The sequence below is a fragment of the Heterodontus francisci genome, chromosome 15, assembly GCF_036365525.1.
Source record: "Heterodontus francisci isolate sHetFra1 chromosome 15, sHetFra1.hap1, whole genome shotgun sequence".
Taxonomy (NCBI): Eukaryota; Metazoa; Chordata; class Chondrichthyes; order Heterodontiformes; family Heterodontidae; genus Heterodontus; species Heterodontus francisci.
The window spans coordinates 19,572,072-19,644,160 of NC_090385.1; the positions used below are offsets into that span (position 1 = coordinate 19,572,072).

The following is a 72,089-nucleotide window of genomic DNA, read 5'->3' on the forward strand; positions in this document are numbered from 1 at the left end:
TTTAAAAAACGTTTGACAAAGTACCACATAAAAGGCTGGTTAACAAAATTGAGGCTCATGGAATAGGAAGGTCAGTCTCAGCTTGGATAAAAAATTGGCTTGGACAAAAAACAGCGAGTCATGGTAAATGGTTGTTTTTCAGACTGGTGGATGAAGACAGTGGTGTTCCCCAAGTGTCAGTGCTAGGAATACAGCTTTTTATGATTTATTTTTTACGGATGGTGGGGGTGGGGAGGGGGGTTGGAGAGATCTAGTGGATGACTTCCATTTTTCACCTCTCAACAATAGTCCCTGAGTGTTTTAGAGGTCAAATAAACAGACAAATGACAGGTTTCCTCACAGGATTAAAAGAAAGATAATTTATTTATTACACAATACCCAAACGCAACATGAAGTCCTGTGACATTGATCACAAGTCGTGGGAGTCAGTTGCCAGTGATCGCCAGAGCTGGCGGGCAGCCATAAAGGCGGGGCTAAAGTGTGGCGAGTCAAAGAGACTTAGCAGTTGGCAGGAAAAAAGACAGAAGTGCAAGGGGAGAGCCAACTGTGTAACAGCCCCGACAACCAATTTTATCTGCAGCACCTGTGGAAGAGTCTGTCACTCTAGACTTGGCCTTTATAGCCAATCCAGGCACTGCTTCACAAACCACTGACCATCTCCAGGCGCTTACCCATTGTCTCTCAAGACAAGGAGGCCAAAGAAGAAGAAGAAGAGACCCAAAATATATTCACAACCTCACCCACTCACACATGCACACATATGCACACACACAAGAGATAGAGATTAGAGGATAGCATGCATTTAAGATTGATTATTGTAAAAAAAAAGTTCACTTTGAAACTCTCTTGGTTTTCCGGAAGGATTATTAAACAGCGGTGCAGGCCTGGTGTTCCTTTTCTTGGTTCACTAGAGTATTGCACACTCCTCTGGTTAATATTCAGTCAAAGTCGACGACGAGAATCCTGTTAAAATTTCTCAGGTAATGGGCTTTCAAGGTCACCTTGCAGTCTCTCCCTCTATAATTTAAAGATGTTACATGCAAGGTCTTCTTGGCTGGAATGAATCTCCCAGCTTTCTGGCTGGCTGGCTTTCTGTCAGGGATCAGCAACCTATCCGTACACGAACACCAGTGTCTGTGACAAAACATTTTGAGCTCTGTGGCTGGTAATTTCAGAGATGAGAAATTTCACATTGATGACTTCTTTCCAACCAGGCTGGCTTTTAAAAATAATCAAAACTGTCAGTTGCACAGCTGATAGGTGCTGAGAGCAGTACAGCACTTCCGAATTTTGGACAGCTTCAGGGTCTTATGGGGGCTTTTCATAAAAGGAACGTGCCAGAAATCCACGAAGGTATCCGAAGTTTGGAAGTGCTGTTCTGCTCTTAGTACCAGTCAGAAATTCAACTGACAGTTTTGATTCCTTTTAAAAGAGGGAGAGAGAGAGAGGGACAGAGGGAGAGGGGGGGGGGGGGGGAACAGAGAGAGGGAGAGAGGTACAGAGAGAGAGAGGGGACAGAGAGAGAGAGGGGACAGAGAGAGAGGGAGGACAGAGAGAGAGAGTAAAAGGGAGGACAGAGAGAGAGAGAGGTTGACAGAGAGAGAGAGGGGTCAGACAGAGAGAGGGGACAGAGAGAGGGGGGGGACACAGAGATGGGGACATAGAGAGGGGGGAGCAGAGAGAGAGAGCGGGACAGAAAGGGGGGAGATGGAGAGAGAGTGGGTGGGACAGAGAGAAAAGGATAGAGTGAGAGAGAGGGGGACACAGAGAGGGGACATAGAGAGGGGGGAACAGAGAGAGAAAAGAGGAAAGAGAGAGCGGGGATGACACGAAGAGGGGACAACACAGATGGAGGACGACACAGTGGGGGGAATGACACAGGGAGGGGCGAAACTACATCTTGTCTGTAGTAAAAGTGTGTCCATTTTTTGGAGTTTAGTTCATCAGTTCATTTTTATAGTTCATAATTGCTCCAATTCACTTTAGTTCATATTGGTTCCTTGCATGGGAACGACAATATAAATGACTTGGATATTGGAATATAAAGTAAAATTTAAAATTTGCCCTTCATATCAAACTTGAAGGTATAGCAAACAGTGAGGGTAATACCAATTGACTGCAACAGGATATAGATAAGTTAGCAGAATGGGCAGATGGGTGGCAGATGGAATTTAATAGAGAAGTGTGAGGTGATGCGTTTTGGCAGAAGGATTAGGGAGAGGCAATATAGATGTAATAGCACAGTTTTAAAGAGAGTGGAGGGACAGAAGAACCTCGGGATTCATGTGCATAGATCTTTGAAGGTGGCAGGACATATTGAGAGAGTAGTTAGGAAAGTGTATGGGATCTTGGGCTTCATAAATAGAGGTATTGAGTACAAAAGCAGAGAAATTATGGTGAACCATTATAAAGCTCTGGTTAAGCCCCAGCTGGAGTTTTGTCCAGTTCTGGTCACCACACTTTAGGAAGGATGTGAGGGTGCTTGGGAGGGTGCAGAGGAGATTTACCAGAATGGTTCCAGGGATGAGGGATTTTAACTACAAGGTTAGGTTGGAGAAGTTGGGGTTGTTCTCCTTGGAGCAAAGGAGGTTGCGGGGATATTTGATAGAGGTGTACAAAATTATGGTAGGTTTAGATAAGGTAGGCAAAGAAAAGCTGTTCCCATTAGCTGATGATACAAGAACTAGAGGACACAGATTTAAGGTTTTGGGCAAGAGATGCAGGGAGAATGTGAGGAAGAACTTTTTTACGCAGCAAGTGGTAATGACCTGGAACTCGGTGCCTATGAGGTTGGTGGAAGCAGAGACAATCAATGATTTCAAAAAGATATTGGATGGACAATTGAGGGAAATAAATTGCAGGGTTACAGGGATAGAGTGGGGAAATGGGACTGACTGGATTGTTCTACAGAGAGCTGGCATGGACTCGATGGGCCAAATGGCCCTTCTTCTGTGCCGTAATGACACTATGACTCTAAGATTTATGAAGCTATTGGCCGAGTTTTTATTAAGTCCCTTTTATGCTAGTACTTTTTCTATTATTGGGAAATTTAGGGGATGGTAAAAACAAACCATAATTTACTTATTTAATATAACCAGACAAGGACACAATTATTAGCCAAAAGATTATTTCTCACTCCAGGCTTCTTTTATTTTTATACCAAGGGACAAATCTGACGTTTTCTGCATTTAGTACAAACACTACCAAATCAGGTTCACCAGATGATACCTGGAGATCTGTATACAATGAACTTCAGGTAACAAGAGTGCCTAGGACCGAGTCTTACAAGGCAGGAAATGCAACATGTTACACATTTCTCATTGCCCCCCCCCCCCCCCCCCCCACTCACATAGGATTTCCACCTTCCATATATGCCCTGTACAATCTACAGCAAATGATTTTAGAGTAGTTTTGGACTGGTCCCTGGTAGGCACACGTCCAATGTGCAGCTAGTCATGAAACCATCAACCTTAATCCATCTTTCAGATGAGACGTTCAGACAAGGCCCCTTCTGCCCACTTGGATGGATGTAAAATATCCCACGATACTATTTGATTGCGAGCAGAGGAGTTTTCCTGGTGTCTGAGCCAATATTTATCCTTCAACCAAAATCGCTAAAACACATTATCTGGTTATTATCTCATTGCTGTTTGTGAGATCTTGCTGTGCACAAATTGGCTGCTGAGTTTCCGACCTTACAACAGTGACTACACTTCAAAAGTACTTTGCTGGCTGTACATGTGAACATACATACGAATTAGGATCAGGAGTAGACCATTCAGCCCCTCCATCCTGCTCTGCCATTTGATAAAATCATGGATGATGCGAATATGGCCACAACTCCACTTTCCTGTCTGCCGCCCTCCCATATGAATCCTTGTCTATTAAGAATCTATCTAACTCAGCCTTGAATATATTCAATGACCCAGCCTCTACTGCTCTCTGAGGAAGCAAATTCCACGACCCTCTGAGAGAAAAAAATTCTTCTCATCTCTGTCTTAAATGGGCGACCCCTTATTTTAAACAGTGTCCCCTAGCTCTGGTCTCGCCCATAAGTGGAAAAATCCTTCCAGCAACACGCTGTCAAGTCCCCTCAGGATCTTATATGTTTCAATAAGATCACCTCTGATACTTCTAAACTCCAATGAGTATAGGCCCAACCTGTTCAACCTTTCTCATAAAATAACCCTTTCATCCCAGGAATCAGTTGAGTGAACCTTCTCTGAACTGCTTCTAATGCAATTTTATCCTTTCTTAAGTAAGGAGAACAAAACAGTACACAGTACTCGAGATGTGGTTTCACCAAGGCCCCGTACAACTGTAGCAAAACGTCCTTATTTTTATAAAAGCAAAATACTGCGGATGCTGGAAATCTGAAATAAAAACAAGAAATGCTGGAAAGTTCTGAAGAAGGGTCACTGACCTGAAATGTTAACTCTGCTTCTCTCACTACAGATGCTGCCAGACCTGCTGAGTATTTCCAGCATTTCTTGTTTTTATTCCTTATTTTTATATTCTTTGCCTCTTGTAATAAATGACAACATTCCATTTGCCTTCCTAATCACTTGCTGTACCTGCATACTAACCATTTGTGATTCATGTAACAAGACATCCAGATCCCTCTGTATCACAGAGTTCTGCAGTCTCTCCATTTAAATAATATTCTGCTTTTACATTCTTCCTGTCAAAGTGGGCAAGTTCACATTTTCCCACATTATACTCCATCTGCCAAATTTTTGCCCACTCACATAACCTATCTATATCCCTTTATAGACTCTTTATGTCCTCTTGGCAATTTATCTTCCTAGCTATCTTTGTGTCATCTGTAAATTTAGCAACCAATCAACCCTTCATCCAAGTCATTGATGTAGATTGTAAATTGTTGAGGCCCCAGCACTGATCTCTGTGGCACTCCACTGGTCAGATCCAGCCAACCTAAAAATGACCCATTTATTCCCACTCTCTGCTTCCTGTTAGCTAACCATTCCTCTATCCATGTTACCCCCTACCCCAAAAATTCTTATTTTGTGTTGTAACCTTTGATGTGGCACCTTATCAAATGCCTTTTGGAAATCCAAGTACACCACATCTACAGATTCCCCTTTATCCACGTTGCTTGTTACTTCCTCAAAGAACTCTAAGCAATTAGTCAAACATGATTTCCCTTTCACAAAACTATGTTAACTCTGCCTGATCACATTATGATTTTCTAAATATCCTGCTATAACCTCCTTTATAATGGATTCTAGCATTTTCCCTGTGACGGATGTTAGGCTAACTGGCCTACAGCTTCCTGCTTTCTGTCTCTCTCCATTCTTGAATAGAGGTATTACATTAGTTATTTTCCAATCCACTGGGACCTTTCTAGAATCTAGGGAATTTTGGAAGATCACCACTAATGCATCTATTATCTCTGCAGCTACTTATTTTAAGACCGTAGGATGCAGGCCATCAGGTCCTGGGGACTTTAGCTCTAATAGTTTTCCCAGTATCTTTTCCAAGGTGATTGTGATTGTGATGTTCTTCCCTTTATTTTATCTCTTGTCTTTCAAGTATCTTTGGGATGTTTTTGTGTTTTCTACAGTGAAGACCGAAACAAAATAACTGTTCAACACTTCTGCCATTTCCTTGTTACCTATTATTAATTCCCCAGACTCTCTCACTCGAGGACCAACACTCACTTGAGTTGCTCTTTTCCTTTTAAATACTTGTAGAAACTTACTATATTTTTATTTTTCTAGCTAGCTTTCTCTCATGCATCTAATTTCTCTCATTATTTTTCAGCCATTCTTTTCTGTTTTTAAAAATCGGTCCAATCTTCTGATTTACCACGAATCTTCACAGAATTGTACACTTTTTCTTTCAATTTGATACTATCTTTAACTTCCTTAGTTAGCCACAGATGGTGCATCCTTCCCCCAGAGTCTTTCTTTCTTTCTTTGCAGAGAGATATGAAATATCTCCTTAAATGTCTGCCACTGCTTCTCTACTGTCCTACTCTTTAACCTAATTTCCCAGTGCACTTTGGCCAACTCTGTCTTCATACCCTTGTAATTGCCTTTATTTAAATCTAAAACACTTGTCTTAGACACACATTTCTTGCCCTCAAACTGAATATGAAATTCTATCATGTTATGATCACTGTTGCCTAGAGGCTCCTTGACAATGAGGTTATTAATTAATCCTGTCTCATTGCACATTACAAGGCCTAGAATGGCCTGCTCTGTGGTTGGCACTAGAATGAAAGGGTGCTGAATAGACTCTATAACCTTATCTTCCAGTCTACCTTTGACAATCTGATTAGTCCAATCTATATGTAGATTAAAATAAACCATGATTATTGCAGTACCTGTCCCACAAGTCCCCATTTTTTCTTCCTGTATACTCTGTCCGACAGTGTAGCTAAAGTGTAAAGTGCTTTTGGGTGAACTGAGATTGTGAAAGGCACTATTTAAATGCAATTTCTTTCTTTTTTCTTTTGCTAAGGGATGTCGCCGGGACTGTACAAATGGGGAATGGAAAGGTCACACTGCTGCAGTAGGCAGTATTATTCTGAGGTTGAGGTTAAGAGATTGTTGACAAAACTGGGGGAAGTCTTATTCTCCATTTAACCAATACTTGTACCTGATCTGGGGTGTTGGATTTTGATTGTGAGTGACAAGAGTGGAGGAATAGTTTTGTTTCCTAGCAAGTTGAGGAATGGTTAGTTTGGGTGAACGTGGAGATATAGCCATGTGTGTGCAGTGTACGCAAATGCAAACATTTTGGTATCCCTTGGAGTGGCAAAGCAGCTGTTGGAGTGCAAGCTCATGCAGTAGCTATTGATTTGCTGCCCACACATTCAGGTGGGAAATCACCGCTCTCCATTCACGATATTCTTTTCCCTACTGGTCCTTCTGCAGCTCATAGATGATGCAGCAGTTTCCTGACAGGGCATGTGGGAATTCCCAGTCTTACAATAATCAGGGACTCCTGCTGGCAGCAGAGTCAATTGTTCCAGAAGTGGGAGCAATGGGGTCAGAACTAGGGTGCTAGCTGCAATCAGGATTAGCTGTGTGCATCAGCCATGTCTTTATTTAAATCTAAAGCACTTGTCTTAGACACACATTTCTTGCCCTCAAAATGAATATGAAATTCTATCATGTTATGATCATTGTTGCCTAGAGACTCCTTTACAATGAGGTTATTAATTAATCCTGTCTCATTGCTCAGTGAGTCAGAAGGTTGTGGAGTCAAACCCCACTCCAGAGACTTGAGCACAAAGTCTAGGCTAACACTTACAGCGCAGCACTGAGGGAGTGCTACATTGTCAGAGATACTGTCCTTTGGATACGGTGTCAAACTGAGGACCCATCTGCCCTCTCAGATGGATGTAAAAGACCCCATGGTACTATTTTGAAAAAGGGCAGGAAAGTTAGCCTGGTGTCCTGACCAATATTCCTCCTTTAACATCACTAAAGCAGATCATGTGCTGATTATCTCATTGCCAGTTGTGGGACCTTGCTGTGCACAAATGGGCTGCCACATTTCCCGCATTACAACAGCGACTGCATTTCATTGGCTGTAATGAAATGTGCTAGATGAATGCAAGTTCTTTCTGTTTCTTATTACAGTGCTATTGTGAACTGGAAAAGGGCAGCGGGGGTGTGCGGTGGGGGAAGAATGTTTCTGTGAACTGTTAGAGGTGGAGAGTGTTTGTGTGAACTGAGGGGCAGCGAATAAAGAGAGATAGAGTTAGCTCGATGAAGGGGGGGAAGAAGAGTGTATCCCTGAAGGGGAAATGGAAACACCCCCATGAAGAGGAAAGTGACTATTGAGGCAGCCTTTGTGGAAGTGACCATTTGGTTGGTCTACAGATTCAAATCTATCAATTGTGAAGTAAAGATTTGTTTAAAATTAACCAGATTCACCTGTTCTAATGTAAAATTATTACATTTTCCATGAACCATTCCCCCATCTCACCTTGCTTCAAAACCCCACTGCCCCAATAAATGTGGCCAGTGGATGTTGAGGTAGTGGGATAACATTTGAATAGATTGTGGATCATCCTACATTTGCTGTCTAAGTCCATGAATGAATGGAATACTTTTCGAGCACTGAGTAAGTACCAATTAATGGGATGTTTTGCCCTCAGTACTCAAGCCCAGTAGCCACTTGGTTGAGACTATTCAAGATCGACAGGATAGAATGAGAGAGTGAATTCATTCCATCAGTCTGGACTGGATTCAAACCCAGGTCACAAATGTAAAATGTCAATGTTCTAACCCACTGAATTACCTTGTGTCCTTGGATCGCATAATCTGGCACATGTAAATTTCTGTTTTGTTACATTGCTGGCCTATATCTATACAAGGCAATAATCCAAATAAGGTAGGGTCAGGTGAATTCATCAATCACAAGAGCAAAGCTCAGTCTTGTAACTGCCAGCTGAACCTGTCTCATACTGATCATTTGTTACTATTTTTTAATGATAGAAAATGGTGAATTATCATTGCGGTGTGTTCTATTTTCTTCTTTCTTTTCCCTCTGGAAGGCGGTGATGAAAAATGGGCTATGATTCCACAGGCATCTGGTATCTCATTCAAGGAGCTATGCTTCTTCTGTGAGCCCTAGTTAGTAACTTGCAGCAACCTATTCAATTAGGAAGACATTGCAACCAAGCTCAATCCACAGATGCTCGAGCATTAGCTAGCATTCAGGAGATAAGGTACTGCGAATGCTATTTTTGTCCCTCCCTAGTCCAGGATGGTGAGGCAAACTGTAACACTCCTACTGCCACCAGAGCTAAGATTGGTTAACTCAGTTCAGACTATTCATACTAGGTATTGAACCTGAGTCCTTGCTAGTCTATCTGGCTAAGTACCACACCATGGAATCTATTTACCCAAAAAGCCAATGGAACAGCTTCCAATATTGCTCATGGGTGATCTACAGACAACTTTCTCTTTAACAATGGTACTTGGTAGTTTTGCTACTCTATATATCTCTCGAATTCCATTCATGACTGACCTGGCTGAGGGATACCATCAGAGCTCATGTTCAGTTGTTTAAAACTCTTCTCTCTCCTACTCTTCTGTGCAGTGAGAGAAGGTGGGGGCTATCTCAATATTCACATCAAGTGAAAGGATGCAACTATGGACCTATTGTTTTGATAGATCTTTGCTCCTTCAGCTTTTCTCTTTCTTGGAAGTAGCTTGTGAGCAGAAAGGAGATTGCTAGTGTGTGATTCACCTATCCACAGCCTGGGAGAGAAGGCCAATTGTCATACTATTGGTCTTAGGATAGGAAGAAAAAACACCTAACACACCAAGATTGGCATCAAACCTGGGACGTTCTCTGACTCAGTACCAAACTGGACAAGTGCACATGCTAACCAAGCCATCAGAGGAAACTTAGAATCATTGGCTTGAATGTCTTTTTCCTTGGAACAAATTACAGGAAGATGCCATCTTTGGTAAATATTATAACCACTTTCAATGAATACTAATTCCACCAGAACAGACTACAGGAAAATGAAAGGGTGCATTTGGGAGATGAAAGTCTTCTCTCTCTGCCACGAGGGATTTATGGAAACAAATTTGAGAGCAAGCTCAATAAGACTTTTTGTCACCAATTTCTTCCCTACTCTCCTCTCCGGAACATGTTGACTCCTCCACCAATGTTTCCACAGGCATCTTATGCCCTCTGATTCCTTGTCCAAGTGACCACTATTCACATGAAAGCCATCACAGAGAGTGCCCACTATGTTACTGTGGGAGGCTTCAGAGCCAGGCCCAATCAAGTTCTCACTCATTCCCAAAAAGGGTTATTGGAGAGCAAACAGGAAACGTGCAAATTCCGTCTCCTAATCTCGAAGCTTTGACCAATCATAATGGCCTGTTACTGCCATTGCCTGAGATCAGCTAACCCAGTACAGACCAGGGATTGAAGCTGGGATCTTTCTGACCTGTATGGTTCAGTACCACATCTGGTAGTTCATTTACCAACTAAGCAATGTGGGGAGATCCAGATTAAAATTTTTCGAATGTTCTGGTTTTATACATAAAATATCAGAGCTCATTCTCTTTATGAACTCTTTTCCCAATGAAGACAGATAATCTGCTGTCAGATTAGGACAGTTCCAATAAGTACAATGCCCTACCGCTTACAGATACAATTGGGTTAAGACTCTGTCTTAATGAAGTTTTTCCCCAGCAGAGAGATAACAATCAACTATAACACACCAAGAAACTAATGCACCTTCCATTAATGAATGAAATGTCATATTTGTACTGCCAATGTGCAAAGGTATGACCAGGGAAATACATTATGTATAGGTCCAGATTCTATGATACAGTGCACCATGTAGCAACTATGCAGTAGGCAAAAAGAAACCACCGAATTGGGACAGCAGACTTACATGCCCATTTCCTCCTGAGCTTCAAACCTTTGGCTGTTGCTGTAAAGCTGGAAGTATTTGCATAAAGCTTTTCAAAATGTTCATATATTTAATTACCAACTCCCTAGTCAAGCAAGATACAGGATTGGCAAGACACATTGTTGCCTGTTATATCTGCCAATGTGTTTCTTCTGTTTACCAACACTTGAAAAAATTTTCTGTCTCTGTCCTTTTCTTGAATATAATAATTTCCACAGTTTAAATCTGACTCTCATTTTAAAGTGTGTCGGTGAGCAAAGAGGCACCTATGTTGATCATAAGGCCAGCTGGTAACTTCCTCCGCATTCAGAAGATTGGGGAAAGGGCATTTCTAATTAAAATTAAAGTAGCAGTGTGCCTGAGAAACCTAGTGACAGATTAAACAGATAACATGCCATATGCAGTAATTACTGATCTTGTGCTCAATGATTTCTTGCAGGAATAGTAGGATGCATAAAGATAAGTAATTTTTTATTCCAATATTAATCTACTTTATAGCAATCGAGGATCTCTGATATTTCAGATATAAATCAGCAACAATCCAGGAGTGAGCCTTTACTGAGTTTATTGGCAAATAATATTCAGTTGAATAAGGGAAATGTATTTTATTTTTGGAAAATTGCATTAAAAGAGAATATTTAGTTGAATTGATACGCAATCCTAAATATTATAAAGGGAGATTTCTGTGCACTTAACTAGCACCGATATGTCTTGTCTTGCTCCTGTGGTTATGCTTTAAAATGTCTGGACAAATATAGCCTGGCAAAAGACTCCCATGTAGAATACCGTTTAGCGATATGGTGAGTGGAAACAATGGACACTGAAGTAGTGATAAATTCCCACTAATTAGTTTTATTCGCTTTACTCATGCTTACAAGGATGTTGTTCACTGTAACAATTTTTACCCTTGATGCGATCCAAGTTCAAGCAAGAGTTAAAAATTCAGTGTTCCATATCCAGTAGGCTTTTCTAGTACCTCTCAGGCTACTAGAGAAAATACAAGAGCTTGTTGTCTAGTAGGTTGGGCAATGTTACGTCACAGTTTTAAAATTCTCATCTTTGTTTCCAAATCCCTCCAAGGCCTTGCTCCTCACTCTCTCTGTAACCTAATCCAGCCCAACAAATCTTCAAGATAACTGCGCTCCTCCAATTGCATAGCGTGCAAGAGCAAGGAAGTTATGTTGAACTTATATAAGACACTAGTTCAGCCTCAGCTGGAGCACTGCATCCAGTTCTGGGTGCCGCACGTCAGGAAAGATGTGAGGGCATTGGAGAAAGTACAGAAAAGATTCATGAGAATGGTTCCAGGGAGGAGGAACTTCAGTTATGAAGTTAGATTGTAGAAGTTAGGGTTCTGATGAAGGGTCACTGACCTGAAACATTAACTCTGCTTTGCTCTCCATAGATGCTGCCAGACCTGCTGAGTATTTCCAGCATTTCCTGTTTTTATTTTTGATTTCCAGCACCTGCAGCATTTTGCTTTTATATTATTGTAGAAGTTAGGACTGTTTTCCTTGGAGAAGAGAAGGCTGAGAGGAGATTTGATAGAGGTATTCAAAATCATGAGGGATATGGACAGAGTAGATAGAGAGAAACTGTTCCCATTCTTGAAAGGATCGAGAACGAGAGGGCACAGATTTAAAGTAATGGCTAAGAGAAACAAAAGTGACATGAGGAAAAACTTTTTCATGCAGTGAGTGGTTAAGATCTGGAATGCACTGCCTGAGAGTGTGGTGGAGGCAAGTTCAATTGAAACATTCGAAAGGGAATTAGACTGTTATATGAAAAGGAAGATATTCAGGGTTATGGGGAGAAGGCAGGGGAATGGCAATAAGTGAATTGCTGTTTTGGAGAGACGGTGCAGACATAATGGGCTGAATGACCTCCTTCTGTGCTGTAACAATTCTGTGATTCTGTGAATTCTAGCCTCTTGCGTATCCCAATTTTAATTGCTCAACCATTGTTGGTTTTGCCTTCAGTTCCCTAGGCACAAAGCTCCAGAATTTCCTCCTGAAACCTTTCTGTCTCATTTTCAACCATTAAGACAATCCTTAAAACTAACTTCTTTGACCAAGCTTTTGGTCATTGGCCCTAATAGTTCCTCGTGTGGCTCGGTTTAATAATGCTCCTGTGAAGCACCTTGGGACATGTTACAGCATTAAATGTGCTATATAAATGCAAGATTTTTGTTGTTGCAGGTGACTCCTTGCATCTCAAACTTTTTTTCTTTTATTCTCTCTGCATTTTTATCAATCCACTCATGGCCCATTGCTCCTCTGAACCACTCTCTCCTGTTTGCCCTAAGTTTCAAACACATCTCTTCCACACTCCACCTTCATGCCTCCTCGTCCTGCTGAAATCAAGATTCATTGGACTGTTTTCAAGTCAAACGTTTTGTGTTATGTGACTCCAAACTGGACCTCCTTGCCTACCTTTGTTTTTCCTTCTTCCTTCCAACTACAGGCATGAACTCATTACAGCACCTTGATTCATCTTGACTTTTCACGTCTCCTTTTGTTCTTGGTGCTGTCCTGCACAATGGGGCTCTTAAAGAAATAGTCTGATTCACAGAAAAACACATCTTTGTTCAGTGTGATCTGTCCTTTTCCATTTCTACTGAGCCTTTATCCTCTTTTTCCATCCTTAGCTCTGGTGAATTTTAAATTGGTTCAATTGCTTCTGCCAAACACTTGCCTGAAATAAGCCAGGTAACATAACTGTTGTGTAGTACTCAACATTCATAATAATAATTTACAATAAGTGATAACTTCTACTTCGTCTGCAATGCTTCAGGCTGTTGCAGTTTCCTCAATTTTAACCAGAAGAGTTGCACTTTGCACATAAAAAATTAGTTTCAGAGGTTATGCTTATTTCTATCTTAAATGGGTAAGTGAATAGGAATAAAATGAATAGTCACCATCTCAATTTTTGTGTTTCAGAACAGGATACTCTAGAAATGTACCATAAAAGTAAACTGCACAAATCTAGAAGGGAATTTAAAGAAAGGAGACAGAGTTTGGGGACCAAATACTTCCAAAGTAAGGTATATAGGCCCTTATAAAGTTGGTTTCAAATCACACCTTCTTCTCAAGATTAATCTTTCTCTAAAGAATTGTTGGGCAGGAACTAGCTGCTGAATGATTTCCAGGTTCAACTTAACTTTCCACTGGCATTTTGCAACATACAGTTTGCCTAAGTCTGCTGACACAGTAAATTTAAATAAGGATTTGTCATAACACATTCTATGCCGAGTGATTTTTTTTAAATCCATCGGTTGGAAACCTGAATGAAACTTTAAAAAGAAATGGGAGACAAAAAAACTTATAAAATACCAATGCTAGCAACTAAACTGGCCACCACAGTTTGCATCTAAATACCCCACATGCCAGTGTATCGAGGTGGAGACGCAGGGCTGGTAACTCTCCAACCAGAGCAATGGCTTGAGAATTTTGAATGGGCTCCCCGTCTTGTGTTCATTATCAAGACATTAAGGGCAATCTTGGAACATTAACACTGGAGGAGACAAACAACTCAAAAGGTAATCATTGAGACCATTAAAACCGAGAGAGATTGAGAATTCTTAGACCTGATCTAATTAAGTCGCAAAAGAGAGAATACACAGGGCCATCATGTGACAAACTCTCCTTCTGTATGAAAATTTACAGTTCCTTCTCTCCACAGCAGACAAGCAACAGAGATTGATCAGTGCACGACCCAAGTGGAGTCTGTCTCTCTCACTCTCTCCAGGCCCTGTAAATTCAAATCCTGCCTGGTGGTTGCAAACATCCAAGTCTATCATTGTTGCAGATAGCGACCCTGGGAAGAAAATGTCCTTTAGGAAAGGAAATCTGCTGTCCTTACCTGGTCTGGCCTACATGTGACTCCAGACCCACAGCAATGTGGTTGACTATTACATGCCCTCTGAAATGGTCTAGCAAGCCACTCAGTTGTATCTAACCACTACAAAGTCAATAAAAAGGAATGAACCCGGACGGACCACCCGGCATCGACCTAGGCACCGGAAACGACAACGGCAAACCCAACCCTGTCAACCCTGCAAAGTCCTCCTTACTAACATCTGGGGGCTTGTGTCAAAGTTGGGAGAGCTGTCCCACAGACTAGTCATCAACATCCTGATATAGTCATACTCACGGAATCATACCTGATAGACTATGTCCCAGACTTTGCCATCACCATCCCCGGGTATGTCCTGTCCCACTGACAGGACAGACCCAGCAGAGGTGGCGGCACAGTGGTATACGGTAGGGAGAGAGTTGCCCTGGGAGTCCATCAGCCTACTCTCAATCATCAGTAAAGTGATGGAAGGTATCATCAACAGTGCCATCAAGCGGCACTTGCTTAGCAATGACCTGCTCAGTGACACTCAGTTTGGGTTCCGCCAGGGCCACTCAGCTCCTGACCTCATTACAGCTTTGGTTCAAACATGGACAAAAGAGCTGAACTCAAGAGGTGAGGTGAGAGTGACTGCCCTTGACATCAAGGCAGCATTTGACCGAGCATGGCATCAAGGAGCCCTAGCAAAACTGAGGTCAATGGGAATCAGGGGGAAAACCCTCCGCTGGTTGGAGTCATACCTAGCGCAAAGGAAGATGGTTGTCGTTGTTGGGGGTCAATCATCTGAGCTCCAGGACATCACTGCAGGAGTTCCTCAGCGTAGTGTCCTAGGCCCAAACATCTTCAGCTGCTTCATCAATGACCTTCCTTCAATCATAATGTCAGAAGTGGGGATGTTCGCTGATGATTGCACAATGTTCAGCACCATTTGTGACTCCTCAGATACTGAAGCAGTCCGTGTAGAAATGCAGCAAGACTTGAACAATATCCAGGCTTGGGCTGATAAGTGGCATGTAACATTCGCGCCACACAAGTGCCAGGCAATAACCATCTCCAACAAGAGAGAATCTCACCATCTCCCCTTGACATTCAATGGCATTGCCATTGCTGAATTCCCCACTATCGACATCCTAAGGGCTACCATTGACCGGAAACTGAATTGGAGTAGCCATATAAATACTGTGGCTACAAGAGCAGGTCAGAGGCTAGGAATCCTGCAGCCAGTAACTCACCTCCTGACTCCCCAAAGCCTGTTCACCATCTACTAGGCACAAGTCAGGAGTGTGATGGAATACTCTCCACTTGCCTGGATGGGTGCAGCTCCAACAACACTCAAGAAGCTCAACACCATTCAGGACAAAGCAGCCTGCTTGATTGGCACCCATCCACAAACATTCACTCCCTCCACTACCGACGCACAGTGGCAGCAGTGTGTACCATCTACAAGATGCGCTGCAGCAACGCGCCAAGGCTCCTTAGACAGCACCTTCCAAACCTGCGACCTCTACCAACTAGAAGGACAAGGGCAGCAAATGCATGGGAACACCACCACCTGCAAGTTCTTCTCCAAGTCACACACCATCCTGACTTGGAACTATATCGCCGTTCCTTCACTGTCGCTGGGTCAAAATCCTGGAACTCCCTTCCTAATAGCACTGTGGGTATACCTACCCCAAATGGACTGCAGCGGTTCAAGAAGGCAGCTCACCACCACCTTCTCAAGGGCAATTAGGGATGGGCAATAAATGCAGGCCTGTCCAGTGATGCCCACATCCCATGAATGAATAAAAAAAAAAATTTGCATCACTATCTCCAAGAAAACCCTGAACCAATCGGCCACATCTACCAGCCAGAAATGTCAGGACCACTGAGTTCAGCCGAAAGACAACTGAAGCAGCAGACTGCACAGACTGTATATTCTTTCTTATTGCTCCGGACTCTAATCCAACCAGTCTATTCTTCTCCACTCTGTAACATTTGTGTGTGTGTGATTTTCGTGTGTTTGTGTGATAAAGTTGGAGCATAGTTTATTATTTTACTTAGATCGGCTTTTGGTTTTAGGTACAATAAATTAACCTTTTTCTTGTTTAAACACAAGAAAACCTGTCCTATTGGTTCTTTTATGATCAGAGCACATAAAGGATGAAACACTCACTGAATTGGTAAGCATATCCACAGTTTAAAATAAACCTTGTTGCAGTTAAACAAGGAGAGGGACAAGAGGGGAGCCTTTCGATCCCTCCTCACTTGATCATAACAGATTACTGCTTATAAAAGACATAATTTTGGTTTCAGCATAGTCTCTATCAAATTCAATTTCAGCTAAGATGTGCAGTTAGGCTGATACTGGGATCCGTGTACATTTTACAGGGGAGTCGGAAATAATGTGGAAGTTCTTTACCAAACAGGGCTGGGTGGGTGATATGGGCAGGTGGAGACAGGCTTGGTGTGAGCTGGGAGGCAGAGACAAAGTCTCACCTAGGAGGGGAGTGTGCATGAAGGGTGAAGTCATTATGTCCGGAAGTAATCTGTAAGTAAATACCAGTTTTCTTAAAAGCAATCATGAAACACTTGTTAAATACAGCACTTTCATATGAATATTAGATAGCATTATAATTTAGATGGGGATGGGTCAGTGATTAAAATCCATTTGAGGAGGTCTTGCAATGAAAAAAGTTGAGAAACATTACATTAATAACTGCTCACTTCCAATGCATGATTCTATGTCATCACCATGTGGCCAAAGTAAGCAAAGCATGAATAATCTCTCAAACAATACGTTAAGGATCACTTCGTGTGCAGCTCCAAGCCCAACACAGCATCTTTATATAGATATTTAAAAATTTGTTTCATAGAATGTGGGCAGCATGGGCTGGGCTAGCATTTGTTGCCCATCCCTAATTGCCCTTGGGAAGGTGGTGGTGAGCTGCCTTCTCAAACCACTGCAGTCCATCTGACACACATACACCCACAGTGCTGTTAGGGATGAAATTCCAGGATTTTGATTCGGCATCAATGAAGGAACGGCAATATATTTGCAAGTCAGGATGGCGTATGGCTTGGAGGGAAACTTGCAGATGGTGGTGTTCCCACACATCTGCTGCTCTTGTCCTTTTAGGTGGAAGGGGCGGTGGGTTTGGAAGGTGCTGTTGATGAGGCTTGGTGAGTTGCTGCAGTACATCTTGTATATGGTACACATTGCTGCCACTGTGCGTCGGTGGTGGAGGGAGTGACTGTTTAAGGTGGTGCATGGGGTGCTGATCGAGCTTTGTCCTAGATCAGGGTTGTCCAAAATAGAGCCCGCAGGCCAGAAAACGGCCCGGCAAAGGTTTCCATTTAACCCACAGATATATTGCAAAGATGAGAATTTTCCCATTGTCTGTGTCTTCCAGACAGGCTTTCTAAAAAACATTGTTCGTTTGTTGTATAGCTGACAGGTTTTGACATCGGGAACAGCGGTTTCCCAACTTCAGACAGCTTTGGTTATTCAGCGGGCATTTAAAAAAAGAGTTGTAACCTGCCGGAAGCCCTGAAGCTGTCCTAAGTTCGGCAACATCTGGTCCTGATGTCAGTACCTGTCAGCTGTGAAACTGACTCGCGATCCTTTATTCTCAAAATATAATGAACAACCACAAAGCTGCTGTGTTGAGCGCTGCCGCTCTCTGCAAATATCGGGGATGGGAACGGAGACAATGGGGATGGCAGGGAGAGGGGAGGGGCGGGGAGAGGCCAACAGAGCGAGGGAGACAGAGAGAGAGACAGACATACAGACGTGAGACATACAGACGAGAGAGAGACAGACAGACAGACGAGAGAGAGAGACAAACAGGCAGACCGACAGAGAGACACAGACAGACAGAGAGACAGGCACCAGCGAGCGGGAGTTCTTGCAGATTAAAAGAGGCTGCGAGAGGCCAGGGAAAGAGCGAGAGCAAGGCGGACATGCGAGGAGACAGGCACCGGCGAGCAGGAGTTCCAGCGAGGCATACTCTCACATACACTCACAGGGACAGCGAAAGAGTTCCACGAATGACATCACAGTTCAGAAAGTGACGCGTTGCAAGGGGAGGCAGCTGATTGGTAAGTAGGAACAGGTGAGTATTTCTACCCTTTTTTACTACTTTCAATAGCTGAAGTAAAAGTAAAGGTAGGGATTTTAGATTGTAGTAGGTAGTGTTTGGAGTAGAATAAGTTCCCTATCGTAATTAGTACTCTAAATTAAAGGGAGTAACTAAGGAGCTTAATCTAAGGCTAAGTCATGGCAGGAGATCTCAGCCCCGTGGCATGCTCCTCCTGCGCTATGTGGGACATCAGGGACATTTCCAGTGTCCCTGGTGACCATGTGTGCAGGAAGTGTGTCCAGCTGCAGCTACGAGTTGACCGCATTGCGCAGCTGGAGCTGCAGATGGACTCACTGTGGAGTATCCGCAATGCTGAGGACGTCATGGATAGCACGTTTAGCGAGGTGGTCACACCGCAGGTAATGGCTGCAGAGGCATAAAAGGGATGGGTGACCACCCAGGAGGAGTAGTAGGCGCAGGCAGGTAGTGCAGGGGTCCCCTGTGGCCATCCCTCTCTCAAACAGATATACAGCTTTGGATACTGTTGGGGGATGGCCTCCCGGGGAAAGCAGCAACAGCCAAGTTCGTGCCACCATGGATGGCTCTGCTGCACAGGAGTGGGTGAAAAAGACTGGGAGAGCCATACTGATAGGGGATTCAATTGTAAGGGGAAACAGACAGGCTTTTCTGTGGCCCCAAACGAGACTCCAGGATGGTATGTTGCCTCCCTGGTGCTAGGGTCAAGGATGTCTCGGAGCGGCTGCAGGACATTCTGAAAGGAGAGGATGAACAGTCAGAGGTCGTGGTACACATTGGTATCAACGACATAGGTAGAAAGAGGGATGAGGTCCTGCAACAAGAATTTAGGGAGTTAGGTAGCAGATGAAAAAGCAGGACCTCAAAGGTTGTAATTGCGTTTGCTAAGGTTCCCCATGGTAGGTTGATGGAGAAAGTGAAGGCGCATGGGGTCCAAGGTGTACTAGCTAGATGGATAAAGAACTGGCTGGGCAACAGGAGACAGAGAGTAGCAGTGGAAGGGAGTTTCTCAAAATGGAGACGTGTGACCAGTGGTGTTCCACAGGGATCCGTGCTGGGACCACTGTTGTTTGCGATATACATAAATGATTTGGAGGAAAGTATAGGTGGTCTGATTAGCAAGTTTGCAGACGACACAGTGGCGCAATGGTTAGCACTGCAGCCTCACAGCTCCAGCGACCCGGGTTCAATTCTGGGTACTGCCTGTGTGGAGTTTGCAAGTTCTCCCTGTGTCTGCGTGGGTTTCCTCCGGGTGCTCCGATTTCCTCCCACATTCTAAAGACTTGCAGGTTGATAGGTGAATTGGCCATTATAAATTGCCCCTAGTATAGGTAGGTGGTAGGGAAATATAGGGACAGGTGGGGATGTGGTAGGAATATGGAATTAGTGTAGGATTAGTATAAATGGGTGGTTGATGTTCGGCACAGACTCGGTGGGCCGAAGGGCCTGTTTCAGTGCTGTATCTCTAAAAACTAAAACTAAGATTGGTGGAGTAGCAGATAGTGAAGGGGACTGTCAGAGAATACAGCAGAATATAGATAGACTGGAGAGTTGGGCAGAGAAATGGCAGATGGAGTTCAATCAGGGCAAATGCGAGGTGATGCATTTTGGAAGATCCAATTCAAGAGTGAACTATACAGTAAATGGAAAAGTCCTGGGGAAAATTGATGTACAGAGAGATTTGGGTGTTCAGGTCCATTGTTCCCTGAAGGTGGCAACGCAGGTCAATAGAGTGGTCAAGAAGGCATACGGCATGCTTTCCTTCATCGGACGGGGTATTGAGTACAAGAGTTGGCAGGTCATGTTACAGTTGTATAGGACTTTGGTTCGGCCACATTTGGAATACTGCGTGCAGTTCTGGTCGCCACATTACCAAAAGGATGTGTATGCTTTGGAAAGGGTGCAGAGGAGATTCACCAGGATGTTGCCTGGTATGGAGGGCGCTAGCTATGAAGAGAGGTTGAGTAGATTAGGATTATTTTCATTAGAAAGACGGAGGTTGAGGGGGGACCTGATTGAGGTGTACAAAATCATGAGAGGGATAGACAGAGTGGATAGCAAGAAGCTTTTTCCCAGAGTGGGGGATTCAATTACAAGGGGACACGAGTTCAAAATGAAAGGGGAAAAGTTTAGGGGGGATATGCGTGGAAATTTCTTTACGCAGAGGGTGGTGGGTGCATGGAACGCTTTGCCAGCGGAGGTGGTAGACGTGGGCACGATAGCGTCTTTTAAGATGTATCTAGACAGATACATGAATGGGCAGGAAGTAAAGAGATACAGACCCTTAGAAAATAGGCGACAGGTTTAGATAGAGGATTTGGATCGGCGTAGGCTTGGAGGGCCGAAGGGCCTGTTCCTGTGCTGTAATTTTCTTTGTTCTTTGTAATCTCTGGATTACTCCCAGTGCCACGTGCTAGTGAGTATTGGAATAGGAGGATAGAGCAGATGAATGCGTGGCTGAGGGGAGGTGGTGCAGGAGAGAGGGCTTTAGTTTCCTGGATCACTGAGTCTGTTTCTGGCAAAGGTGGGACCTGTACAAGTTGGACGGGTTGCACCTGAAATGGAACAGGACCAACATCCTTGCTGGGAGGTTTGCTAGTGCTGTTTTGGGGTGGGGGTTTAAACTAATTTGGCAGGGGAATGGGATACAGAGTGGAGGTACAGTGGGGGGTGATGAACGTCAAATATAGAAGAGAAGCTGAGTCAGTCTGGAAGGCAGAGTAAATATAGACCTGTTAAGGCACAAGTGAAAAATGCAAGGCTGGATTGCATCTATTTTAATGCAAGGAGTCTTACTAGTGAGGCAGATAAATTGAGGGCATTGATTAGTACATGGCATTATGATATTATTGCTCTCACAGAGACATGGTTGAGGGAGGGACAGGACTGGCATTTCAATATTCCAGGATATAGAATCTTCAGGCGTGACAGGGGAGGGGGTAAAAGAGGAGGTGGCATTGCACTGTTGATCAAGGAGTCAATTATCCATCTACAAGGCACAAGTCAGGAGTGTGATGGAATACTCTTCATTTGCCTGGATGGGTGCAGCTCCAATAACACTCAAGAAGCTCGACACCATCCAGGACAAAGCAGCCCACCTGATTGGCACCCCATCTACAAACATTCACTCCCTCCACCACCGACGCACAGTGGCAGCAGTGTGTACCATCTACAAGATGCACTGCAGCAACGCACCAAGGCTCCTTAGACAGCACCTTCCAAGCCCACGACCTCTACCAACAAGAAGGACAAGGGCAGCAAATACATGGGAACACTACCACCTGCAAGTTCCCCTCCAAGTCACACACCATCCTGACTTGGAACTATATCGCTGTTCCTTCACTGTCACTGGGTCAAAATCCTGGAACTCCTTTCCGAACAGCACTATGGGTATACCTACCCCAAATGGACTGCAGCGGTTCAAGGAGGCAGCTCACCACCACCTTCTCAAGGGCAATTAGGGGTGGGCAATAAATGCTGGACTGGCCAGTGATGCCCACATCCCATGAATGAATTTTAAAAAAATTACTGCAAGGATGATATCTTAGAAGGTTCCTCAAATGAGGCCATATGGGTAGAACTTAAAACAAAAAGGGGGCAATCACTGGGTTGGGAGTGTACTACAGACCTCCAAACATTCAGGGAGAGATAGAGGAGCAGATATGTAGGCAAATCTCAGGTGTAAAAATAATCGGGTAATAGTAGGGGATTTCAACTTCCCCAATATCAACTGGGATAGTCTTAGTGTAAAAGAATTAAAGGGGGTGGTATTCTTAAAATGCATACAGGAGAGCTTTTTGAACCAATATGTAGAAAGTCCTTCAAGAGAAGGGACAGTACTGGCCATAATCCTAGGGAATGAAGACAGACAAGTGGTAGAAGTATCAGTGGGGGAGCATTTCGGGGATAGTGACCATAAGTCTAAGATTTAAGGTAGTTATATAAAAGGACAAAGATAGATTGGAAATAAAGGTACTGAATTGGGGAAGGCCGATTTTAAGATGATAAAACAGGATCTGGCTAACGTGGACTGGGAGCAGCTACTCGTAGGAAAGTCTTCATCAGATCAGTGGAAGTCATTCAAAGAGGAAATAGTGAGAGTTCAGAGCCAACATGTTCCCGTTAAGGTGAAGAGTAAGACCAACAAGTCCAAGGAACCCTGGATGTCAAGGGATAGAGAGGATTGGATCAGGAAAAAAAAAAGGAGGCTTATGGCAGATTGAGCGCGCTGAAAACAGCAGAGGCACTAGAGTAGTATAGAAAGTGTAGGGGGTACTTAAAAAAGTAATTAGGAGAGCGAACATGAAAAAACACTGGCGGGCAAGATAAAGGAAAATCCTAAGATGTTTTATAAGTATATTAAGGGCAAGAGGATAACCAGGGAACAAAAAGCAGGGAGGTTATGATGGAGCTGTATAAAACACTAGTTAGGCCATAGCTGGAGTACTGTGTACAGTTTTAGGCACCACACTATAGGAAGGATGTGATTGCACTGGAGATAGCATACAAGGCTACAGGCCAAGTGCTGGAAAATGGGATTAGAATAGTTAGGTGCTTGAAGGCCTGCACAGACATGGGCCGAAGGGCCTGTTTCTATGCTGTATAACAGCCAGAGCACGAGAGATCAAGATCAAGGGCGGCACAGTGGCGCAGTGGTTAGCACTGCGGCCTCACAGCTCCAGGGACCCAGGTTCGATTCTGGGTACTGCCTGTGTGGAGTTTGCAAGTTCTCACTGTGTCTGTGTGGGTTTTCTCCGGGTGCTCCGGTTTCCTCCCACAAGCCAAAAGACTTGCAGGTTGGTAGGTAAATTGGCCATTATAAATTGTCACTAGTATAGGTAGGTGGTAGGGAAATATAGGGACAGGTGGGGATGTTTGGTAGGGATATGGGATTAGTGTAGGGTTAGTATAAATGAGTGGTTGATGATCGGCACAGACTCGGTGGGCCGAAGGGCCTGTTTCAGTGCTGTATCTCTAATCTAATCACTCCTGACAGACATCTATTTGTAATACTCTAAATCACAAGATGCGTGTGGGTAAACTTTGACTTTGTAGAAGCAAAAAAAAAAAAGCCAGGTATCTCACTAAATTGGTGTCCATTGGCTACAGTTCTTGGATACAAGCATTAAGGGAAGAGGGAGCAAGAACAGGTTATAAAGAAAGGAGAAAAAGGGACAGAAGTTGGGAATAGTGTATTGGAAGGAGGGAAGACTACTAGCAGTATAAAGGATGAGGAAGGGAAAAAGAATGCAAGCATGAAATGAGGGTTGCTGTCTCGCCTTATTCTGTACACCAATAAAAACAAAATCACCCCGTTCTAAACTCATTGGTGAGGTGTGACCAAAGTTTGGAGCAAACTGCCAGATACTGCCTCTCCTTATGGCTCAGGGTCTCCAACTCACCCTGAAGTTCAATGGCAGAGCTGGAGATATCTACTGCCAATATGTTCACTCAGGACAGTCTTCCTGTTCACAAACTGCAGCCCAGACAACACAATTGACCATGTTTTAAATTAAATGATCTACATTTATCTATAGCTTGTTTCAAAATTTCTTTTTACCCACTTACTTGCACAGAGGACAAAATTTTTATACACTTGCTGTCGCAAAACAGGCACAAGTATTGAAGGTAAAAACAAAAAAAGCAACATCTCAATCACCCAATTCCCACTTGGACCAAATTCTCGACTTTGACCACAAGAGGTTCTCATTATGTGTGGTTGACATCCTGTAGGGATTTGGTGGAGGCTGATCAAAATCCTTTTACAGCCAGAGACAGCTTCCAAAATCAGGGAACCAAATTCAAATCCATTCCAGAGAGGGTTGAACAAACCTACCACAAAAGTTAGTTGCCAACTAAAATCAGAAGCTACAAACTGGCTAAGATGGGGATTTTATTTTAAAAAAAAGTACAGCTTTGGCAGTACTCTTCTTCTTTGGCCTCCTTGTCTCAGGAGACAATGGGTAAGCACCTGGAGGTGGTCTGTGGAGCAGCGCCTGGAGTGGCTATAAAAGGCCAATATTCTTCCACAGGTGCTGCAGAAGAAATTGTTTGTCGGGGCTGTTACACAGTCCACTCTCCCCTTGCGCTTCTGTTTTTTTTTTCCTGCCAACTGCCAAGTCTCTTCGACTCGCCCCACCTTTATGGCAGCCCGCCAGCTCTGGCGATCGCTGGCAACTGACTCACATGACTTGTGATCAATGTCACAGGACTTCATGTCGCATTACCAAAAAAGGAAAGGGAGAGAATACCACAAGGTCTAAACCTTGCAGTCTTGTTTTTTTTTTTTGGGGGGGGGGGGTGGAAAGAGGGCAGTGTGGGTTCCACAAAAACCCATGGTCAAAAAAAAAAAAAATCAAGTCAAATGATGCAGCCAATCTTAAGACACTGACAGCATGACTGGATGTTGAAATTTTATTTTAGAAATTTTCAGTAAAATAGCATGCATATACATGTATATATCTGAGTAAAGAACAAGGCACAGGGGAGATCAAGTTAAATATTGAGGCAGCTTCAAGTTGCAAAATTAATTTGACACAGGTTGATGTACACACACACACAAATACACAATTACCACAGACATAAATAAAGTAAAGTAGATTGACTATGAGGAGGCTTCACACGTGATTTTCAAATGTCAAGTAATACTGCAAGATTGAGAATCAGCAACTCTGGGGTCACAATTCAACCTGATTATAAAGTTATCTGAATTAGCTGATAAATCAAGAGGTTTATCTACAGATGCGCATTTTGAGTAAACTCAAATTGATGAGTATTAAAAAAAAAAAAGGCTATAAGAAACGAATCCACAAAAGCATGTAGAGTGTACCTATCCACCTTTCACAATATTCTGTTAACACATGTGAATGTCTGACATTCAGGCAGTTTAGAAATCATTGATAAATGCAAACAAAATTGTGCTATGTTTGAAAGTTTAGTTTGTTTAAGGTCTAGGCGTGAAAGCATTTTGTACTGGGCATTCTACAAGTGTTGTATTTGCTGCTATTAAACAATGCAATCTGGTCTCCAGTTTTCTAATTCAGTATTTTGCCCAAACATTCAAATTGCATGCAAGGTAGTAGAATAAATGTGCAACACAGGAGGAGTTTAGAACACAAGTATATGGGAAGCAATTGAGGACAACAGTTCACAAAAGGAACCCAAACAAGGCACTAAATGTTGGATCCTTCTTCTGGGACAGGTGAGAGATTCTCTTTCTCTTGCCGAAGAGCAGCATTTTCCAGCTCCAGCATTGCAACTTTCTCCTCCAACTCTTTGATTTTAAGCTTTGCTGAAAGAAAAAAAAGCTTATTCTTTAGAATCAGGCCCAAACCCCTTTACACAACAGGTTATATACATTTCTCCTTTTATCCCATCAACTCCAATGCCAGAAAGTAGTGTTAACTGGACTGGAGAGAAGACCCCTGTGCATTAACATTGCTTTCTAGGGATAGGCCACGAGCCCTTGGAGACATGATCTGCTCAGTCAAGTTTTCTTTGTAGGTTGTGAACAAAAAAAATATATAATCTGCTTCTGTTTGAGTGACTGCCCATTGAAAAATACTTGCGTTTGTTCTTGGTTTGATGCTCAACTGGTGATAAGTTTCTCAGCAGATCAAATACTTTCATCACCACAACACTTTAGCACTGAGGGGGGAAAAGAAACATATCCAAAAACCTTTTTGCTCCCCTGCAGGCTGGAGAAGTTAATGTTGCACACTTTACTTGATAGATGAATCATGTTCCAATTTTTTTTTTTGGGGGGGGGGGGGGGGGGGGGGGCGGGGGTGGTGAATGGCAGGGGTTGCGAGAATGCACGGCAGTGGCGCAGTGGTTAGCACTGCAACCTCACAGCTCCAGCGACCCGGGTTCAATTCTGGGTACTGCCTGTGTGGAGTTTGCAAGTTCTCCCTGTGTCTGTGGGTTTTCGCCGGGTGCTCTAGTTTCCTCCCACAGCCAAAGACTTGCAGGTTGATAGGTAAATTGGCCATTATAAATTGCCCCTAGTATAGGTAGGTAGTAGGGGAACATAGGGACAGGTGGGGATGTGGTAGAAATATGGGATTAGTGTAAGATTTGTACAGGTGGGTGGTTGATGGTCAGCACAGACTTGGTTGGCCGAAGGGACTGTTTCAATGCCATATCATTCAATCAATCAACAGAAAAAGAACGCAACTTGCCTTTCCCCCTTATGAAAAGGAGGTTGTTTGAAAGACTATTTCTCACAAATAATCAAAACTCTTACCCACTTCAAGCTCCTGTTTGGATTCAGATGTAGATTCTTCTTCTGCAATTTTATTCTGCAAAGACAAAAATCATTCTAAACATGTACAGCCCATCATTTCAGAATGTACAGCCTTTTAAGCACTGCAAAATATGCAACACAAAAATAAGACAGGCTTCATTAAATTTGGTGTAGAAATGTTACTGGAGAGGAATGCCAACAAGAAAGATGCTAGTAGATGCTTCTGAGAAGGGGCCACAGAAGATGCCCCTGTTAGGAATGAGAAATCCCAAATCCCACTCAAGTAAACTAGGCCTCAGCTGATGAACTCTTGTCTATCTGCCCAGATGTCAATCTTCTTGGATGGCAGAAGTGAGGGTTAGGGTGAAAGATAAAAGACAAATGAAGCATCAGGTGACATTTCTACAGGTTTAAGGGTCTTTTAAATTGCAGGCCAAAATTTAACTTTCAAAATCAGTCTCTTTGGGTGGGTGGGGAGGGGGAAGGAAAGGGGTGCAGAGAAAAAAAAATAAAAAATCTACCTGCTCATCAATACTGCTCGCAGGAACTTGCTGTGTGCAAATTGGCTGTGGCATTTCCTCCATTAAAAGTGACACTTCAAAAAGCAAAAGCAAGTCATTGGCTGGGACATTGAAATTGTGACGACTGCTATATGAATGCAAGTCTTTCTTTCCTTCTGAACCTGTATGAGGAAAAGTGTGTGTACAAAGCAGCCAAGACAATTGGCCACTGTGTAGCATAAGGGAGTCAAGATACTGACTAATTACTGCACAAAAAAAACTGAAATGGAGGTTTAAAAAAATATAAATGTCAAGTGCCAAGATCTACAGAAAAAGTCTTCCCAGCTTTGAGTCCCAAAATCCATCAGTTTTAGTTTCACTTGGTCACTGACTGCGGGTTTAAAAATAAACACATTTGCATACCAGATTGCCTTTTGGTTCTGAAGTTAGTCTTTCTCCTGCCTTCACTCCAATCTTCTGCTTACGGTTTTCTGATAGTGGTTTTGTTCCACTTTTCTTTGGAAATTTGACAGTCACCTCTCCTACAGCAAAATAAACCAGTAAGCTTTGACAGAATGGATTTAGAGGGGTGAAAAGTAGGGCACAATAATCAAAATACAGAAACACCAAATGTAATTTTTAAATATAAACTTTGCACTCACTCCTAAGGAAAGTTAAAAGTAGTCACAAAGTAGAGCACCGGAAAACAAAATTTGCAGTCCCCAGGAAATAAAAAAAGTCTTCACCCTCATACAAGATACATCCAAGGATGCAAACAAATAGTAGGGCAAAACAACTGGTAATTGAAAACTAGTGCCAGGAAAACCCCACCTGCCAAGACTGAGGCACACATTTTGCCTCATGAACATTAAAACTTTAAAAACTAATCTGACTGGAAGGACATTTGCATAATACCAGACAATGTGGAAACAAAGGGAGCCAATCCCTGTTCCTCCAATACACAGAAGTGGTCAGACCAGTTTTAGTTACATAGCAGAGTTTTTGAACTCCCAAAGGGTTTTGAGGACAGAGAGAACATAGTGTGCTCATGGACTGAGAAGATCTCCTCTGCCTTCATCACTTCCCACAGAAGTGAATCTTGTAAAAACAAGTGAAACTCAGAGAGAAGGGTTTGCTACATGAACAAAGTTATGATTACTGGGCCCCAATGAATTGAAAGACCATAGCTTCAATCAAAGACTACAGCGAACTAGAGAAACTACAGCAAACTTGAGAAACAGTGACAAGACATTGCCTCAAACTGTTCTACTTATCTTTTCTTCTGCTCTTTTCTATTCCTATCTGCATGTTTATATTGCAAGTGCATGCTAGCATGAGTGCGTTGTATATCCGTAGGTGTGAACTGTAATAGAGTTTAAGTTAAAGGTTTAATGAATTTCCTCTTTCTGCTTTAAACCAAAGAAAACCTGTCTGTTCAGTTCTTTGCCTTATAATTGGAAACTGAACAAGGATTTACAAAAAAGGAGCTCAAAACAGTGTGTTTAAAATTAAACCCTGTTACAATAAGACCAGGTGAAGATAGTAAAAGACCCCTAGACACATTGCTCACCTGGTCATAGCACGAGACAATTTGCCAAGTGCACCATTGAGCACTAGTTCAACCATATGCAATCCATGAAACTAAACTGCAAAAGCCACCAATTTGAAAAAAAAAGCAGGAACCAAGACCCCACAAAAAGGATTCAAATTCACGAATAGTCCTCTAGGTCAGTGACCACACCCTGTACATTAGAGCAGCAGAAAAAAACCTGTACCCTTTGATAAAGTGAAGAAAAAAAAAAAAAAAAAAAAAAAGACCCACCAACTCAATTTGCCCCCAATTTAAAAATAAAATTGTGATTAACTGTATGTGGTGTCAGAAATCTACAAATAAGGCCAAACCAAGAAAAGCTGCAAGCTGCCCCAAAAAGTCAGCACACTCACTTGCAAAGACCATGCAATTGGTGGCCACGCAGATACAGTAGTTATTTTACAAATGGAAAACAGAAGGCCAGAGGATCAACCTCAAAATATTGTCCAGACATGGAAATAGGTATACTGCTCAATACTAGCGATAATTCAACAGCAAGTCAATGCTGTCATGAAATATATCATTGGTGTTTATATACTGTAAATTCCAGTGGTCCTTCTGATGGACATATACTCCTGCATCCTCAGGGGTAATTTGTGGCAAAACTAAAAAGGAATTTTGAAAATTTCAAATATACAGCCGAACATGCACTAGATAAATGTGAATACACCCTGTTAATAAAATATTAGACTCAAACAGATGGCAAGAGTGCTCGCCTCAAGGAAAGTCCTACTTACTTTTCCCAAGAAGCTCTGCAAATATTTAACTTTTCTTAGTACCTCTATTTTAAGAACTGTGTAACAAGGAATAGAGCAAAGTATGCAATAGCAATGCATCCACTTATGGTCTGGGTGCAACAGGTATCCTTCAGTTACAATTTGCCTACACATTTACATCAATACCATAAAGAAAAAAATTAACTCATACCAACTGTCTTGGATCTCTTTGGGGATGGACATAATCTTCTCTTCTGTTCCATTATACTGCCTGGGCGTTTTATGCCAGTCACAATATCTTTGGAGGTCAAAACTAAAGATTTGTTGCCATTTTTGTTGACACTTGGAAGGCCACCCATACCTGTATAAAATACATTTAAAGTGGTAATACCAAAATTTAGGAATACAGTCTTTTCCAGCTGAAAAAAAATTGAAGGGCCAAGTTGAATGGAAAAACAAGAATGTTAGTATAAACTAGGAAAGTTTGAAGAACAAAAGGGTGTGTGAAAGGATAGGGAGTGGGACGGAATGCAACCAAGTTGAAAGTTTACAGCGCAAAGCAGCCACTTGGCCCATCGTCTGCATGGCCAGAAAACCCCCCAGCTTAATCCCACTTTCTGGTTTTTGGACTGTAGCCCTGCAGGTTACAGCACTTCAGGTGCACATCCAGGCAGCTTTTAAAATGAGATGAGCTTTGCTACCTCTACCAGCTTTTAGACAGAGTTCCAGAACCACACCCTCCCCTACTATCCTCAGGTTTTTCCTCACCTCCCCTCGAATCCTTTTATCACTTTAAAATCTATGCCTCCTAGTCACTGACCTCTGCTAAAGTATATAGGCCCTTCCCATCCATTTTGTCCAGGTCCCTCACAATTTTGATAATCTCAATCAAATCTCCCCTCAGCCTCCTCTATTCTGGAGACCACCACCAGCCTTTCCAATTTGTCCTCAGCTAGAATTTTATTGTCCTGGCAACATCTTCAAGTCTTCTCTGTACCCTCTCTAGTGCAATTACCTCATTACAGAAAGGATGTGAGCAGAACTGCACACAGTACTCAAGTTGTGGCCTAACCAATCAGTTACACAGATACAGCATAATCTCTCAACTCTTATATTCTATGTCTCGGCTAATAAAAAGGAAAAGGTCTTCTTAACCACCTTATTGACCTGCCCTGCTACCTTCAGGGATCTGTGGACACGCACTCCAAGGTCCCTCACTTCCTCTACACCTCTCAGTATCCTCCCATTTATTGTTTATTCCTTTGCCTTGTTTGACCTTCCCAAATGCAGCACTTCACACTGCTCTGGGTTAAAATCCAATTGCCACTTTTCTGCCCACCTGACTAGTCATTGATGTCTTCCTGCAGTCTACAGCTTTGCTGTTCACCAACCACGCAGCCAATTTCCTCAATAATATTTGCAAACATCTTGATCATTCCCCCAAAATTTACATCAAATCGTTAATTACCACAAATCAGGGGACCTAGTACTGAGTACTGTGGAATTACACTGGAAACAGAAACTTCCGCAAAAACAAAAATTACCTCGTTTCCTGCCACAGCCAATTTTGTATCCAGCTTGCTACATTCCTCTGGATCCAATGGACATTTTTTTTTTGTTTAAAAAGTCTTCCATGTGGAATCTTGTCAAAAGCCTTGCTAAATCTGCACTACCCTCATCAATCCTCCTTATTACTTCCTCAAAAAAAATAATTCAATCAAGTTACTCAGACACAACCTTCCCTCAACATATCCATGCTGACTATCGTACCCCAGACCCTTTAGAAATGCACAAATTCTGCTGTCAACATTTGGATTATTTTCACATTAGGGCTATTTGTATTGCCAGATACTGCACAGCAGTCAGTTTAACTGAAGATTTTGTTAGTTACCTTGAATGCTACATTTAAATTGGGCAAGATGAAATGTTACAACAAAATTCACTGATTAAAAAAGATCCTAGATAGGACTGAATATCTGGGTGTCATATTAAAAGTCAACACCAGATGGCGTAGATCAGTCACTCAGAACTGAGCCAGAATAAACCAGCAAACTTGCAGACCAACACAGGCTAAAAAATGCAGCAAAAAAATTGTCAGAAGCCAAGACAAAAACAGAAAGTTAAGCATGCATGACAAACAAGATGTTCACTGCTCCTCTTCCACCTAAGAAATAAAACAGGACAGAATCAATCACACGAGATTACAAAATCAGTGTGCTACGATATTTTAAGAAACAAGAGATGCAAGGAGTGCTTAAAATCAGACAGAATGATGTAATTAATCCAGAAAATAGCTCAGAAGCAATTCTATCCAAAAAGCAGAAAATACACAATAACCAGTATTAATTTAGAAGTCATACTTCCAGGAAATTTGTAATACCCCAAACTCATGTAACAAGAAAGAATTAATTTGTTTGGATTTCAGAAATCCACCTTCATGTTAAAGGATCAAAAAAAAAAAAACTTTTATAACAGCACCTTGCACAACTTGATTGACTGAGCTGCTTAGGGAAGCAGTTTTTGAACTGCGTCCTGTTATATTCTAGAGGATTTGGAGGAAAGGCTCCAATAGGTGTGAACACACACAGATCTGTGTGCGTGTCCCAGGTGGGTCAGTTACAATCCAATGCTGTTGCCCAGTATTAATGAATGGTGATTTTCTTTGGCATTAAAAGTTTGGTAACACAAGTCAATTAACTAGTGTAAATCTATCAGTCTTGAGTGTACAAGTGGAGGAGTTGGAATGGTAGCCTTTAATGTAGAAAAACAACTCTGGACTGACCTGTAAATTTGACTGTCTTAATAAAATTGAATTTGTCCAGTCCTTTATCTCCCTTAGCTGAGTGGACAACACTAATGTTGATCAGCGACTGTCTACCCATTCTCCACCACTCTTCGGGAGCAGGTTGTGTTGGGGGTGAGGGCATAAGAGTGGTAAACATATTTCCAAACTGAATTTGGGAACTAAACAATCTAAAACATTAATGCCTGATGCCACAAAATAATGCATGGTGCCAACTGAAGACTCCATTAGTAAGTCAGGGACAGCTACAGGCACCCAGGCAAGCAGCACTTTTAGCACCCAAAACCACTGGATGAAATCAGGAATGCAAAAAGTGTGTGCATAAACAAAAACCACTCCGGAAAAGTGCTGCAAAATAAAAAAGATTATAAAAGCCTTTGTTGCATGGTTAGTCGCGGCTCAGTTGGCAGCACACAAGTCAGAGGTTTTGGGTTCAAGTCCCACTCAAAGACTTGAGCATAACAATCAAGCTGACACTCAGTGCAATACTACACTGTCAGGTTTCATCTGCCCTCAAGTGGACAAAAAAGATCCCTTGGCACTCTTTCAAAGAGCAGGGGAGACAGTGGCATAGTCACAACTAGCAATCCAGAGGCCAGGCGAATGCCCCGAGGACACTGGTTCAAATCCCACCATGGCAGCTGCTGGAATTTAAACTCAATTAGTTAAAAAAAAAAATCTGGAATTGAAAGCTAGTCTAACGGTGCCATGAAATGATTAATTGTTGCAAAAATCCATCTGATTCACAACGTCCTTTAGGGAATGAAATCTGCCATCCTTACTTGGTCTGGCCTACATGGACTCTACACCTACAGCTGACTCTTAACTGCCCTCTGAAATGGCCTAGCAAGCCACTCAGTTGTCAAGGGTAATTAGGGATGGCAATCAATGTCCACATTCCATGAAATGTAAAAAAATCTCTGGTATCCTGGCTAAAATCTGGTCACCATTACATTGCTGAAATCAGCTGCTGTGTTTCCTATATTACAATAGTGACTTCATTTCAAAAGTACTTCAGTGGCTGGAAAACAGAAGTCCAGTGATTGTAAAAGGTGAACTGCAAGTTTTGCTTTTTAAAAAAAATAAAATCTACTTTTAAAGCAGAACCAGCTACCACTATTGAGGGGATGGGGGCGGAAGGCAGCAAAACTATTCTTGTATAGCAAAGCAGATGCCAACCATTTGTGGGGTTCTGGCAAGAACAAAAAAAAAAAAAAGGAATTGTCACTAGACTTTCTTTCCAACCTCCCCCTCAATTGCACAGTAGACTTCAACTGCGCACGCATGATCAGAAAATATGCCATATTCAGTTACAATTTTGCTATTCATTAAATATTCAAGATAGAATTTTAAAAAAAACTTTCACTGAATGTGTGTGTTGCTGGCTAGGTCAGCATTTACTGCCCACCCTTAATTGCCCTCAAGAGGTAGTGGCAATGAGCTTCCTTCTTGAACTGCTGAAGTCCATGTGGTGTAGGTACACCTACAGTGCTGTCAGGAAGGGAGTTCTAGGATTTTGACCCAGCAACAGTGAAGGAACAATGATATAGTTCCAAGTCAGGATGGTGTCAGGAAACATATGGAAAATTACTTTGAATTAAATTGCAGGTTTTGGACAAGTGACAGATTAAAACTAGTGAAAAGGTAAATTCAGATGGCTCACTGAATTGAAGACAAATTATTGGTTTGGCAATTATCCCTACTCTTTTTGCTCAGTCAATGCACAGATTCTAATTAGTGGGATGTGACTAGTGGTGCCCACAAGGATCTTTTCTGGAACCTCAACTATTCACTAGTGGCTTAGATAATGGGATTTAAAAAGCCACATTTCCAAATTTGCCAATGACACCATGATAGGCAGTATTGCATAGATGGAAGCATAAAATTAGAGGTAGATAGATTTAAGTGAGCAGGCAAAACGGTGACAAATGAGAGATCATCCACTTTGGACTTTAAGAATAGAACAGGATACTCTCAATGGTGAAAAGCTAGAAAGTGGCAATCCAAAGATCCAGCTACATAGATCATTAAACTGCCACTATATCTATAGGACTAGTATAAAAGAGGGGGTAGAAGTCATCCTTCAGTTATACAAAGCCTTTGTTAGACTACACCTGGAGTACTGGTAAGCAGTGCTCAGCACACCTTAGGAAGGATAAAATGGCCTTGGATGGTGTTCAGTGTAGATTTACTAGAAATGATACCTGGGCTCCAAGGAGGAGGAGATTACACAAACTAAGGTTGTATTCCCTGTCATTTAAAAAGGTTAAAGGGGGATTTGATCAAAGTTCAAGATAAGAAAGGGAACAGAGGGTAGATTGGGAGAAGTTATTTCTTCTATCTGGAGAGTCTAGGATGAGGGGCATAGTCTAAAAAGCAGAGGCAGTCCTTCATGCAGAGGGTGGTAGAGGTTTGGTACTTTCTTCCACAAACTGCAACTGATGCCAAATTAGTTTTTTTTTGGTTAGCCAAAAGATACTAAGAAATATGGGGCATAGGCAGCTATACAGAACTTGGTCACAGATCAGCCATGATCTCATTGAATGGCAGAACAGGCTTGAGAGGCTAGACAGCAATAGATGGGATGGACTCAAGAGGAGACAAATACCTTGGGAATCATTTGAAACAACTGGATTTGCAATAATTGGTGAGGGTACTTTAGAATCTCTGGATAGATGTACCAAGATGGGTCAAATGGCCTATAATTATTCCAATTGTCTCGTAACCTCAATACCAAATTTAAAAAGTCTAATTTAAATACTTTTTATGCTGTCTTCTTGATCAAGTACTATTGTGCATACTTCGTTTAACTTCCATTTGGTTAAAAGTTACATTGAAATGAAGCAGAAATTCAATTTTAAAAATAAAGCACATCATTCCTGTATAGGACTTTAAGTATTATTACAGGCTATCAAAATTAACATCTCTTTACAACATCCCAAAACAAATCATCTACAAAGTCATCTAGTCCTGCATTAATGGGGGTTGCTTAGTATCCAAATTGCACTTGCAGTGGGAAGTAATGAGTGAACAAAGTATGAAGTACTATAGCAGCTCAGTAGTGTTTTCAGCATTCTTCCCTAATTTAATCAGCAAGGTGCATCAATGCACTCGACAATATTTACAGCTTACCTATATTAAAGAGTTCGGCCTGTTTGGATTCAGCTTTTTGGGTTTCCTGCACAGGTAGTTTTGACAGTGCCAGTGGAGATCTAGTCTTCAATCCAGGTATCTTTGTGACAGCTTTCGCCAAAAGTTGATTAGATTCTGCTTTAGGAGGCATCTGAAAGAGATCAGGAGATTTCTCTAAAGTATTGATCCAGTGAGCAGGGATATTGCCCAGAGGTCCTGTCAGTACATTAGATCAGGATAGATAGTCTAATTGCCCTATTCTTAAATGCCATCCTTGATTAAATACACATCTCTATTATCTAGATATTACTAAGCAATTAGCAAAATCAAGCTCCAAACTGTAAAATACTAGAGATTTTGGAAACTTAAAAAATGCTGAAATACACGAGGCAGCATTTGTAGAGAGAGAGAAAAAAAAACGTTAATGTTTCAGGTCATGCTGAAAAGGTAATTAATCTGAAATGTCAGGTTTCTCTCCACAGATGTGGTCTGAGCTGCTGATGCTTGCAGCATTTTCTGTTTTCCTTTGAAGAAAAGTTTTAGCATCTCTGGCAGCTTCTGTACCCCCCCTCCTAAAAAAAAGGTAGTAAATGACCATTGATAAGTGAATTTTCATGCAGGCCTTAATCATTGATAAATTCCCTCTTGCTAGTTATTAAGCCCAAGCAGGATCGTAAAATTAAAGAGAACGGATTTTTAGTGCCCCAATGCTCAGTAACTTGTAGTATTTTCATTTACAATTGAATCAATTCCAATTCTGGGAGAAAAAAAAAAAGAAACCAGATACTCCTGCCCCCACCCGAAATTGGGAAGCTTTAAATAAAATCAATCCTTGCTCACAGGCTACCAACCAAATGAATTGTTGTACTACTTGCACCCATTAGTTGCTACATACAAGTGAGCTACCTCGGTGAAATACAGAATGGGGTGTAACAGGTAGTTGCGAAAATACACTTACTTTGGTATGGGTTCCAACTTGGCATGATGGAATCTGGTTATTTCCTGCATTCTGCCCAGTCCCCATTACACTACTTAACCTTCCCAAGGTCTGACGAGGCTTTGGAAGGCACATCTTTGAAAAACTAGGTGGCTGCATTGGAGGTTTTCCTCCTCTTCCTACAATGGAAGAACCTAGTTTAGAGGTTCGAGCAGGAAAAGGTAGAGAGCTCTTTTCAGCTCCACATATCTGTGCTTCATTAATGTGTTTCCTTCTGGCTCCAGGGAGATAGGACGTATGTTTTAAGGAACCTGCAGTTGCTACTTTGGTTTGCTGCAATTGCTCTCCAAGTCTTGGTGCATTTACAATTTTTCTACTACAAGTTTTAGTTTCGGTCACATCAACGCGAGAGCTTCTGGAGTCATCTTTGGTCTTAACCTCTTTATCTGGGCAATCAACTCCATGCGAGTCATCCTGAAGAGTGGAGGAAGAGGTCTGGAAAGAATGGTCAAGTGGTAGATATTCCAGAAAACTCTGTTTCAATGCAACAGATGGAGTGGACATGCAGTTGGGAGCCCATTCTGAATTCACTAGATCATGAATAAATTCTGCATGCTCACCAATATTTAGTTCCTTGTTTTCTGAGGGGTTTATCAGATGTAGAGACTTTTCCAGAGCCCGAGTTCTTTTATGCAATTCTGCAGAACAGCTGAGGTCACCATCACCTTGATTTGCTTCATTTAACCTTTTCTCTGTACATGTAGAATCATCCCCCTTTCCTAAATTGAGAGTTGAAGTTGAATCTTTTGAGTTACTACTTCCACCATTCTGCTCTTGCTGCAACTCTGATATAGAATCTAGAGCACTTCCTTGATGGCCTTCACATTTTCTCACAAGTTGAAGATTTTGGAAACTCAGTGGTACTACTTCATTTGCGCCGCCTAAAGATTGCGGCAGCTTGGAATTGGGAAAATTGTTTGTTTTGCTGGTGTTATTTTCCAAACTCTCTTCATGCTTTGATGCATCAAATGTAGCATCTTTGCAGTCATTCACAGTCATGATTCCATTTGACTGCACTTGATCACCTGTAGCTAGAAGCTTCTTGCAACTGGACAAGGTAGTTGCTTTGCTACCATTTTCATGATTGCCTTCATGCTTCGATGCATCAAATGTTGCATTATGGTCATCCACAAGCATGGTACCATTTAACTGTACAATGTCTCCTGTAGATGGAGGCAGCTTGCCATCAGATAAGGCAATTGCCAGGAGGTCATTCCCAAAACTGCTTTCATGCTTTGAGGCATCAAATGTTGCATTTTGGTGGCCCTCCACAGTCATGGTACTATTTAACTGCACTATGTCTCCTATAGATGGGGGTAGCTTGCAGTTGGACAAAGTAGTTGCTTGGCTATCAGTTTCGAGACTGCCTTCATGCTTTGAAGTATCAAATGTTGCATTTTGATGGTCATCCACAATCATGGTACCATTTAACTGCACTAGGCCTCCTGCAGATAGTGACAGCTTGCAATTGGATACAGTAGAGGCCTGGCAGTCATTTCCAAAATTGCTTTCATGCTTTGATGAATCAAATGTTGCATTTTTATCATCTCTCAAAGACATGGTTTCATTTAACTGGATTAAATCTCCAGTAGAAAGAGATGGCATGGCATCTAACAAAGCAGGTGCCTTGTAGAGCTCATTTTCAAAACTGTCTCCATGCTTTGGCACAATTTTATTTTCATTGACACTTAGTGTGGTTTCTTCACATGACAGCAAGTCACTCCTAGACACAGAGGGCTTGCAGTCAGTCAAAGTCTTTGCTGGCACAGAACTTTTACAAGAGGAATCATTCTTTGTGCATAAAGATGGTGTATTTGATGCAACACTCAACACTATGGTTTCATCCAACTGAATTAATTCGACTGTACATGGAGATGGCTCGTAATTGGATACAGTGGGCAACTTGCTCAGGCCATTTCTGGAATGGACATCATGCTTTGGGGTATCAAGGACACCATTTTTGCAGTCATTCAGGTCACTCAGCATCAGAGTTTCATTTAACTGGATTAAATTTCCTGTAGAGGAGCAAGGCAGAGTTCCAGTCTCAATAAAGTCATTATTTATCTTGGCACTAACAGATGGGCTTTCAGTTTGTATTGCTTCTAGTGCGTTAATTAGTTGACAACTGGTATCCTTCAAGCCATTTTCTTGCAATTGTGAAGTGTAGCCACCTTTTGGAGATTTTGCTGGCGAGGTGTCTGAATAACAGGAGTATACAGAACAGTCAGATGGTGCAGGTTCCTCATTTATTATGGAAACATTAGTCATAGGAACTGGATTTATTGCAACTAGATGGGCAGGACAGGTCTCACTTTTATTGCTTAACTCAGCAGCTATATGCAGGCATTCTTGTGCAACAAAACTGGTTAATAAAGGTGACAAGTTACTAGGTTCCACAAGTGGAAGAGAGAAATGGGCAGATTGGGTTTGCTCATGTTCAGGTATACTGTCAGCAACACTGATGTTGGGCAAGCACCGTTGTATCATTACCACATCTAAATCTTTTGTTTTTAAAGGAATCTGCCTTGTACATTTGCCATCAGCAGGTGGAAGACAATAGGTTGCATTTAGAGAATTTTCTTTTGGGAGTGCAGCCATTTTGAATTTGCTATTCATTTTTCTATCCAATTTTTGGGTAGAATTTAGACTCAAGCAGCCTGTGCTGAATCGCCTATTTTTGACAGTTGAGATGCTTGGCACCCTTGAAATTTGTTTCGCAGAAGCTTTCAAGTTATTGGTACCAACAGTCTGTGGCTTTTTTGAGCAGCTTTGAAGGGGACTTTTTCTGATCGGCAGCGAAAGTCTACATTGTAATGCTTCTTCTCTATTCCCCTTAGCAGCTGTGGGAGTAACTGCATTCCGTGAGGTTCTAGTAAAAACATTCGTTGAAGCACAACGTTTTGGTGCAGCTACTGAAGACCTCATTGAACTCAGTCTGGATAAGTGACATTTCAGCATGGAGGCAAGGGAAGAAATAAAGAAAAAAAAAATACATTAGCAGGTCAGCAATAATTTTTTTTTTAATAAATTGTATACTCAGGCTTTTGTGACCACAAGGCAAGTATTACTCAAGCATTTAATGGATTTCTTTGCTAAAAATTATTTGCTCAAAGAATTATGTATATTGGATTACATAAATTGAATTTAAGCCAACTGATATTTTTGTTGATTAAGAAATAGTAAAATGTTCTAATTGTTTGGACCTGAAATAATTTTTAATAGCTGCAAGACAGGACAAACCAGAATAGAGTCTTTCTTCATTCTAATCTAATGATACTTCACTGCGAAGGCAAAGGCACTTCAGCTGCTTCAATGACCTTCCCTCCATCATAAGGTCAGAAGTGGGGATGTTCACTGATGATTGCAAAGTTCAGCACCATTCACGACTCCTCAGATAATGAAGCAGCCAGTGTCCATATACTGGAAGACCTGATCATCCAGGTTTGGGCTGATGTGTGGCACAATTGTTACTTGCCACTTAAGTGCCAGGCAATGACCATCTCAAATAAGATTTTAGATTCTTTAGATTTAGAGATACAGCACTGAAACAGGCCCTTCAGCCCAGAGTCTGTGCCGACCATTAATCACCCATTTATACTAATCCTACACTAATCCCATATTCCTACCACATCCTCACCTGTCCCTATATTCCCCTACCTATACTAGTGGCAATTTATAATGGCCAATTCACCTATCAACCTACAAGTCTTTTGGCTGTGGGAGGAAACTGGAGCACCCGGAAGAAACCCACACAGACACAGGGAGAACTTGCAAACTCCACACAGGCAGTACCCAGATTTGAACCCGGGTCACTGGAGCTATGAGGCTGCGGTGCTAACCACTGTACCACCTTAAACTGCTAACCATATGCTGTTGAACATCAAGGGAATTACTATCACTGAATCCCCCACTATTAACATCCCGGGGGAGCACCACAGACCAGAAACTGAACTAGACCAGCCACAAATGCAGTGGCTGGCAATTCTGCAGCTAATAACTCACTCCCGTCTCCCTAATGCCTGTCCACCATCTACAAGGTAGAAGCCAGGAGTGTGATGGAATACTCTCCACTTGCCTTGATGGATGCAGCTCCAACAAGAAGCTCAACACCATCCAGGATAGAGCAGCCCACTTGATTGGCACCCCATCCACCACTTTCAATATTCACTCTCTCCACCGACACACAGCAGCAGTGCGTACCATTTACAAGATGCACTAACAACTCACCAAAGCTCCTTAGACAGCACCTTCCAAACCCACAACCTCTACCACCAAGAAGGACAAGGGCAACAGATGCATGGGAACACCACCACCTGCAAGTTCCCCTCCAATCCACACACTATCCTGACTTGGAACTATATCACCATTCCTTCACAGTCACTGGGTCAAAATCCTAGAACTCCCTCCCCAACAGCACTGTGGGTGTACCTACACCCAAAGGGCAGCAGCAGTTTAAGGCAGCAGCTCACCATCATCTTTTCAAGGACAATTAGGGATGGGCAATAAATGCTGGCCTTGCCAGCAACACCCACATCCCCCAAACAAATGAAAAAAAAATTTGGAGATGGTTTAGGAGCTGGACTCAGTTGGAAAGGATAATTAAAAGTGATGCAATCACCAGAAACAAAATCACATGGTAATTTAATTGCATTACAATGATTTAATGCAATCAAGATATCAAACTAATCAAGAAATCAGATAAATATTAACACAATCTCAACTGCAGATCCATCAGTACTGCTCTCACATTACAATCAGGCTCCTTCTACATAACAGCATTGTCCCAATTTCACCATATACATTCAACTCATTCATTGATCATTGTTGAGACTGAAATGCTTAATGGGCAAAATGCAATTTACATTCTGAAACACAAGGCAGTCAGCTTCACCCAAGCTTACAAAAGTTATTAAAAGAGATGGACACATCCAATAATATTGGTACAAAAAAACCCCCTTGATATTCAAACATGACCAGTATCCCAAACGTTCAATGGCCGCAAGAAAAAAAAATCTTGACCATGACTAAGGTCAGAGTCTGAGAGTTTCTCTCCTGGTCCCAACTTGTCTTTCCCCAATACGACCCTCCTCTGCCATTGAAGGGCTACTAACAAGACACAGCAAAGTGAGTAAGGCCAGCAGCCAAACCCCAAGGTTCCAGGAAAAGACTGAGATTAATACAAATATCTAGTCACAAGCTGACGAATTTCCCAAGTGTTTTGTAGCCAGTGAGATACAGACCCTAGCGGAATGTGAGAGGCAGCTTCCACCCCCTCCTCCAGTAACCGAAAACAACGTCAAGGTGGCCCAGAAAAACAACAGAATACAAACCTCCCCGACATCGGCCTGCCAGTTAAGTTCACGCCCACTGGTGCCGGTGTCCCACTCCAGCTGCCCGGACTCCGGACTACCTCAGCAATGCCAACACTCGCCGGCAAACCGCCGCTTTTGAACCTGACGCCCCGCCCCCCGCCAGTCTCGCTCCAGCTCTCGCGAGTTCTCCGTCCCCAGCCGGCGCCAATTTCAAATTGCAGGAAGTAACAAGTCATTCATTGTCTATGATATTGTATACATTCAGTTTGTAATATTGCATTTAATATTTATACTTGCATTGTGTATGATATTGTATGTAATCATAGTTTATGATATTGTATATACTGACCCGGTACACAAAAGTCCGAGTATCAGGCCTGTGTCCTCAGTAATATAAAAGCAAAATACTGCGGATGCTGGAAATCTGAAACAAAAACAAGAAATGCTTGAATCACTCAGCAGGTCTGGCAGCATCTGTGGAAAGAGAAGCAGAGTTAACGTTTCGGGTCAGTGACCCTTCTTCGGACCCTTCCGAAGAAGGGTCACTGACCCGAAACGTTAACTCTGCTTCTCTTTCCACAGATGCTGCCAGACCTGCTGAGTGATTCCAGCATTTCTTGTTTCTGTGTCCTCAGTACCTTGCTCTATGGCAGCGAGGCCTGGACAACGTATGCCAGCCAAGAGCGACGTCTCAATTCATTCCATCTTCGCTGCCTCTGGAGAATACTTGGCATCAGGTGGCAGGACCATATCTCCAACACAGAAGTCCTCGAGGCGGCCAACATCCCCAGCATATACACCCTACTAAGCCAGCGGCGCCTGAGATGGCTTGGCCATGTGAGCCGCATGGAAGATGGCAGGATCCCCAAGGACACATTGTACAGCGAGCTCGTCACTAGTACCAGACCCACCGGCCGTCCATGTCTCCACTTTAAAGACGTCTGCAAATGCGACATGAAGTCCTGTGACATTGATCACAAGTCGTGGGAGTCAGTTGCCAGCAATTGCGGGCAACCATAAAGGCGGGGCTAAAGCGTGGCGAGTCGAAGAGACTTAGCAGTTGGCAGGAAAAAAGACAGAAACGCAAGCAGAGAGCCAACTGTGTAACAGCCCCGACAACCAATTTTATCTGCAGCGCCTGTGGAAGAGTCTGTCACTCTAGAATTGGCCTTTATAGCCACTCCAGGCGCTGCTTCACAAACCACTGACCACCTCCAGGCGCTTACCCATTGTCTCTCGAGACAAGGAGGCCAAAGAGGAAGATAATATACATTCATAGTTTATGATATTGTATGATATTGCATACATTCATTGTATATGATATTGTATACTTTCGTTGTACATGATAGGGTATACAGACATAGTTTCTGATATTTTATGATGTTATATATATTCATTATATGATAGTGTATGCATTCCCGGTTTATGATATTTTTATGATGTTAAATATATTCATTATATGATATTGTATATATTCATAGTTTATGATATTGTATGCATTCATAGTATATTGTATACTGTATACATTCATTGTTTGGGATATTCACTGTATCTCCTAACATCATAAAAACTGTGTGCGCAGTTTCCCCTGGTCGGTTGGTGCCGAAAGGAGTTGAAGAAAAACCCGGATCCCGCTATTTAATCCCTTAGTTCGTAATGTTTGTGGAACTGTAATTGATTAATCACTAATAATTCATAAAAGCACTGATATTAGTACTGAGGTGAATTCAATTTTACCTCAGTGTTTTTATCCCACTATTTAGTGGGGATGCATTAGGTATCCATGCCAGTGGGTTGCTACCTGTCCACGTGAAAGTTGAGATACTTGGCTGATTCCTCCCAGTGAGGGATACCATTCACTGATCAGGAAATTACAGACAGTGAAAGGAGTGATCTTAGTCAATGCATTTTTCCTGATTTCCATTTATTGTCAATATTCCTGGTCTGCATTTACCCAAATTCATATTTCTGTACATATTTATCCAATACTTTAATTTGCATTCCTTATTTAGGTCCATTTTCCAATCCAAATACTTAGTTTATAATATTATACAAAGAGTCACAGACTGTCTCTCCCATACCTGTAACTTGTTCTACTTGACTATAAGCGTCAAGAAAATTGTGGTCATGGGACATCTCCGCCCCTGATCACTCTAAGTAACACCCCACTTGAAGTGGGGCAAATTGTGCTACCTTGGATCCATGGTGACAGACAATCTATCCCTTGATGCAGAGCTCGATCCAAGCATAGGGAAAGCAGCTACCACCTTTTGCCGACTTGAAAAACGCGCAATGGATAACACCAAGCTGACCCTTAGGACAAAGCTGATGGTTTATAAGGTAAAAGCAAAATACTGCGGATGCTGGAAATACTCAGCGGGTCTGGCAGCATCTGTGGAGAGAGAAGCAGTGTTAACGTTTCAGGTCAGTGACCCTTCTTCAGAACTGGCAAATATTAGAAATGTCAAAGGTTATAAGCAAATAAAGCGGGGGTGGGGCAAGAGATAACAAAGAAGAAGGTGTAGGACAAGGTCACAGAATAGTTGACCAGAAGGTCATGGAGCAAAGGCAAATAATATGTTAATGGTGTATTGAAAGCCAAAGCATTAGTACAGATAAGGTGTTAACAGACTGATATTTGAACAGCCGCAAGGACAAACATGAAAAAAGAAGTGGGTAAGCAAACTGAACAAACTAAGATGAAATAAAATAAAATAAACACAAAAAATATATAAAAAAAGAAAAAATAACTAAAAATAAAAGTAAAATGGGGCGCCCGTCCTGCTCTGAAATTAATGAACTCAATGTTCAGTCCGGCAGACTGTAGCGTGCCTAATCGGTAAGTGAGATGCTGTTCCTCGAGCTTGCGTTGATGTTCACTGGAACACTGCAGCAATCCCAGGGCAGAGATGTGAGCGTGAGAGCGGGGGGGGGGGGGGAGTGTTGAAATGGCAAGCAACCGGAAGCTTGGGGTCCTGCTTGTGGACTGAGCGGAGGTGTTCCGCAAAGCCGTCACCCAGTCTGCGTTTGGTCTCCCCAATGTACAGGAGACCACATTGTGAGCAGCGAATACAGTATACTACATTGAAAGAAGTACAAGTAAATTGCTGCTACACCTGTAAGGAGTATTTGGGGCCTGGGATAGTGAGGAGTGAGGAGGTAAATGGGCAGGTATTACACCTCCTGTGATTGCAGGGGAAGGTGCCATGGGAAGGGGATGAGGTGGTGGGGTAATGGAGGAGTGGACAAGGGTGTCACGGAGGGAACAATTCCTTCGGAATGCTGAAAGGGGAAGGGAGGGGAAGATGCATTTGGTAGTGGCATCATGCTGGAGATGGCAGAGGATGATCCTTTGGATGTGGAGGCTAGTGGGGTTGAAAGCGAGGACAAGGGGAACCCTGTTGCGGTTCTAGGAGGTAGGGGAAGGGGTGAGGGTAGAGGTGTGGGAAATGGGCCGGAAACGGTCAAGGGCCATGTCAATCACTTTGGGGGGGGGGGGGGGGCGGTGGGGGGTGAAATCCTCAGTTGAGGAAAAAGGAAGACATATCAGAAGCGCTGTCATGGAAGGTAGCATCATCAGAGCAGACAGGTCGGAGACAGAGAAACTGGGAGAATGGAATGGAGTCCTTACAGGAGGCAGGTGTGAAGAAGTGTAGTCGAGGTAGCTGTGGGAGTCGGTGGGGCTTATAATAGATATTAATAGACAGCCTATCCCCAGAGATGGAGACAGAGAAGTCGAGGAAGGGAAGGGTCGGAGATGAACCATGTAAAGGTGAGAGAAGGGTGGAAATTAGAAGCAAAGTTGCTAAAGTTTTCCAGTTCGGGGCGAGAGCAGAAAATGGCAGCGATACAGTCATCAATGTACCGGAAAAAGAGTTGGGGGAGGAGGCCTGAGTAGGACTGGAACAAGGACATATCTCACAAAAAGACAGGCATAACTAGGACCCATGTGGGTACCCATAGCAACACCTTTTACTTGAAGGAAGTGAGTGGAGTTGAAAGACAAGTTGTTCAATGTGAGAACAAGTTCAGCCAGGCGGAGGAGGGTGGTGGTGGATGGAGACTAGTTGGGCCTCTGTTCAAGGAAGAAGCAGAGAGCCCTCACACCATTCTGGTGAGGGATGGAGGTGTAGAGAGATTAGACATCCATAGTGAAGAGGAGGCGGTTGGGGCCAGGAAACTGGAAATTGTCAAAATGACGTAGGGCATCAGAAGAGTCACAGATGTAGGTGGGAAGAGACTGGACCAGCGGAGAAAAGATAGAGTCAAGATAGGAAGAAATAAGTTCAGTCGGGGCCCGAAATGGTCATCAGACCTGCAGACAAGGGTGGTGCTGTTGTTGTCTTGCGTACTGACCTCTACCTTGCAGAGGCTCAGCGCCAACTCTCAGACACTTCTTCCTACCTCCCCCTGAACCATGACCCCACCACCGAACATCAAGCTACTGTCCACAGAACTGTCACGGACCTCATCTGCTCTGGAGATCTTCCCTCTACAGCTTCCAACCTCATAGTCCCACAACCCCAGCCAGCCCGCTTCTACCTCCTTCCCAAAATCCACAAACAGGACTGTCCCGGCAGACCCATTGTGTCAGTCTGTTCCTGCCCCACTGAACTTATTTAGAGTCATAGAGTTATACAGCACAGAAACAGGCCCATCGGCCCATCGTGTCTGTACCGGCCATCAAGCACCTATCTACTCTAATCCCATTTTCCAGCACTTGGCCCATAGCCTTGTATACTATGGCATTTCAAATGCTCATCAAAATACTTCTTAAATATTGTGAGGGTCCCTGCCTAGAGGTCGGTATGCCAGACAACAACAGCACCACCCTTGTCTGCAGGTTTGATGACCATGTCGGGCCCCGACTGAAGTTATTTCTTCCTATCTTGACTCTATCTTTTCTCTGCTGGTCCAGTCTCTTCCCACCTACATCCGTGACTGCCAAGGCCATCCAGGATGATGGTAAGTTGCTACGTTATGCACCTTTTCCACTCACTTCTCACCCTCATCCTGAAAGATGCCATGAAATGGAAACTTCAAATGGAGAGACTAGATCTCCTGCTTTCTCCACACCCACCCTTCCCTCACCCCCTCCCCTCCCCTTATGCTTTTGTGCTTTCAGTCAAGAATTGCCACCTGGTCAGCTACTGAGCCTCATTATGGAGGGCAAGAGTAACAGCGGTCCTCTGAGGAAGACGCACCAGCATTTGACTTAAAACCAGCAGCCACCAATTCAGACACCAGCACCGTTCATACCTTAGAGGCTAGTATAGGTTCATGATCAGCACGTGGTGAGTCACCTAGCACAAGTGGACAAGGCGGTTGCAGTTGGGTTCTGCTGCAGGGGGCTCAGATGAGGACTTTGTTGGGGTGAACTACAGAAAATTGCTGATTAACATGCACACCAAGATGCCTGGTGTATTGGTAGCCCTGCCAGTTAACCTCCAGTCACTGGCTAGGAGCATGGAGGACACTGGCTCCACTGTGACTCAGGACATCACGCAGAGCTTGGAGCCCATCCTTTCAACCATGGAAGTGGTGGTCAACTCCATGGCATATGAACATACAAACTAGGAGTAGGCCACTCGGCCCCTTGAGCCTGCTCCGCCATTCAGCAAGATCATGGCTGATCTGATTGTAACCTCAACTCCACATTCCTGCCTACCCCCGATAACCTTTCTCCCCCCTGCTTATTAAGAATCTATCTACCTCTGCCTTAAAAATATTCAAAGACTCTGCTTCCACCGCCTTTTGAGGAAGAGAGTTCCAAAGATTCACGACTCTCTGTCTTAAATAGGCGACCCCTTATTTTTAAGTAGTGACCCCTAGTTCTAGATTCTCTCACAAGAGGAAACATCCTTTCCACATCCACCCTGTCAAGACCCCTCAGGATCTTATATGTTTCAGTCAAGTCGCCTCTTACTCTTCTAAACTCCAGCGGATACAAGCCTAGCCTGTCCAACCATTCCTTGTCTTTGCCCACTTACTTAACCTATCTATATCCCTTTGTAGTCCCCTTATGTCCTCTTCACAAGTAACTTTCCTACGTATCTTTGTGTCATCAGCAAATTTAGCAACCATACCTTCAGTCCCTTCATCTAAGTTATTTATATAGATAAAAGGTTGAGGCCCCAGCACAGATCCCTGTGGCACACCACTCATTACATCTTGCCAACCAGAAAATGACCCATTTATGTCTACTCTCTGTTTCCTGTTAGCCAGCCAATCTTCTATCCATACCAATGTGTTACCCCCAGCACCATGAGCTTTTATTTCTGCAATAACCTTTGATGTGGCACCTTATCAAATGCCTTCTGCAAATCTAAGTACAATATATCCACCGGTTCCCCTTTATCCACAGCACATGTAACTCCCTCAAAGAACTCCAATAAATTGGTTAACATGATTTCCCTTTCACAGAACCCTGTTGACTCTGCCTGATTATCTTGAATTTTTCTAAATGCCCTGCTATGCCATCTTTAATAATAGCTTCTAACATTTTCCTTATGACAGATGTTAATCTATCTGGCCTGTAGTTTCCTGCTTTCTGTCTCCCTCCCTTTTTGAATAAAGGAGTTATATTTGCTATTTTCCAATCTAATGAAACCTTCCCCGAATCTAGGGAATTTTGGAAAATAAAAACCAACACCTCAACTATCTCACTAGCCACTTCTTTTAACTTGTCAGCCTGCAGCTCCAACAATTTGTTCAGTACCACTTCCCTGGTGATTGTAATTTTCTTGAGTTCCTCCCTCCCTTCCATTTCTGACTTACAGCTAATACTGGGATGTTACTTGTATCCTCAATAGTGAAGTCCAATGCAAAATATCTGTTCAATTCATCTGTCAGCTCCTTATTATTCATTTTTAATTCCCCAGACTCACTTCCTATCGGACAAACGCTCACTTTGTTAACTCTTGTCTTTTTAAAATATCTTTAGAAACTCTTAATATCTGTCTTCATATTTCTAGCTAGCTTTCTCACATATTCTAATTTTACCTTCCTTATCAATCTTTTAGTCATTCTTTGCTGTTTTTTATATTCTGTCCAATCTTCTGACCTGCCTCCCATCTTTGCGCAATTATATGCTTTTTCTTTAAATTTGACACTATCTTTAACTGTTTTAGTTAACCACGGATAGCGGGTCCCACCCTTGGGTTCAGAGAGCCCAGTAAGCGGCCGTTCTGCCCGGCAAGTGGCCTTTCTGGCTGATGAATTTGCTTTAATTTATAAGTGGTTTCCCAGGAGAACCTTTCCTAATCACCCTAACAAATCCGAAAAGGAAAAAGGGTGGGAAGGTGATATCAGCCCAGGCAGTCCTGGAAGAGAAAGGAAAGCAGAAGACACAGGCAGCCCTCCTCAAGCCAAAAAAGAAGGTGCTGGGAGCAAGAGTACGACCTGGAGACCTGTGTGCTTCCATTATAATAAAGCAGGGCATTTAAAAGTTGACTGCTGGAAACTAGAGGGAAAACCTGTAGGGTTAATCAGGGCACACCTGCTCAGTGAAGAGTGGAACCTGATGGAAAGCATAGCAGAACAAGCTGTGGCTTTAACTGCAGTAAGAGTGAGTCCCAGGAAGTCTACCGCTGCAAGTCCAGGAAAACTTAATAGGGTTCCTGAGGGTTATCAGGGTTTTGTGTCTGAAGGGAGAGCAGCCCCGTACGCCTCGAGTGGGGCAAGCAAGCCCATAATAATTCTCAGGGACACTGGGACCACTAGATCCCTTTTACTGGGAAAAGGCCTGACCTTTCCCCCAGAGTGCAGTGAACACCAAAATGGTGGTGAATGGTATTGGAGGGCAATTTATGCCTGTTCCTGTATACTGGGTACACCTGGAGTTCGACCTAGTTTCGGGACCGGTGACTGTAGGGATTGTATTTGCCTGTGGATGGGGTTGACCTGCTCTGGTGATCTGGTGGGGGTGAAGGTGGTAGCCCCCCCAGTAGTGAAATAAAGACTGCAGGAGGTCAGAGAGACAGGGCACTTGCAGGAGACGGTCCCCTGCAGTTTCCACGAATGTGTAGTGGATCAGGCCATGATCAAACCAGTTCCCCCAGAGGAGACTGCATTGGCACTGCAGGCAGATGACCATGAGGTCTGCCTGTCCGAGACTTTCTTTGGAAAGTTAGGAGACCCAGGGAATTAATTAAATGGATTTTGCCTAGCTGAAGCTCAGTGAGCCGACCCAATATTGCAAGAGTTAGCACAGGCTGCCCAGTCTGAAAGTGAAGCAGAGTGAGTCCCTGATTGCTACTATTTAAAGAATGAGGTACTGATGAGGAAATAGACTTTTCCTCACAGACCTGAGAGCAAGGAGTGGGCAGTAGTTCACCAGTTAGTGGTGCCACAGAGGTACCAGGGAGAAATGTTAAGAAGGGCCCACGAGACTACAGTGGCTGTACATGCCGGTATACGAAAGACCAAAGCCCGCATAAGACAGCAGTTTGACTGGCCAAAACTCCACAAAGATGTGGTGGAGTACTGCAGGAGTTGCCACAGGGGAAACCCCAACCGACAGTGAAAGCTGCATCCCTAAGTCCTGTACCGGTGTTAGGAGGACCCTCCAGTCGAGGGCTGGTGAACTGTAAGGGACACCTGCCAAGAACAAAAGGGGACAGGCAGGCACAAGGCTGGCAGAAGTTTAGAAAGAGAAGGGGAAAAAGTGACCAAGAGGGCAGGTTAAAGGAAGTCCGGGAGGAATCCCGGATGACAACCCCTACTGTCCGTTCAGCCAACCCTGAAAAATGTGAGAAGTTAGACCTCACATCCTCCTATGTGGATCCAGACACTAGAAGCACCCCACCACAGTTGCTAACAGCAATTGCAGGAACCTGCAGAGACAAAGGAAGACTTCTAGGGAGCACAGAAACCATGAGGGTGATGCCTCACCTAGTTGAAGTGCCACAGGGGATTGCAGTTGCGTCTGCACCAATACCTGCAGGCAGGAGTGTCCCAAAGAACAAAGGGGAGATTAACAAAGAATGCTCCCTTACAGTCAGAGAAAATGGGAACCACCCATCCCCTGAAGTCAAAAGCCTTTGCATGACTCAGGAAAGCACTAAAAGAGAGTCAGGATAGACCCACCCACTACCAACTCTCCTGAAAAAAATAATGACTTCAACAGGAACAAAGACCCTCTGCAGTCATGGCAATGGGCAAACTGAAGAAAAACTTCCTCAAAGAACCACATGGATACTGGGATGCCAATAAGGAGAAATCAAAGCAGCACTGGCATCCAGAAAAGACAATTTTAATAAGCTTTAAGATTTATGAATGAATGGGAATGAATGAGAGAAATACATGGTTTTCTGTATCTTATATATTTTTCTCTCAACCCTTTTAATGAAATACGCCTTTTTTTCAAATCACATTTCATTCCCCTGGGTGTGGCATGTCATGCAGGCCCGCACCTGCCAAGAATGAGGCATATTAATTTCACCACCTGGACATTAAATTTCAAATTGTTGCTGGGAAGAAGGGAAGGCCTGATACAAGGGGTTGCCAAGCCCCTGGCTGGAAGGACATTTTTGTATATTAACAGACACTGCTTGAGACAAAGGACCATTCCCTGACCCACCCAATACACAAAGCCAGAATTGGTTATGCCAGTCACGTGACCTGCCAGCTGACCAACTTGGGGAGTTTTAAATTGTAGAGACAGTGTTTGAACTGGCAGAAAGCTCTTTGCTCCTGGACTGGAAAAGACCTCCTCTCCTCCTGTCTGCTCCCATCTCTTTCTCACGGATCTCCGAAATCCACTGAAGTCACGTGAACCCCAAGAGAGAGAAAAGTCTCCTACACTGAACAAGGTTTAAGAAGAATACTGGGCCCCAATGAAAAGCAAGATCATAACTTCAAACAAGGACTCTACAGCGAGCTTGAAGCACAGTAACAAAAATTCCTCCTCAGAGATCGCCTCAAACCTTTCTACTTTATTTTTTTCTTCTGCTCTTTTCTGTCTCTATCTGCATGTGTGTATCGTGTATGCATTCTAGCGTGGGTGCGTCTTGTATCCATAGGTGTTAACCAAATTAGAGTTTAAGTTTAATAAATTTCACTTTTCTTCTTTAAACCTGAGGAAGCCTGTTTGTGCTCATTTCTTTGTTTTATAATTGGAAAGTGGGTGAACAAGGGGGAGTTCAAAACACAGTGTTTAAAAATTAAACCCGGTTACAGTAAGGCCAGTTGAAGGCTGAAAGGGAATCCCTAGACTTCTTTCTCACCTCCACGTAACAATTTTTGTAACCTCTAGCCTTATCTGCTCTTATTTACTCTTAGGTTTGTACTCTCTGTCTTCCTGTCATGATCTGTTTATCATTTCCCATATGAATACCTTTCTCCCTTGCCTTGTCTCTACTCTTTGATTTACCACATATTCTCAAATTTGATCCCTTGCCCTCACTATTTAGTTTAAAACTCTCTCTACTTCCCTGGTTATGTGGGTCGCTAGAACAATGGTCCCAGCATGGTTCAGGTGTAGACCATCCCAACAGTACAGCCCCCACTTTCCCCTCAGACCGGAAACCACTTCTACCACACCAGTCTTTGTGTCACGCATTCATTTCTCTAATCTTATTTGCCCTATGCCAGTTTGCTCCTGGCTCAGCTAATAATCCAGAGATTATTACCTTTGAGGTTTCGCTTCTTAATTTGGTGCCTAGCTCCTTATACGGACTATGCAGAACCTCTTTCCTTGTCCTGCCTATATCGTTGGTACCTACATGGACCACAACAACTGGATCCTCCCCCTCCCACTGTAAGTTCCTCTCCAGCCCTGAGCAGATGTCCCGAACCCTGGCACCGGACAGGCAATACCACCTTCTGAACTCTCACTCTTTGCTCCAGAGAACAGTGTCAATCCCCCTTACTGTACTGTCCCCTACTGCCACTACTTTCCTTCTTGCTCCCCGCACCTGAACGGCTTCCTGTACCACAGTGCCATGGCCAGTCTGCTCATCCACCTTGCAGGCCTCATTTTTGTCCACACAGGTTGCAAGCACCTCAAACCTGTTTGACAATTGCAAAAGCTGAGGCTCCTCCACTACTGTCTGCTCGGTCCCCTTACCTGCCTCACTCATGGTCACACCCTCCTGTCCCTCACCGCTGACCAAAGCAGACGATCCTATTCTAAGGGTGTGACCCATCTTCTGGCACAAAGTGTCCAGGTATCTCTTCCCCTCCCTGATGTTGCGCAGTGTCTGTGGTTCGGCTTCCAGATCAATAATCCTGATCGGGAATTCCAGCACTGCCCGACCTACCCATTATGGGGCATCTGGTGGTCACTGTTACAGCTTCTACTGCAGCACAAGCAGAGATCTCCTGATGTCTCAGTACTGCAATGGGAGCTCAGACGGAGGTCATGAGATCCCTGGTTGCTGCGATCTAGTCTCAGACTGCTGCCATCTATGATTCTCTATGGTTTTCCATGGTTCTATTGCTGGAAGGTGGGATTAGATTGGGTGGGCTAGTTTTTCAGCTGGCACAGACACAGTGGGCTGAATGGCATCTTTTTGTGCTCTAACTTTTCTATGGATCTATGGTTCATCTAGATACAGACAGCTGCCATTGCAGATGCAGATCTCAGTGTCAATGGGACATGCAGACTCTCACAGTAGTCCGGCAATTTGTACTCCAACAGATTACTGATTGCTGAGGCGCCACCCTGGAGGAGTGGCAGTGGCACCATGGAGAAACGAACCTGCTGTCCTCTTTCAGGATGATAGCATTCCTACTCCCTACTGCCATTCCGCCATTACTGTTGCCTCTCAGCCAGCCAGCCCAGACTGCTGCCACCTATGCCAAGGTGGTGCAGTCAGAAGTCGGGTCCTCAAGGCCCAGAGCTGCTCAAGGGCATCCTTCAAGGCATCTGGAGTCTCCCTCAGTGAAAGTCAGCAGCTTTTCACCTGCCATACTGCAGCCACTGGGGTAGCACTGCATTGAGATGCGTGGCCAGATAAGGGCACCCACAAGAAAGGCACTAAGGGGATGCACAAGGGTGATTTTTTTTTGTATTATTGATGTGTTGCTGCACAAAGTTGTTGAGTGAAGGTATTTGCTGTTGGCCGTTGTTGAATGATGTTAGCCAAGGGGACTTTGTGATGGGAAGTGGAATATGGATGTACTGTTACGGTATGGTGGGTCCATGTTGGTGTGGGGAGTTTCCATTTAACTGAACAGAAACCTCACAATGTGGTCCCTCTTGGTCCATCTAATTGCACTTGGTGGATGTGGTCTTCTCCCTGCCTCCTCCTCCTCTCCTTCCTGAAGTGGTCTCCAGATTGGTAGTGGCTGAGCCCTCAGAATGGCTAGGTTGTGGAGGACACAGCATACTTGCACAAACATGGACACCCTCTCAAGAGTGTACTGTAGAGATCCCCCTGAGCGATCTAAGGAGTGAAATTATTGCTTGAAGAGGCTAATGGCTTGCTCCATGGTGTTGCAGGTTGCTCCATGGCTGTCACTGAAGGCCCTTTACCTCATGTGGTGAGATGGCGGAATGGGGCCATGAGCTATATGTGGAAGAGGTAGCCTCTGTTTCTCAATATTGCGGACTGGCACAGGATAAAAGCATCTAGGTACTGCCAGGATGGTGGGCATTCACCGAGATAAATTTCTTGATGTAGTCACATATGAACTGCATATTGAGAGCAGGATAGCCCTCGCACTTGCAGTATCGCTTTCCGTTGACGTGGGAGGTCCGTATAATCAGTCGATAGGGCCCTGGACCATTAGGACACATGCTATCCTGATGCATCTACATGCCCTTTCATCTTGGTGTCCCCTCTTTAGAGAGAAGAGTATGAAGTCCCCTCTCCTTCTCTAGAGTGCAGCTGTGACCTCTCTGATACTTCTATGCATGGTGCACTGTGATAGGTTGCTGATGTTGCCTGCTCCCACCTGGAAGGATCCTGTAGCGTAGAACGTAAGTGCGATGGTAAGCTTCACGACCACCGGAAGGTGTGGTGTTGTAGTGTTTTGAAATTGCAATTGTATTGTGCATCGTGTACTCTAGAGGCTGCTGTAGTACACACATGCTAGCAAAGTGAAACTAAAACAGACTGAATAAAAAGAGAAGCCTTTATGTTCAGCTGCTACAGTCTTTGTCTCTCTGTCTTTGCCTCATATCCTATGCCAAACCCGATTAAACTTCACTCAAGTCCCAAGGACACCACAATAGCAATGTGGTAAATAGAAAAAGGATGGAAAAAAAACGGAAACATTGCTTTCAGATATGAAAATTTTGGAAGGTTTTTATCTACTTTCACAGACAGCATTTTAACTTGGAGACAGTGTTTGAGTGACACGTAGGAAGCTTGTACAGTGTATACACACACACTGATCTCTCCAAAATAACCATACAATCAAAAAAAAAAATCTCGGATCACTGCTGAGACGTTTCCTCTGAAAGGAGCGTGATCCCGGATCCTTTATCACTGTGTTGCTGATCAGTATGGTGTCGTGTATGCCCAATCTACCACCTTTTAATGTGGATTCAGAGCCATCACCTTTATGCCCACATTGGCAAAAGTGGCTGCGATGGTAGGAAGGTACGATGGCAGGTTTCGCAATCACAAGCGACACAAGGAAAAAATCCTTATATCTACACTATGGAGGTGAAGAATTAGAAGATATCTTTGAGAAATTTACACCTAAGCAAAATGACTACAACTCAGCAAAAATGTGCTGACAATCTACTTCACACCCAAAAATAACACCATATACGAAACCATTGTCTTCTGACACACTAAGCAAGAAGCCAACGAGACAATTGCCCAATATTGCATAAGCTTGAGGAAACTAGCAACCAAATGTGACTTTGTTGAAACTGAACATGTTGAACGAGAAATCAAATCACAAATAATCAAAGGCTGTCTCTAGTCAACTAAACTGAAAAGCACTTGAGAAAGACAGAAAGCTGTCAGAGCTGCTGGAGTCAGCAAGATCACCATCGCTCTTAGAGTTCAGAGCTACTGAAGTTAAGGCTAAGAATAGCTACCACACTCCAATCTCAACTCCAGGGAACACAGTTCATTGCTCACATGCCAGGAAACCACCTGCAAAGCAACAACAGCTGTCTCACAGAGTTGTCACTCATCCAAAGAATGTTTCCACTGTGGTGATGCTTACCCACAATGGACAGAGTGTCCTGCTACTGGTAAATGGTGTAAAGCCTGTGGAAAACCCAACCACATTGCTCATGTTTGTTGCTCATCAGCAAAATCAACTAAGACCAATACCAACCGAAGGGTATGCGTCCAACAGCAAGAGAATGTAGATAAAGTAGAGGTGGATGACCCTGAACATACTCTCTCTCAGGCACAGCAAACAGCCACAAGTAACAGTGACCATTGGCCGCTCGGAAGTAGATGTGCTCATCGAGACAGGATCACCTGTCAATGCCAGTGGAGGCAAAGCATTCAATAACTTCAAGATTGCCCATTCACTGCAAACCAGGGAACATGAAAATTTTCCCTTACAGCAGTGACAAAGCACTGAAAATTCTCCGGACTTTTGAAATGCCAGTCTCATTCAAAGACACTAGAATGAATGCTCTATCCAATGTCATATCTGGAGAATGTGACATGCTTATTAGTTTCCACACAGCAGCAGATCAGTACATAATTGCATTCACATATGTGATTCCTACGCATAACAAAAACATTCTTGAACTGTATGCTGATCGCTTCACTGGTATCGGCAAACTGAAAGGTTTTACATGCAAGCTGTATGTAGACTCTAATGTGCCTCAGTCGCGCATCAACGGCGACAAATATCATTTCATGTCAGGAAACAGAGAAAGAACATTAACGCCTACTTGACCTTGACATTATTGAGAAAGTTGGGGATGAGCCTCCCGCTTGGGTTTCACCCACACAAGTTGTCAAGAAAGCCAGGAGCAAGAACCAGATTAGAATCTACGTTGATATGAGATCACCAAACCAAGCCATACAACAAGAAAGACACTTGACACCAACAATTGATGACATCATAGAGAAAGTGAATGGTGCTAAACACTTTGCTAAACTTGACCTCAGTGCAGGCTACCATCAAATCGAGCTTGCAGAAAAATCGAGATATCTTACTGTATTCTCTACTCACATTGGACTTTTTCGATCCGTAAAGCTCAACTTTGGAGTCAGCTCAGCAGCTGAGGTATTTCACCACATGGTCCAATCTGCACTTCAAGGACTTGAAGGCAGGCTGAACGTCAGTGATGACATTCTCATCTATGGCCGCACCGAAAGGGAACTTGAGACAAGCCTACATGCCTGCCTACAACATCTCAGAGAATGTCTCACCTTAAACAAAGACAAGTGCTTGTTTAATGAAAAAGGAATTGAATTCTTCGGTCATGTGTTTAATGGTGAAGGAATATTACCAGATCCACGGAAAGTTCAAGCCATTGCAAATGCTGCAGATCCTATAAACATGCCCAAAATCTGGAGTCTGTCTCATACTGTAGTCATTTCATTCCTGACCTCGCTCTGCTATCTGCCCCCGCTACGCAATCTGACAAAAGAGATTACCAAGTGAGAATGGACTAATCACACAAACAGGCAGTCCACCAGATCAAATGACGTTTGTCAGCAAGTTGCACAAATGCCTATTTCAACCATGAGAAAACCACCCAGCTGGTCGTGGATGTAAGCCCGGTTGGTTGAGTTGCAGTTCTCATACAGAAAGACAAGACTGTTAACCCATTAATCGTTGCAATGGCAAAAAGATCCCTAATGCCTGTAGAGCAACGTTATTCGCAAACAGTGAGAGAAGTGCTCTCAATCACATGGGGTATCTTAGACTTTCATCTCTACTTATATGGAAGCGAGTTTAATGTAATAACCAATCAAAGAACACTAATGTGCTTATTCAGCAATCCACATAGCAGACCACCCATTTGAATAGAACGTTAGATACTCAAACTACAAGAATACAAGTTTGATGTTGAGTATCAACCAGGCAAGCTCAACCCAGCGGATGACCTGTCGCGACATCCGTTGTCGACAGTTGGTCCTACTAATCGCGAGGAAAAGGTTACTGAACAACATCTCAACTATGTAAGCATAAATGCGGTGCGAAAGTCACTAAAACTAGCTGACATCAAAGCAGCAACAAAACAAGATGAGACTTTACGATGATGTATGGAAGCTATAGAATCATGAAACTGGAAAGACATGATCAAGGAAGTGTCTACAAATGAAATCGTTCACACACTACAAGGTATTCCCAATATTTGAAATGAGCTCACTGTTATAACCACAGCTGATCTTGCATTACTCAATGACTGTATTGTCATTCCACACTCATTGAGGGAATGTGTTATCGATATAGCACATTGAGGACACCAGGGAATTGGCAAGACCAAACAACTCCTTAGGGAAAAGGTATGGTTTCCAGGAATTGACCGCATGGTGGAGCACAAAGTCAATCATCGTTTGCCATGTCAGCAACCACAATGTCAAATCTCCATGATCCTCTCAAGATGTCTGAACTACCTCCAGGACCATGGATTGAAGTCAACGTTGACTTCACAGATTTGCCCACTGGCAAACACCTACTTATTGTCACTGACGACTACAGCAGATTCCCAACCATGGATTTAGCTATGTCAACATCAACAAAACAGTCATCCCAAAGCTTGACCAGCTCTTTGCCTTGTTTGGAATCCCTCAAACGGTAAGAAGTGACAAAGGACCCTCATTCAACAGTGATGAAATCAGCAAATTCGCAAACTACCTAGGGTTCATTCATAGGAAAATCACATCCCATTGGCCACGACATCGAGAGATTTATACAAATCTTGAAAAAAATGATACGTACAGCTACTGTTGAGAACATGTCATGGAAGCAAGAGCTACATCATTTTCTTCGTAACTACAGAGCGACACCTCACTGACTACAGGAAAACCTCCAGCTGCACTCATCTTTGCACATTCCATGGGCACACGTCTACCTGAGTTACCTGCGGAGCTAATGATCAACATGTAGGCAAACGCGATCGAGAACAGAAGGATCGCATGAAAGTACATGCAGAGCGAAACATGAAATTTAGAGCTACACCGCTAAAGCCAGGAGATAAAGTAGTTGTGAAGCGTGATGGTCATATTAGAAATCTAACAACTCCTTATGACATCTAACCATTTGTTGTGACCAACACAAAAGGATCAATGATCACTGCTGAGCGCGGTTCAATCATCACAAGAAATGCGGCATTCTTCAAAGCACTGAAACCACGACTCGGAAACACTGAATCTGATTCTGACATGGACACCTCAGATGAAGAACATGATTCAAATGAGACCACATCTGATGTCAGATGATATCCTACTCATGAGAGAAAACACCCACTATACTTAAGTGACTATGTTACAAAATGAACTATTTTGTTTATCGTCGTAGTTTTGGAAACAAATCATTGAAACATGCTATGTCTCTCATTTACTAAGAAGGGGAGGAATGTGGTGTTATAAAAACAAAAAGTGCTGGAAAGTACTCAGCAGGTCTGGCAGCATCTGTGGAGAGAGAAGCAAAGTTAACGTTTCAGGTCAGTGAACTTTTATCAGAACTGGCAAAGGTTAGAAATGTAATAGGTTTTAAACAAATAAAGTGGGGGTGGGGCAAAAGATAACAAAAGGGAAGGTGTTGATAGGACATAGGGTCACAGAGAATAATTGACAAGGAGGTTTTAGCTTAGTTTTAGAGATACAGCACTGAAACAGGCCCTTCGGCCCACCGAGTCCGTGCCGACCATCAACCACCCATTTATACTAATCCTACACTAATTCCATATTCCTACCACATCCCCACCTGTCCCCACATTTCCCTACCACCTACCTATACTAGGGGCAATTTATAATAGCCAATTTACCTATCAACCTGCAAGTCTTTGGCATGTGGGAGGAAACCGGAGCACCCGGAGGAAACCCACGCAGACACAGGGAGAACTTGCAAACTCCACACAGGCAGTACCCAGAATTGAACCCGGGTCGCTGGAGCTGTGAGGCTGCAGTGCTAACCACTGCGCCACTGTGCCGCCAGAAAATTATCTACGGGTCATGGGGCAAAGGCAAAGAGCTAATAGTGTGGTGAAAAACAAAGCCTGAGTGCAGAGAGGGTGTTAAATGACAGAATAATGAAAGCCCTAGACAAAAGCACAAATAGGAAAAAAACAGTGGGCAGGCACATGGTAAAAAAAATTGAATGATGAAACAAACTAAAATATAATAAAATAAAAAATGAAAAGGGGTGCCAGTCATGCCATGAAATTATTGAACTCAATGTTAAGTCCGGCAGGCTGTAGTGTGCCTAATTGGTAAATGAGATGCTGTTCCTCAAGCTTGTGTTGATGTTCACTGGAACACTGCAGCAAGCCCAGGACAGGGATGTGGGCATGAGAGCAGGCGGGTGTGTTGAAATGGCAAGCGACAGGAAGCTCGGGGTCATGTTTTCAGACTGCATGGAGGTGTCCCGCAAAGCCGTCACCCAATCTGCGTTTGGCCTCCCCAGTGTGGAGGAGACCACATTGTGAGCAGCGAATACTGTATACTAAATTGAAAGAAGTACAAGTAAATCGTTGCTTCACCTGAAAGGAGTGTTTGGGGCCTGGGATAGTGAGGAGAGAGGAGGTAAATGGGCAGGTATTACACCTCCTGTGATTGCAGGGGAAGATGCCATGGGAAGGGAACGAGGTGTCGGGGGTAATGGAGGAGTGGACAAGGATGTTGCAGAGGGAACAATCCCTTCGGAATGCTAACAGGGGAAGGGAGGGGAAGATGTGTTTGATAGTGGCATCACGCTGGAGGTGGAGGAAATGGCGGAGGATGATCCTTTGGATGTGGAGGCTGGTGGGGTTGAAAGTGAGGACAAGGGGAACCCTGTCGTGGTTCTGGGAGGGAGGAGAAGGGGTGAGGGCAGAAGTGCGGGAAATGGGTCGGACATAGTTGAGGGCCCCGTCAACCACAGAGGGGAGAATCCTCGGTTAAGGAAAAAGGAAGACATATCAGAAGCGCTGTCATGGAAGGTAGCATCATCAGAGCAGACATGTCGGAGATGGAGAAACTGGGAGAATGGAATGGAGTCTTCACAGGAGGCAGGTGTGAGGAAGTGTAGTCGAGGTAGTTGTGGGAGTCGGTGGGCTTATAGTGATTATGAGTAGACAGCCGATCCCCAGAGATGGAGACAGAGAAGTCGAGGAAGGGAAGGGAAGTGTCAGAGATGGACTATGTAAAGGTGAGAGAAGGGTGGAAATTGGAAGCAAAGTTGATAAAGTTTTCCAGTTCTGGATGGGAGCAGGAAATGTACCAGAAAAAGATTTGGGGAAGGGGGCCTGATTAGGACTGGAACAAGGAATGTTAGACATATCCCACAAAAAGACAGGCATAACTAGGACCCATGCGGGTACCCATAGCAACACCTTTTACTTGAAGGAAGAGAGTGGAGTTGAAAGACAAGTTGTTCAATGTGAGAACAAGTTCAGCCAGGCGGAGGAGGATGGTGGTGGATGGGGACTGGTTGGGCCTCTATTCAAGGAAGAAGCAGAGAGCCCTCAAACTGTCCTGGTGAGGGATGGAGGTGTAGAGAGATTGGACGTCCATAGTGAAGAGGAGACAGTTAGTGTCAGGAAACTGGAAATTTTCAAAATGATGTAGGGCGCAGAAGAGTCACGGATGTAGGTGGGAAGAGAGTGGACCAGGGGTGAAAAGATAGAATAAAGAAAGGAAGAAATAAGTTCAGTGGGGCAGGAATAGGCTTGCACAATGGGTTTGCCGGGACAGTCCTGTTTGTGGATTTTAGGAAGGAGGTAGAAGCAGGCTGTCCAGGGTTGTGGGACTATGAGGTTGGAAGCAGTAGAGGGAAGATCACCAGAGGAGATGAGGTCAGTGACAGTCCTGTGGACAGTAGCTTGATGTTCGGTGGTGGGGTCATGGTTCAGGAGGAGGTAGTAAGTTGTGTCTGAGAGTTGGCACTCAGCCTCTGCAAGGTAGAGGTCGGTACGCAAGACACCAACAACACCAGCCTTGTCTACAGGTTTGATGACAATGTCGGTGTTAGGCCTGTGAGAACGGAGTGCAGCAAGTTCAGAGGGGTCAGGTTAGAGTAAGTGAGGGAAGCAGAGAAATTGAGATGGCCGATGTCTCGCCGACAGTTTTCAATGAAATGATCAAGAGCGGGTAAGAGGCCAGAGGGAGGGGTCCAGGTAGAGGGAGAATGCTGGAGGTGGGTGAATGGGTCTGCTGGTCGGGGGGAGGACTCCTGGTCAAAGAGGCGAGCACTGAGGCGAAGGCGACAGAAGAAGAGCTCAATGTCATGCCGAGCACGAAATTCATTGAGGTGGGGGTGTAAGGGGATAAAACTGAGTCCTTTGCTGAGTACAGATCGTTCAGCGTCAGAGAGGGGAAGGTCAGAGGGGATAGTCACCCTGCCTCCTGTAAGGACTCCATTCTATTCTTCCAGTTTCACTGTCTCCGATGTAGCTGCTCTGATGATGCTACCTTAACAACGCTTCTGATATGTCTTCCTTTTTCCTCAACCGAGGATTCCTCCCTCTGTGGTTGACAGGGCCCTCAACCGTGTCCGGCCCATTTCCCGCACCTCTGCCCTCACCCCTTCCCCTCCCTCCCAGAACTGCGACAGGGTTCCCCTTGTCCTCACTTTCAACCCCACCAGCCTCCACATCCAAAGGATCATCCTCCGTCATTTCCGCCACGTCCGGCGTGACGCCACTACCAAACACATCTTCCCTGTCAACATTCCGAAGGGATCGTTCCCTCCATGACACCCTGGTCCACTCCTCCATTACCCCTGACACCTTGTCCCCTTCCCATGGCACCTTCCCATGCAATTGCAGGAGGTGTATTAACTGCACTTTCACCTCCTCTCTCCTCACTATCCAAGGTCCCAAATACTCCTTTCAGGTGAAGCAGCGATTTACCTGTACTTCTTTCAATATAATATACTGTATTCGCTGCTGACAATGTGGTCTCCTCTACATTGGGGAGACCAAACACAGATTGGGTGACTGCTTTGCGGAACACCTCCACTCAGTCCGAAAACATGACCCCAAGCTTCCTGTTGCTTGCCATTTCAACACACCCGCCTGCTCTCATGCTCACATCTCTGTCCTGGGCTTGCTGCAGTGTTCCAGTGAACAGCAACGCAAGCTCGAGGAACAGCACCTCATTTACCAATTTGGCACTCTACAGTCTGCCGTACTTAACATTGAGTTCAATAATTTTTTATTTATTTTTAGTTTTATTTTTTATTGTTATTTCATTTTATTTTAGTTTGTTTCATCATTCAATTTTTTTTTACCATGTGCCTGCCCACTACTTTTTGCATGTTTGTGCTTTTGGCTAGGGCTGTTCATTATTCTGTCATTTAATACCCTCTCTGCACTACCGCTTTGTCTTTCACCACACTATTAACACATTCTTTGCCTTTGCCCCATGACCTCCTTGTCAGTTATTCTCTGTGACCCTATGTCCTATCAACACCTTCCCTTTTGTTCTCTTTTGCCCCACCCCCAACTTTATTTGCTTAAAACCTATTACATTTCTAACCTTTGCCAGTTCTGATGAAAGGCCACTGACCTGAAACATTAATTTTGCTTCTGTCTCCACAGATGCTTCCAGACCTGCTGAGAATTTTCCAGCACTTTTGGGTTTTTTTCAGGTTTCCAGCATCTGCAGTATTTTGCTTTTATTTTAGAGGAATGTAGTAATTGTCGTGTTTTGCAATTACATTTGCATTGTCCATTATGTACTCTAGAGGCTGCTGTAGAACACACATGTTAGCAAAGTGAAACTAAAACAGGCAGAATAAAAAGAGAAGCTTTTATGCTCAGATGCTGCAGTCTTTGTCTTATGACCTATACCAGCTCTGCTAAACCTCACTAAAGTCCCAAGGACATCACAGAAGAGCTGTCCTCACCCTGGTTTGAGCTGCAGGTTGTCAGGAAGGAGGTGGGTGGCACAAGTCTGTGATGACTTCCTTTGTAAATCTCCTTAGGCACTGTTGTTGCTCATTGCTCAGTAGGAGTTTTGCATTTGGAACACCCTTTCTGGATTTGGTCTTTTAAGCAGACCCCTCCTTCTCCTACCTCCTCGCAGAGGTTCCCCTCTCTGCCTCCTCCTCTGCATGCCCTCCTCCTGCTGGGGCCTCAGCTGTTTACAAGCTATATTAAAGACATAGTCAAAGAGATCAAGAGTAATGTATCTACGTTTGTTGATGATACAAAGCTAGGTGGGAATGTTAGCTGTGAGGCGGACACAAAGGGATATAGACAGGCTAAGTCAGTGGGCAACAAGGTGGCAGATGGAGTATAATGTGGGGAAGTTTGAGGTTATTCACTTTGTTAGTAGGAACAGAAAAGAAGAATATTTTTAAAAGGTGTGAAACTTGTTGTTCAGATGTTCAGAGGGACTTGGGTGTACTCATGCAAGGAACACAGGAAGTTAGCATGCAGTTACAGAAAGCAATTAGGAAGGCAAATGGCATGTTGGCCTTTACTGAAAGGGGATTGGAGTACAAGAATAAGGAAGTCTTGCTACAGTTTTATAGGGTTTTGGTGAGACCACACCTGGAGTAGTGTGTGCAGTTTTGGGCTCCATATTTAAGGAAGCATATACTTGCATTTGAGGTGGTACAGCAAAGATTCACTAGATTAGTTCCTGAGATGAGAGGGTTGTCCTAGGCTGAGTAAATTAGATCTATGCTCACTAGAATTTAGAAGAATGAGAGGTGATCTTATTGAAACATACATGATTCTTAAGGGATTTGACAGGGTAGACACTGAGAGGTTGTTTCCCCTGCCTGGCGAATCTAAAACATGGGGCACAGTTAGAACTGAGATGAGAAGAAATTTCTTCAGTCAAATGGTTGTGAATCTTTGGAATTCTCTGCCCCAGAGTGTTGTAGATGCCCATCATTGAGTATATTTAAGGCTGGGATAGACAGATTTTGGTCTCTCAGGGAATGAAGGGGAGTGGACGGGAAAGTGGAGTTGAGGCCGAGGATCAGCCATGATCGTATTGAATGGCGGAGCAGGCTCGAGGGGCCAGACAGTCTACTCATTACCCTATTTCTTTTGTTCTTATGTTGCAGAGCAGGTACTGCTGCAACTACTGCCCCTAGACTTATGCAAGGCGATATTATTTTCAGCCTTCCTGTGGTCAGCAAGAACCTGCAAATTGCTCCAGCAACTCACCATAGTGCTGCTACATTTGCCTCAGCGCAAGTAAGTCAACAGAACCTCAGCTGCAACTTATTGAGCGGTCCTTTAAATAGCCCTAGCACAGGGCCCACCTTACTTCATAATGCTTGTTGTTTTTGGAGTGAATAAGGAAGATACACATGCATTGTCCAATTTTGTTATCCTACTATTGCATCAGCCCATTCACGTTAATGACATCATGATATCACACTTTCAATGTCTTCGGGTGTGTGCAGGGATGCGCTTGTGTATGCCATTCCACTTCAGTAATGATGCGTGGGTCACATAGGAAGTGGGCAGCATGCTTTGCGCGCAAGAAAACCTCAGGTAGACCTTCGTAGTGCCACTAGAAAAGGCACCACACAACTGAATTTCACGCTTAATGATCCAAATTCAGGGAATTGGGTTAGTGTTGGGGAGGTACAGAAGGGCAAGTGGAAGTCTTCCTTGTTGGAATCTGCCCCAAAGGGTCCATGGTGTAAAGTCACAGTCTGGTGCTGCTATTATTTTTTTATTAACTTACTAATTATACAACAATATTTTCCCCAACATTACAAATGCGTTGTTACTGCTTTGGAATATTTTAGACTGCCTTATGAACAGCAGCAGCTGGTTTGGAACACAGCTATTTATTTTCATGTTTTATTATATAGTTAGAAAGTAATTTGCCTTAGTGTAACATCCTGTAGCAAATCGCATGAATCTTTACACTTACCATGTGTAGTGGGATTGGCTGCGCAGATATCAATAAGTCCTAGAGTCAGTGAAAGTGCTACTTTTGAGCCCATCTGAGATATGATAAATCATCTGCAGCAATAAATCACTTGCTTATTTACATTTGAGTAAATTCTATTTTCCCTCAGGCTGATTGCAGCCAAGAGGATGAATGAGCTATCAGGTCTTTAGTCAATGCTGCACTCGACCAGTCATTGAGTCACTGTCACTCTGATACTTCTACTGTTCCCTATGAGGAAGTGGCTTGCCACCATAATGAAACACAGTTTGGGAGATCGGAGTCACATTGGGTAGGAAATCTGTATTCCAGTGGTGCATGTCAATTTTTTTTTTGATGTGGGAGAGACTGTTACCCCTAGCTCCAAAGTCTAGAACTTGGGGGCTTTCGGTCTGAGATGAGGAGAAATTTCTTCACTCAGAAAGTTGTGAATTTTTGGATTTCTGTACCCCAGAGGATTGTGGATGTTCAGTCATTGAGTATATTCGGAACTGAGATCAATAGATTTTTGGGTTCTCAGGGATCAAGGGATATGGCGATAGGGCGGGAAAATGGAGTTGAGGTCAAAGATCAACCATGATCCTACTGAATGACAGAGCAGGCTCGAGGGGCCGAATGGCCTACTCCAGCTTCAATGTCTTATGTTTTACTTTCTTATGAGTAATGCTATAAATCGATGGCTTAAACTTGGGTTATAGTTTGGCAATGTAATCACTCAAGACTTCATCAAGTCAAATTGTTGTTAGTAAGACAATTTGCAGCACAAGTGCAGTAAATTAAAAAAAAAAGTGGATACCCTGACTGAAAGCCCTTCCACCAATAGTGGAACAGAGGGAGAGATGAGATGGACATACAGTAGGTCTAAGTCAGAGGAGTACAGCATCCATGCTGCGCCATAGGACTGAACTTGATTGCAGGGCGTCAAATTCATTCGCGCCTATTTATGGGCATGGGAGCTGTGACTCGTGGCGTGCCTGCGCCCGTTTAGATCGAGGTAAGACACAAAGTTAGTCTATCTACCTCATCTGCATAACATCAGCGCTACTACCACTGTCTCCAGTGCTGGTCTCTGATTCTCCACACTGTCAATGTGCTTTACACAAAGCAGGAGGCACAGGCAGTGTTGTTTGCCAATCACATGGTACAGACAGCCTGTTTTTTCTTAAAGGCATGTTGCCTCTTTAAGGAGGAACAAAAGATGGCTGAAATGGAAATTCTTGCAAACTGAACACCGGGTCAGACAGAAGGATCCACTCTGATGGATGAAGCATTGGAGGCACTTGGCAGCAGTGCTACAAGAAGTTTAATGACCTCACGCGGGTAGTTAAGCTCAGTTAATGCATCTCCACGTGACATTTCCTACTCACCACACCACCAACCTCTCATGCTGCTCACTGCACCACACTCCCATCAGACATCCAACAGCACTCCCAGGCACTCTGGACTCAGGCCAGATACTCCCCCTCACTCTCACACCCACCACTCACTGCCTCCACATACATCCAGCTATCCAGCTATGGCCAGGACATTATCCAAACACAGTGCTGCACAACCACTGACATTCTGCCCTCTCTCTTGCAGGACAAGGTAGGATGCAATAGAAGGGAGCAGATTTCCGGCATCTGCAGTATTTTTCTTCTATTATAGAAGGAAGCAGAGCAGAGCTGGTGAGGCACAAGGACATCTGATTCTCCTCAGCTCTACAGAGGAGGTGGTTCTCTACATCATGGGGTTAGCTGCAACAGGGCCGGTATTAGCTGATATCAGTGAGGATGATGGCATCTTCCTGCCATATGACCCTTCTCAACTCCCAGCACACACTCATCCTGCTCTCTGGCATGTTGAGCAAGCTGCTGAGGATGGGACCATCACGCTTCCCACCCCACTGCACCCCCGCTTCCCTGACACCAACCTTCCCCTTCTGAGTTTCTGCTTTCAGACACCCGAAAACTGCCACCTGTACAGCCACAGCAGCCCAAGAAGGAAGAGAGAGAGCAACAGGACAGCACTGATGTTGGTTAAAGGCTGGAACAGTATGACAGTAAACATTGGTTGTGGCCAGGGCTTTCATCTAAGTTCAGAGCCATGTGAAGGCTGTAATGGGAACGTAGTAGGGATAGATCAAATGGGCTGACAGGTTGTTTTCATCTGAACCTATTTTGAGTTTTATGTGTGGGTGAATGGGCGCATGTGTGCATGCGTTATCTCACACCGACGATGGATGTCAGCGGAATTAAAATGCCTCGGTAAAGATGTTAGTTGGACAAAAGAGCTCTCTGAATACTGATGGGGGAGAGGATTCTCTGGAGAGTGCAGCCAGAACCAAGACCTTAGCACTGTGGGTAGCTCAGCTGTACAGGGAGGGAGGAGGAACGTCAACAGAGGGATAGTGATGGGAGATTCCATAGTTTGGGGAACAGACAAGTGTTTCTGTGGGTGCAGGTGTGATTCCAGGATGGCATGTTGCCTCCCTGGTGCCAGGAGTCACGGATATCATCGAGCGGCTGCAGAACATTCTGGAGGAGGAGGGTGTACAGCCAGAGATCATAGTCCATATTGTACCAATGACATGGGGAGAAAAAGGGTTGAGGTCCTGCAGGCAGATTTTAAGGAGTTAGGAAAGAGGTTAAGAAGCAGGACCTCAAAACTAGTAATCTCCGGATTACTCCCAGTGCCACACGCTCGGAGGATTGGAGGAATTTGAGGATAGAGCAGATGAATCCATGGCTGGAGAGATGGTGCAGGATGGGAGGGGGGGGGGCTTTAGATTCTTGGGGCATTGGGACCATTTCCGGGGAAGGTGGGATCTGTAAAGGCCAGATGGATTGCACCTCAACAGGGTAAATTAAAAGTAAATTCAAAAGTCTTTAAAACATGCTTATCAGTGTCCTTGTACTTTAAAAAAAAAACGTAATTTAAGCATCCTCCTCAAAGGCCAAAAAATGGGCACAATTAGTGGAAACTCACCATTGTGATTAATTTGATCTGGAGCCACGGCCATTTTTGAGGGTGGGGCCAGCTCTTAACATGATGTTTTTCAACTATCACAAAAGATTGCAGAGACTCGACATGTGCTGGAAAAAGTATATGCTTGAAATTCTGTTGCGTTGGTTTGGCCAATTTCAAGTGAATTACACAGTAAATGCAGTGCAATCTTGTTTACACTCCAGGCCCAAATGTTTGTTATCATTATGCTAAATTACTTTATCGTTTCAATTAACATTTTAAATGCATAGTGATTCTATTCTTGTAATTCTCACCACTGTGGAAATTACACTGGCCTGGACTAACACTTTAACGATTAATAATCTTAAATGTCTTACCTGTACCTTTGTACAGGTTTTATATATTTTTAATTTTCAGCCTCTTCAAAGGCGATGATTCCTGGGCCTGTTGGAATATCTTTGGACTACTGTCTCCTTTGCTAGCTGACTGTCAGTGCAGAATCTCTTCTGATCAGAAAAAAAAAATTGCAGAGAAACAAGATTTAATATTTTTATTTAAAAAAAGAAATTTTAATGTGAGCATTTATATTTGTATGTCCAGGATGAGAAAGCCCTTCCTTGGGCCACATACAATTTTTTTGCTGAGAAGGTTTTCATGTTCCTAATGGGGTTTCTGCACAGATCTCTCTTCATTTATTGTGCCGCAGTCATCTCAAATCTCTGAATCTACATGTGCTGTTGGGCTGCTTTAATTGGATCAATAGGGGTCGCATTGAGCTGCCCCAGTGTCCCTGGACAGAAGCCAGAACCAGAAGTGCCCCTGAAGAGCAACATTAATACAATAAACCAACATGTGGTCGAATCAAACTGAGAGACGCTTAAAATAAAACAACAGTGTCCCATTCCAACAGGATAAACAAAATCATAATGTTATTACTGAAGTCTATCAGACACTCCATCCCCTGCAATGCCAAAGAGTACCAGTGGAGCTCCCTCTCCAAGGCATCAGCAGGGTGATGGTGGAAAACTTAGGCCCATATGTTTTAATTTCTGGTTCTATAGCCTCCCGTCAAAGAATGAGAAGCCGTGGGTTCACACCAGTGCAGTTTTTTAGCTGTAAGGAGTCACTGAAAGGCCGACATGTGCTTCCTTACAAGGAATAAGGGAAAATGAAAATTGTTGTTATATTATCCAAATTGACTTAGGAACTATATTGTTCAAGCCTATATAATATATATATTTATCCACAATACCACATCAATTACTACTGCACTACAATCTGTGTGCCGAACGCACATTGTATCATTCCGCCACATGTGTAGAGATGTGAGAAAATATACTCAATGCAAGCTCCAGTATTTGTATCAAAGGGGGGTTAATTTAAGAAGCTCTGGGAACCACAAGATATAATATGGTGGCAGCAAGGTGTTTCTGAGTAGTACTCAAACCCTGTGAGCGATGTAAATGCTGAATTTGATTGTGAAAAACAACGCAAATTAGTGCCAGAAAAACAGTGTAAATTGCGCAAAGAATAAAAAGCAGGATGGCCGCTGCTGCAGTAATGAATATGCAGTACTAGCCTATGATGAATTGAGAGGCCAACGATATCTTGGAGGCATTTGAAAAGTTTAAGCTACAGTGGCGCAGTGGTTAGCTCCGCAGCCTCCCAGCTCCAGCGACCCGGGTTCAGTTCCGGGTACTGCCTGTGCAGAGTTTGCAAGTTCTCCCTCTGACCGCATGGGTTTCCACCGGGTGTTCTGGTTTCCTCCCACAGCCAAAGACTTGTAGGTTGATAGGTAAATTGTCCATTGTAAAATTACCCCTGGTGTAGGTAGAGGAATTGAGGGAAGGTGGGGATGTGGTAGGGAATATAGGATTAGTATAAATGGGTGGTTGATGGTTGGCACAGACTCAGTGGGCCGAAGGGTCTGTTTCAGTGCTGTATCTCTCTGTGACTCTAAAGTGCAATTGATGTTCAGTAGTTTTCTGAATGGCACTAGCAAGGAGGAAGAGGTCAGCTACATCCTTTTTTGGATAGGAGAGAAAGAAGTAGATATTTTCAATAGTTGGGAAATTGAGGACAAGAGCAAAATCCCAGACAAGATTTTTGAGAAATTCAACGCACATCTTCAGCCAAAGTCAAACCATCGAGTTACCATTATAAATTTCAAAGCTTGAGACAGGTGAGCCTTTTGACAATTTCTTAATGAGACTGAGAAGCGTAGCCAGCAAGTGTAAATTCAAGGACATGGATGAAGGCTGGTAGATCAGCTCATTTGGGGCAATGCACACCCTGATGTACAAAAAGCTTAATTGGAAAGGACAAGCTTACAATATCGCAGGCTATAGACACTGCCAGGGCACATGAAGCCAAGAGTAGACAGACGAAGAAGCTGACTACCCAAATGGTCAGCCTTCAGTTAGGTCAAGGGAAAGGAAGCAGGGTTGATGCAGTAAAACAGCAGCAAGGGAATGCAGACTACAGAGAGAGAAAGATGTGTAAGAGATGTGGACAACTACATGAGTTCACAGACAGAAAGAAATGTTCCTTATACAGATCAAACTGCAGAGCCTGTGGAAAACTCTGGGAAGAGATGTTCAGGACAAAGAAAGTAATGGTAAAGGAATTACCAGAGGCAGAGCAACAGGGCAATTGGGAAATAAAGGAAACCAAAACATCCATACCCTGGAAGATGACAGGGAGTTTGAGGACACAATAGACATAGGAACCATAGGCTTATATGAAATGTCTGGATGCGAAAATTCCCAAATAATTCACACAGCCATACGGATCAGGGAGAAGGTGAGAAGTAAGCCCACAACCATAAATCTGAAGCTGAAGCTTGATACTGGAGCACAGAGTAACATCATCCCATTCAGACCATACCAGAAGATCTTTCCTGAAAATTTGAAAAGAAAAGCTGCTCTGAAATCGAGTAACGTCATGTTGACAACATATGGTGGAACTGAGATTTGACAGCTGGGAATGACTCAAATCAGAGGGACGCACAAAGGAAAAGACGTTAACTGTATGTTCTACGTCCCTGAAACAGATGGTCCAGCTATCCTAGAGATGAGCAGTTGTGAAGAGCTGCAGCCGATCTCAGTAAACCATGAGATGAAGGAAGCATCAATTAACAGTGAAGATAGCACACCCATTGAAAAGTGCCCTCCAATCAGAAGATAGGATGATCTGGTCTAAATGTATCCAGAGAATTTAAGGAGTTTGCTGAAAAGTATGGATTCAGCATCATAATCTCATCACCACGTTACCCAAGGGGACATGGTTTTATAGAAAGACACGTCCAGATGGTCAAGAGGACCCTCATAAAATGTCGAGAGACAAAGGAAGATCCAAACCTTGTCTTATTGTCATTCCGAGCTACACTTCTCAAGGCTGACATGAAATCGCCTGCAGAACAACACTGCAAAACAGAACTACAAAACAACACTGCCAAGCAAGAAAAATCCTCTCAATGACTATGAGGAAGTTAGACAACAAATCACTGATGCACAGGTTGAAGGAAGTTAGCA

General features: G+C 43.6%; 1 protein-coding gene across 2 annotated transcripts; it reads right to left on the reverse strand.

Moving 5' to 3' along the window:
* Nucleotides 1-24,776: 24,776 nt before the first annotated feature.
* On the reverse strand, nt 24,777-41,767 carry LOC137377848 (uncharacterized). 2 transcript variants are annotated; one of them, XM_068047919.1, is made up of 7 exons: nt 41,684-41,767; nt 36,315-39,288; nt 35,357-35,507; nt 29,633-29,782; nt 27,538-27,656; nt 26,615-26,669; nt 24,777-25,660 (listed from the first exon to the last, which is right to left on the reverse strand). In XM_068047919.1, exons 1-7 carry the CDS (start codon nt 41,692-41,694, stop codon nt 25,542-25,544), a joined length of 3,579 nt encoding a protein of 1,192 aa, XP_067904020.1. In that variant the 5' UTR covers nt 41,695-41,767; the 3' UTR covers nt 24,777-25,541. The 2 variants fall into 2 exon arrangements, with proteins under 2 accessions (XP_067904020.1, XP_067904021.1); XM_068047920.1 differs by having other exon boundaries at nt 25,575-25,655.
* Between the last annotated feature and the right edge of the window lie 30,322 nt (nt 41,768-72,089).

Coding starts and splice junctions, on each gene's coding strand:
- LOC137377848 (XM_068047919.1), bottom strand. Junction 35,508..36,314: donor AAGTTGGAACCCATACCAAA/GTAAGTGTATTT, acceptor GATCTCTTTCAG/ATGCCTCCTAAAGCAGAATC. Junction 29,783..35,356: donor GGCCGAACTCTTTAATATAG/GTAAGCTGTAAA, acceptor TATTTTATACAG/GTATGGGTGGCCTTCCAAGT.